The 70,842-nt window shown below is 46.8% G+C and overlaps 3 protein-coding genes and 1 non-coding gene across 20 annotated transcripts in view; 2 read left to right on the top strand and 2 right to left on the bottom strand.

The window, feature by feature from the left end:
• LOC125623510 (C3a anaphylatoxin chemotactic receptor) overlaps nt 1-11,642 on the top strand; it is a 14,755-nt gene extending 3,113 nt beyond the window's left edge. For 3 of the 7 annotated variants that reach the window (XM_075120622.1, XM_048823003.2, XM_075120619.1), the window contains one exon: nt 1,243-5,448. In XM_075120622.1, the coding sequence (XP_074976723.1) occupies nt 1,255-2,442 (1,188 nt within the window). In that variant the 5' untranslated portion in view covers nt 1,243-1,254 and the 3' untranslated portion in view covers nt 2,443-5,448. Of the gene's footprint in view, nt 1-1,242; nt 5,449-7,048; nt 7,228-7,250; nt 7,824-9,630; nt 9,969-10,471 lie in introns of those variants that run through there. The other 4 variants (XR_012665293.1, XR_007353034.2, XR_012665292.1 and 1 more) reach the window with 4 other exon arrangements.
• Nucleotides 11,643-24,499: 12,857 nt separating this feature from the next.
• TRNAK-CUU (transfer RNA lysine (anticodon CUU)) lies at nt 24,500-24,572 on the bottom strand. Its single transcript has one exon. It is a non-coding gene; the product is annotated as a tRNA-Lys (tRNA).
• Nucleotides 24,573-25,550: 978 nt separating this feature from the next.
• Nucleotides 25,551-30,497, top strand: LOC125623502 (C3a anaphylatoxin chemotactic receptor-like). The gene is made up of 2 exons (XM_048822994.2): nt 25,551-25,909; nt 28,948-30,497. The coding sequence occupies exon 2, from the start codon at nt 28,960-28,962 to the stop codon at nt 30,151-30,153; it is 1,194 nt and encodes a 397-aa protein (XP_048678951.2). The 5' UTR covers nt 25,551-25,909; nt 28,948-28,959; the 3' UTR covers nt 30,154-30,497.
• A 4,379-nt stretch (nt 30,498-34,876) lies between these two features.
• Nucleotides 34,877-69,479, bottom strand: FOXJ2 (forkhead box J2). Of its 11 annotated transcripts, none has more exons than XM_075120573.1 (12): nt 51,758-51,913; nt 50,261-50,452; nt 48,788-49,143; nt 48,223-48,297; nt 46,424-46,492; nt 45,916-46,056; nt 45,254-45,452; nt 41,577-41,894; nt 39,831-39,932; nt 39,078-39,278; nt 38,060-38,158; nt 34,877-37,144 (listed from the first exon to the last, which is right to left on the bottom strand). In XM_075120573.1, exons 3-12 carry the CDS (start codon nt 49,118-49,120, stop codon nt 37,032-37,034), a joined length of 1,650 nt encoding a protein of 549 aa, XP_074976674.1. In that variant the 5' UTR covers nt 49,121-49,143; nt 50,261-50,452; nt 51,758-51,913; the 3' UTR covers nt 34,877-37,031. The 11 variants fall into 11 exon arrangements, with proteins under 11 accessions (XP_074976674.1, XP_074976680.1, XP_074976685.1 ...); XM_075120579.1 differs by having other exon boundaries at nt 48,788-49,140; XM_075120584.1 differs by having other exon boundaries at nt 50,261-50,447.
• Between the last annotated feature and the right edge of the window lie 1,363 nt (nt 69,480-70,842).

The raw sequence follows: 70,842 nt of genomic DNA, 5'->3' as shown, positions 1-70,842 counted from the left end.
CTTGTCAACTGCTGGAAATGGCCGACCTTCATTATCACTACAAAAGGTTCCCCCCCCCGCCCCCGCTCTCCTGCTGGTAATAGCTCACCATAAGTGATCACTCTCGTTACAGTGTGTATGGTAACACCCATTGTTTCATGTTCTCTGTGTATATAAATCTCCCCACTGTATTTTCTATGGAATGCATCCAATGAAGTGAGCTGTAGCTCACGAAAGCTTATGCTCAAATAAATTTGTTAGTCTCTAAGGTGCCACAAGTACTCCTTTTCTTTTTGTTTTTACATTGTGCTTTTCAGAGTAAAACTGTACGTTAATCTCTCTGTGCCTCTTTCTTCATCTAGAGAGAATCATAGGTCTGGAAGGGACCTCGAGAGGTCATCTAGTCCAGTCCCCTGCACTCATGGCAGGACTAAGTACTATCGAATGACGCTTTTTGACCTATGTAGAGGTCTTTGAGATCCCTCTTTATTTACCTCTCTTTTTCTATCCATCAATTTCTTACTCTTCATCCTGTGTCTCTCCTTCCTTGGAATAGTGGGGGTTGGGGGATGCTCAGGATTAAACTGCATTGGCTAGGAAAGCAGGGGAGAAGGAAGGTTTACACAAGACTTTTGCTGGAAATTTCCCCTTCTGTATGGGATCGCTGACTCCACTGTTCTAGTTGTAACATCATGGAAACAGTTGCAAACCAGAGGCTCATGGGAATACAAAAATTGCTTTCAAGGCATAAACCTCACCACCCGAGAGAGGGAACCACTTCTATTTTAAAGGAAAGAGGAGCTAAGACTAAGTTTTTGCAGTAAAGGAGAGAATTATTTATATTTTATAGAGTTAAAAGGAGATGAGGAGGGACAGCTGGAATTAGGGTGACCAGGAGTGTAAATAAAGGATAATCTCTGCTAAGGATAGTGCTGGCATTAAAGGCTATTTTGGACATAGGAGAATCTGAGTACACCAACATTTACACTGTGGCACTATGACCCCTTCTCGTGGCTAGACCACATAGAGATGTATGATTTGGCTACAGCCTTTGCACTAGTACAGCAAGGTCTTCCTGCTCCGGCAGTAGGGGGGACTTGTGCTGTCATATTTATAGCTTCTAGGTTCAACCTCTACTCCTGACAACCCACACAAAGATGTTTTGATACATACAGAAAGCATAATCTTGGGGTTGGGCACATACAGCTGACAATGGGGTGTGTTAATGGTATAGCAAATGATCTTCTATTTTTTTGCCACCAGTATCTAAAGACTATGTCTCTGCTCCTGAGGAGTAACAGCACCTACAAGCCAGATGATGGTGCCACACTACAGTACGCGCCAGAAATCATTTGTTCCTTAATTATCTTCATTGTCACCTTTATCCTGGGTCTCCTGGGCAATGGCTTGGTGATCTGGGTGGCTGGCCTGAAAATGAAGCGGACCGTGAACACTGTGTGGTTCCTGCACCTTGCCATGGCTGACTTCCTGTGCTGCATGTCTCTGCCATTCTCCATCATTCACCTGATCCTCCATGAGTACTGGCCATATGGCCACTTCCTCTGCAAGGTTATCCCATCAGCCATCATCCTCAACATGTTTGCCAGTGTCTTTCTCCTCACTGTCATCAGCATTGACCGGTGCTTGATAGTAATGAAACCAGTTTGGTGTCAGAACCACCGTACTGTGAGGCTTGCATCAGTGGTGTGCGGTTGTATCTGGCTCCTGGCCTTTGTTATGTGCTGTCCTGCCTTCCTCTACCGTGAGACCTTCACAGATGAATTCAGCAAAACTGTGTGTCATTATCAATTTGGAGATGATAGGGATTATGGAGATTATATGGATTACGGGAACGGGAATGATTCAGCGTTGAGCTCTGGCATATCCCTAGATGAGAATCCTGTTGGTTTCTCCAGTGCTGACATTTCTAGCAGCCTTTACACTGACTTACTGGGGAACTTGAATGATTACTTCTCCTACAGCAGTCGGCCAGCCACCCTACTGACCATCAGTATTACCAGGATTGTTTTTGGCTTCCTCCTTCCCTTTAGCATAATTGGAGCTTGCTACATCCTTATTGCCGTCAAGATGCATGGAGCCCGATTTACCAAACCCCGTGGTAAGACCCTGCGAGTGATCCTGGTTGTGGTAGTAGCATTCTTTGTCTGCTGGGCTCCATTTCACACAGTTGAGGCACTGTCTCTCCTAGCTATGCCAGGCACCAGATTTAGGGAGACAGTGGCACTGTGGGACCACCTCTCTACAGCACTAGCCTATGCCAACAGCTGCATCAACCCTTTGCTCTACGTATTTGTGGGGCGGGACTTCAGGCGGAAGGCACACCGATCAGTGCAGGGCATCTTGGAGGTTGCCTTCAACGAGGAAGTTACACGCTCCACTTCCTACTCACGGGACAGGACCAAGACTTCAGCAGACAGGGATATCAGCAGCAACACCCTCTAAAATGGGGATTCCAGACAGCACTGCCAGGGCAGGAGGAAGACATTTGCCCCTTCCATGGCTGTGACTTTTTGCTTGAGGACAGCAGAGCCAGAACAATGAGTTTGACAATAATCTGTACGGGATGCCCATGGGGACTGGGGCAGTTCAGAACAGGCCAACCTCCCCTTTAATAGCCTCCTAAAGAGAGGGGAGATTGGCCTATTCTGAACTGAATCTTCTGATGGGACACACAAGGGAGGCAGAGAGTCCCCTATCTGAGAGAGAGAAGTGCACTTGTGAGAAGATGTGTGGTGGCATTATGTAGTTACTCCTTGACATTACTAAATTAGAATGTGGTTGCAGAATATCTATGTACCACATTTATTAAGCATGTATCACATCATCTGTGCCTGCTAAATTACAGGGAGAAGATACTTTGACATTTCTCCTTGGAATTTGTCATCATACCTTTCCCCACCCTTAACTCTTCTTCAGCTGGGACCCTGAACTTTTTCACAGCAGTGCCCAGGAGGAGTGCACTCTGGGAGTGCTAGTTTTCCTCACAACAGTGCATTGTAGCAGACATCCCCTACCTGCCTTTCATGCCAATATTCTTAGAGTCTTTCAGTTTCAGTTAGTCATTGCCTTTCTCCTGTCCTCCTGCTATTCCTCCTACTATTCCTATCTCCAAAGGGCCACTTCTCTTATTTTCCATGCCAGCTCAAGGAGAGTTTCTACATCTCAGCTAATACATCACTGCACAAAATCAGTAACTGGGGCATAAGGGGCAATTTTCAGAAAAACGAACCTCATGCTGTGGACATGGGTTCATTAGAAATAGGATCCTCCTTTATGGCTTTAGAAGGTCCCCTTGATATTACAGCCTGAGATACAGTGATAAGGTAGGTCCCACTAGTCATGGAGATGTCCCTACTACATCTAAAGCTGCTGGATACCCAAGCAATCAGAGCAGAGGTTTCCATCCAGCATGTAACCCTGAGCAGGCTGGAGCTGGGTCACCCCTTCTGTAAAATTTCAGAAGGGAGATGGCTGTGAAAGTGCTGTGCCTGAATTCAAACTGTATGCTTCCATTAGACACAAGAAAGGACTGAGAGATATGGAAGGAAGTGGCCACACAAATACACACAGTGCTAGAAATAGTCATGCACACAAAGAGCCAGTTGTTTCCTTCAGTGCAAAATCTTAGAGATAGACCAAAGCCACAGTTCTGATCAGATATAAACTTCTCCAATGCTCAGACGTGCAAAGTAAAAGATGCATATGGAAAAGTTTTAAAGCAAGGGAGCACTGTCTATAGACATGGACACTACCATGACTCCCAAGTCTCTGAGTGAAGATAAATGCTGCACCAAACAGTGGTGACATCATGATAGGGGTCTACTATACACCACAAAGCAGGAAGTGGGATGGATGAGGCATTTTTAGAACCATTAACAGAAATATCCAAAACATGAGACTTTGTAGCAATGGGTGATTTTAACTACCCAGATATTTGTTGGGAAAGTGACCCAGCAAACCACAAAATTCCCGTAAGTCTTGGAATGTATTGGGACATCCTTTTGTTTCAGAAGGTGGAACAAGTAACAAGTGGGGCAGCTATTTTAGCCTTGATTCTGACTAACAGGGAGGAAATTGTTGCAATCTGAAGGTAGAAGGCAAACTAGGTGAAAGTGATCATGATATTCGAGATTTCCTGATTCGAAGGAAAGGAAGGAGTGAAGCAATGGACTTCCAAGAAGCAGCCTTTAACTAACTCAGAGAACTGGTAGGTAGGGTCCCCTGGGAAGAAAATCTAAGGGAAAAAGGAATGCAGCAGAGTTGGCAATTTCTTAGAGAGACAATATTAAAGGTACAACTGCAAATTATCCTGATGGAAGGAAATATGATGTAAGCAGTGTCAGGATGAGCTCCACCCTGACATCTGGTGGTGAGGTGTGGCAAGTTGTGGAAAAGAACTTCAGGGGCCGATCTCATTTGCATAGGCACACCCACCCCGCCTAGAATGAGACCATAGCTGCCCAAATGGTCACTTTGGCTGCTGTGGGATCCCCAGTGTCTCTGTTATTGGGACAGGAAGAATAAATTGTTATTACCCTGATTATGGGAACTGTGCTTGGAACTGTACTTGGCCTTTTGTTATGATGGAGGGACTCACCATCAACTAAGTAGCACTCGCTAGGCAAGGGTCATGGGTTTTAAAACTCTGTGACTGGAGAGAGGCTGGGGACAAGTATTAATACTTGGTGGCATGGGGCCCTTGGTGAGGGTCTTAATTGCTAATTGCACTTCCTCCTCTCTCCACTGTGGAAGGTCAGAGCTAATTTTGATTCCATTAGGAGTCTAGTTACAGGCTGCTGAGCTCACTTTGGGCTAATAGTGCGCCAGCACTGAGGCTCCCCTACTGCAAGCTGAATTCACCAAAGAGCTGAAATCACTGAGTGTTGTGTTAAGTAGTGGTGGAGCCTGAAGATATATTGTGGAGCAGTTTGCGGGACGGCTGGAGTGCCTTGTGGACAGGCTGGTGGAGCAGTTCGTAGGACGGCGGGAGTTGCTGGTGGGACGCGGAGCAGTTTGTGGACCGGTTGGTGGAGCAGTTCGTGGGACGGTGGGAGCTGCTTGTGGGCCGCGGAGCGGAGCTGAGCGAAGGAGTTCGTGGAGCGGCTGGTGGAGCGAAGGCCTATGGAGCTGTGGGGCGGTCAGCTTCAGATCATGTAAGATCTTACCCCCGTCCCATCTCCAACCAGGTTGGGAGGTAAAGCTCTGCAGATAAACTTTCGAACTCTGGGGCTGCCCTGACCAGGGACAGAGACTTTTGGGTCATTGGACTTTTGGGACTTTGGGTGATTTGGGGTTGCTGGACTCAAGAATCAAAGGGAAAGGGGCATGCCCCAATTTGCTTGGGGTGGGTTTTTTTGCTCTTGGGTTGTGTTATGAATCCTGTTGGTGGTGTTTCCCCAACATAATGCCACATTGTTTCTCTCTGTTATTAAAAGGCTTTTTGCTACACTCAGACTATGTGCTTGCGAGAGGGGAAGTATTGCCTCTTGGAGGTGCCCAGCGGGGGTGGTATATATTTGTCCCAGGTCACTGGGTGGGGGCTCAAGCCGGTTTGCATTGTGTTATTGGAATGGATCCCCTAGATATTGAACCCGGCCCTTGTTGCTGCCAACTCTGATGGGCAGAAGGGTTACAATAGGAAGAATAGTAAGAGGCCAATATAGCTCCATCAGGAGCTTTTTAATGACCTGAGAACCAAAAGAGTGGAAACATGGATAAATTGCTACGGATGAATGCAAAAGAATAGCACAAGCATGTAGGAGCCAAATCAAAAAAGCTAAGGCACAAAATTAATTACACCCAACAAGGGACATAAAAGGCAATAAGAACAGGTACTACAAATGTATTAGGAGCAAGGGAAAGGTGAAGGAAAGTGTAAGTCCACTTACTTAGTGGAGAAGGAGAGTTAATAACTGAGACATCAAAAAGGCAGAGGTGTTCGCCTATTTTACTTCAGTCTTCACTAATGAGGTTAATTGTAAGCCAATATTTAAGAAGGGGCAAGGAACACAAGCTAGAATAGGGAAAGAACACATTAAAGATTATTTAGGTAAGTTGGCTGTCTTCAAGTCAGAAGGGCCTCACAAAATTCAAGTTAGGATATTTAAGGAACTAATTGAAGCAATCTTTGAACTGCTAGCAATTGTCTTTGAGAACTCATGGAGGGCAGGTGAGGTCCCAGAGAGCTGGAGAAGGGCAAACATAGTACTTATATTTAAAAAGGGGAACAAAAAGGACTCAGGAGATTATACACCAGTTAACCTAACTTAAATATCTGGAAAGACACTGGAACAGATTATTAAACAATAAATTTGTGAGCACCTAATGGATAATAGGGTGGTAAGTAACAGCCAACATGGACTTGCCAAGAACAAATGATGCCAAACTAACCTAATTTCCTTCGTTGACATTGTTACTAGCCTAACGAGTGGGGGACAAGGGAGGGATAGCAGTAGACGTGATATATCTTGATTTTAGTAAGGTTTTGACACAGCCCCACATGACATTCTCATAAGCAAACTAGGGAAATATGATCTAGATTAAGTTACAGTACGATGGATGCACAAGTGGTTGAAAGACTGTACTCACTCAAGGAGTTATCAATGGTTTGATGGTCCAAATGGGGGGAGGGAATATGTAGTGGATACCCACTGGGGTCAGTCCTGGGACCAGGGCTGTTCAATATTTTCATTAATGACTTGGATAATAGAGCGGAGAGTGTGCTTATGAATTTTGAAGATGGCATTGTACGGGGAGATGTCAGCAAACCAGTAAAGTGCCTGAAACCACTATGGCTTATTGCTAAAAGCAGCCAAGTCAGAAGGCTTAGCTTAACCAAGGAAGGAGGGGAGGGGGTTTTGGGTGCCACAGAAAGGGGAGCTTGACCTGCGTCCTTCCTGATAAGAATTGTGTTGAAGTTGCTGATCCATGCATTTTAGAAGAGCAGGATATGCCCCAGAAATGTCTATTGGGGCCTCAAGGCTGCAAGCTCTGGAAAACCCGATACCTGGTTAATCAATAATCAGAAGGAACCTCTTGCTTGACCATTGTAACTGCTTACTTAACAAATTTTCTTTAAGGGACATGTCATTCTATTACTAATGTATAAATAAGGGGAAAAATTTTGAGGTAGATGGACTCTTCTGGACTCTCCCTCTGGATGCATCTTGCTGTCTCCAGCGGCAGATGGGCTGCCGCTGTGCCACTTGAGAGCCACACTCAGCTTCGGTAATTATTGAGGGTTGGGAGTGTTTTACTAACCTGTTGCCGACGTGTGTAAGTGCTTGAGACTAAGTAAAGTGTAGGTTTAAGTGAAAGCACCCTTGTGTTGTCCTGTTTGTGCCAGCCATCTATCGGTTGGACGGCCGTGTCTCCCCTGATTTATTTCCTGACACCACTCACATAGTGTAAAAGTTACCAAGAGCTTTGGGTTGAAAGAACCCCGGGTAACAGAATTTGGAGGCCCCAGCGAGGATTGGTAGAGAGGAAGAGACGGATAGTACGAACAGTTTGTAGTTTGTCCATTGCAATAGGAGGTAAAAGATGGCGGGGTGGGGTCGCTCCCTACAAAGTTCCCATGTCGCAGTTCGTGAGTTAATTTATGGATACATTCCATTACTGGGACTCAGAACTCAGGCTGATTGCCTGCTCGAGTGGAGAAATTATGTCCAGAGACAGGGAACCAACTCCAGGACATAGCCCCACAGATCGGAGCTGCCAGACCTTAACACTCTGCCAATGATACCGTGCAGAAACTGGAGTCCCCCAGATGGACCTGATTCTGACTGGACATCAGGAAAAGTCCATCTGTCTTATTGGGAGTGGTGAGCACTGTATGTGTAGCGTGTGCAGTCTGTTTTTGGTGATTGTAAAGAGAGGTTATGTAGTATATTACTGTGTAAGGCTCTTTCACTGGTAAAAGACACTGTAAACCCGCAAAAGATTAAGCCCTGAGTCCACAGGGAATGGGTATTAGTCTGGAGCCCATGGAGGAGTAGAGCCTGGAGCCCACGGAGTGGTAAAGTTAGGTGCTTTTTGCCTGGAGCCCTAGGAACTGGGGAAAAGGTGGGTGCCCTTGAATGTGTGAGTAACAGAGAATTTTGTGCAGGTAATGAATTTGGTGGCGAGAATGCGGGCAGCCTAAGGTCTTTTGGACTGAACTGATAGAGTCTAAGATAGTAAATAATAGCTAAGTACCTGTGCCTTCTGTCAGAAAGGGTCGCTACCTGTCTGGCAGAATGACCACCCCTCCTGGGTGGGGGGTAGTTGAGGAGCCCACCCTCCTTGCCAAATGGTTAGTGGGACAAAGCCTGTGCCCATGGGAAGGGGTGGTTCAGCGAGGAAAGCAGGATCGGGCCCAGACAAGCAGGCAGGCAACAGATAAAGAGATTGGAAAACAGGATGGGAGCCCTGAGGGGCATAGTGGCAGGAGTAAGAAAAGGAGTGAGTAAGTAAGTACAGGCACAGGGAATTCAGATCCCTGGGACAATACTTAGAATGGTGAAATCTGAGTTGATGAAGGTGTTATTTTGGGAGATAGGCAAGTGAGTAAGGAAAGAGAGTGAGAAGGTAACTCTGCAGAGGCCGGAGGGAATTAAGCAGCTGAACCTTGTAAAAAAGTTAACAAAATAAAAGTATTATAGAAAAAGAATTCTTGGTTTCTTTGTAGCCATTCTGAAGGAAAAATGGGCCCTTTTCCAAAGGAATGTTTGTAAATAAGCCAGGCAAAAAGACAATCTGCTTTGAATCATTTGACTGAACAATTTAGTCAAATTCGCTAAAAGAACATAAGGGGTTTCTATTGGAACTTACCTGACCCCAAATGCATACAAATGTAATCTACATACAGCTGTGTAAAAATTAAAGTGGTGTAAAGGATGTTAAGCAGAAGAGTATGCTTGTGTCTGTGTGTGTGTATAAACATATTGTGTAAATGTGTGGAATGTTTGGGACCGAGGCTGGGGCTCCTGGCTTGTAAAACTCTGTTTTGTAGGTTTCATATAAATTGGTTTTTGGTTTGGTTTTTAAATAATACCACAAAGAATGCATTTGAATCTTTCATTCAAAGTTGCAAAACGGAGAGACACTTTTTTGCCAGGCAAAGGTGACTAGTGTTCTTTGACTTTGGTATTTAGCATTTAACCCTTAAGGTACCCCAATGCTTTATAAAGTTCAATATCTTTTTAAAGACCAAAGTCCTGATTGCAGCAGGGCAGTCAAACCCAGAAGAATGGGGAGAAATTCTGGATCCTTGTTTTGTTTTGTGGTAACAAAATGGCAGATAAGAGCTGTAGTAAAAGAAATTTAAAAAGACAGTGCACCGCTGAAGCAACAGCAGGGGTGAGGTGCACAAAAAAGAAGCAACATTAGAAACACAGAGCCTCAGACTGTCAGACTGTCACTTTGATAACTCTGTGAGCACAAAAGAAACTGTTACACCTTATGTAAAAATAGATATGGCTAATATAATGTTATAGAAGTTAAACTATGAAAGGAATGTGCATTTTTCCCAGGACATGTGCAGTGTATATTGTAGAAGGGGTAAAAGAAATGCAAACAAACCATGCTACTTAACTAAAATCCTATTAGGGTTCTAAAGGGATCCACAGTAGGTTGTGTTTCCTTTTTCAGATCACTTTGTGTTTTGGAAGCAGAAGTTGAAAGTGAAAATAATAGTAAAGTGGAAGTTGGGTGGAAAGTTGATTGTGTCCCTCTTAAGAGAGGGTCTCTGAGCTGCTGATGGCTTTGGATCCAAAAGCAAGCCAGAAAGCGTCTGTGAAAATGCAAATTACTTAACTGACAGAGGAAGGAGAGAACTGCCCATAAATGACAGCACAAAGGAGCTGCAGATAATGAACATACCTGGTCAGCAATCAAACTACCTGAAACCAAGAGGCTCAAATTATGACCCTCCAGAGAAAGGTGGAAAAAGAAGTCAAACCTAAAAATAAGAGAGGGGCAGGTTAACCGTAAGTAGGAAAAATATTCTTTTTGTTTGTGTATGCAGTGCTGAAATCTAAAGCTTTTAATAGATTTGATGTTAATATTAAACATTGGGATAAATTTAATGTTAATAAGTACCCCTGTAACAACGTATAGTGTAAAGGTTTTTTTTTAAAAATCATACAAAGTCATATAGTAATGATGCTTCTCAGGTACTACCTGTGAATAAACTTAAAGCTTAGCACAGCAGAAAAAACATTTCAAACTTGGTCTGCTGTATAAGAAGAAAAACTGAGGTATACCACCTCATGAATTTAATAACTGAACAATGGGATAATTTCCCCTAAACCCTTAAAAGGTAGGAGCCATTGAAACCTGGCCTGCCTATAGAACAAAAACACAGGAAAGTATGGGGGTAATTCCTCTGTTTTGCCTACACTCAGCAAGGATATTTGTGAAAGGAAGTGATATTTTAAGCAATAAGCTGCCACCCCAAAAGGAGTAGAAACATGTTCTTTTTGTGTTTCAGAAAATCAGGGAAAGCTGGTACCAGCTGAAGAGCAACCCAGAATACCATGGATCTACTGTCTCAACAAAGATTCTGTTTTATGTTTTGTCTTGTGTTGTTTGTCTTGTTGCTAGCATTGTTGTGTATTGTGTTACAAAAAAGAAAATACTGCATTAGGCAGAAAAGAATGAACAAGTATTTTAACTGTATTTACAGAAACGCCAGTCTGTTAACAGGGAAACATCCTTAGGTGGTAAAGGCACATTTAAAGGCAAAATATGCATGAGATACAAGATTTATCTGTTGGTGGGAATAAAAGGATGGACATAAAAAGTTTTTAAAGCACAAAGTGAAATTACCAAGGGAAAAAAGGGTATGTAAAAACATTGGTTATTAAAAGAATAAGACTTGCCAACTAGTACTTCTTAGTCAACTTCCAGCATGCAAGCCCAGCTGAATGCACCTAGGTGTTGTATGACATTGGATGTAAGGAAAGAAAGGCTCAGTGAAGGTATAGCTGCCCTAATACTATCTCAATGCGAACTACTGAAGGTTATTGGATTTTCCCTAGTAGCCAGGAGGGGTGGGTAGTCTAAAGAAAAGGCTCCCAACAAATGTATTGAACTGCTTTGGGTGGAACTGGATTAGAAGTTGGAGTGCTGGATGCTACTGACATAGAGGTATTGGCAAACAAATGAAGTTATGTTATAAATATTTCTGTCATATTATAGCAATTAGGATACGTGACTTTGAATTTCATATCCCCGATTTTAAATATAGTCAGTTAAAAGTGTCTTATACTTCGTATTCTGTTGTAACACCTGTGCCTCTTCGAATGGATTTAACTGCTTTACAGACATTGCTTGTAGACCCTGATTTACAGAACCAGCTATATATTGCAAAACAGGAAGGGCGCAGAGTCATGGTTACCGTGCTTCATAATGCCAATGAAATTAAATGGGTATTTGCGAGACTTGGCCAAGACCTGTCACACCACTGGTGGGAAGTGTTATTGAGATGGTCCTCCACTGGCACAGGCATCCTGAATTTGGCCCTGCACCCCATCATAGTTGTGACGTTGCACTCTATATGATTTTATAAAAATATGCTAATGAGTGTGAATATAATGTAACTGGAATATGCTTCATGCAAAAGTTCTCTTGTAAGGTATCAATACAAAGCTTATGATCTACTGAGTGTGGTCATCCTATTTGTATAAATGTATCACTCTTGTAAATGAAACTAGAAATATGACATATAACTCTGAGGTCCTATTGTAGTTATGCAAAGTGTGGGCCATTAATGGTGGTTTGGAATCTTAATGGCTCCGATTACCCATGACAGTTACCTGTAGATGGCTCTGTATTACTTGTAAGTCTTCCCGTAAACCTGTGGGCTGGCAAGTGGGTAATGAAGTCTTACAGTGACATGTGATCATGTCACCTGAACTGGAATCCATCTTTAACTTGGTTCTTTTCCATTGAGAGGAGGGGTGGGAACCCAGAGGGACAAAGATTCCCACCTTATGCAAAAGATATATAAGTGGGTGGAACAGAACAAACTGGGCAGCCATCATGAGAAATCCCCTCGCTACCACCTGAGCTGGAACAAGGGCTGTACCGGGGAAAGGATTGTGCCCAGACTAGGAAGGCATCCAGTCTGTGAAAGAAAAAGACGGTTACTCATCTTTGTAACCGTTGTTCTTTGAGATGTGTTGCTCATATCCCATTCCAATTAGGGTGTGCATGTGCAGCGTGCACCATCGTTGGAAGATTTTTACCCCAGCAACACTCGGTGGGTTGGCTGAGGCGCCCCCTGGAGTGGCGCCTTCATGGCGCCAGATATATGCCCCAGCTCACCCAGCGCCCCCTCAGTTCCTTCTTGCCGGCTACTCCAACAGGGGGGAAGGAGGGTGGGTTTGGAATGGATATGAGCAACACATCTCGAAGAACAACATTTACAAAGGTGAGTAACCGTCTTTTCTTCTTTGAGTGCTTGCTCATATTGATTCCAATTAGGTGACTCCCAAGCCTTACCTAGGTGGTGGGGTTGGAGTGAGATGTTGCGAAGGATGGCTGAACCAAATGCAGCATCACCCCAGGACTGCTGAATTATCGCATAGTGGGCGGCGAAGGTATGCACTGATGACCAAGTTGCTGCCCTACATATCTCCTGTATGGGAAAGTGTGCCAGGAAAGCAGAAGATGAAGCCTGAGCCCGCGTGGAGTGGGCGGTAAGGTGCGTAGTTGGGACACCAGCCAAGTCATAGCACGCACGGATGTATGATGTGATCCAGGACAAGATGCGCTGGGAGGAGACCGGAAGGCCCTTCATCCGGTCTGCAACAGCAACAAACAGCTGCAACGTTTTCCTGAAAGGTTTAGTTTCACTCGATGTAGAAGGTGAGGGCCCTGAGAACGTCCAGGGAGTGTAGCTGTTGTTCCCGTTGAGAGGCGTGCGGCTTCGGGTAGAAGACGGGGAGGAAGATGGCCTGGTTGAGATGGAAGGCAGACACCACCTTAGGGAGGAAGGCCGGGTGGGGTCACACCTGTACCTTGTCCTTATGGAACACCGTATATGGTGGTTCCGATGTGAGTGCCCTGAGGTCAGACACACGCCTCGGCAAAGTGATAGCTACAAGGAAGGCTGTCTTCCAGGAAAGGTACAGGAGCGAGCAGGTGGCCATCGGCTCGAACGGGGCAGCCATGAGTTAGGAGAGGACCAGGTTAAGATCCCACATAGGGACCAGTTGTCAAATTTGTGGGAACAGGCGCTCCAACCCCTTGAGAAATCTCCATGGGATTGGAGAAGACCGAATGCCCGCTTTCGCCTGGGTGAAAAGCCGAAATAGCTGCCAGGTACACTCTGATGGATGATATTGCCAAGCCCTGCTGTTTTAAGGACAGGAGGTAGTCCAAGATGATAAATACTGACGCCTGTAGCGGGGCCATATGACTCTGAGCGCACCAGCAGAAAAAACGCTTCCACTTGGCTAAGTACGTGGACCTGGTAGAGGGCTTCCTGCTACCCAAAAGGACTTGCTGAACCAAGTGAGAGCAGCACAGCTCAGATTGAGTTAGCCATGCAGCATCCACGCTGTGAGGTGGAGAGATTGCAGGTCAGGATGACAGAGTTGTCCGTGGTCCTGAGTGATCAGGTCTGGCCACAGCGGGAGTGGAATTGGAGTGTCCATCGACAGCTCTAGGAGAGTGCTGTCTGGGCCACGCTGGGGCGACCAAAATCAGATGGGCTCTGTCCCTGCGCAGCTTGAGCAGGACCCTGTGGACTAGCGGGAATGGAGGAAAGGCATAGCACAGATGATCCTTCCACTGTATTAGGAAGGCATCTGACAGGGAACCCAGAGAGCATCCTTGGAGGGAGCAGAACACCTGGCATTTCCGATTCTCACGAGAGGCAAATAGGTCTATCAGGGGAAAGCCCCACTTCAGGAAGACAGAGTGGATGACATCCGGGCGAACCAACCACTCGTGAGTCTGGAATGATCTGCTGAGGTGGTCCGCTAAAGTGTTCTGGACTCCTGGGAGAAACAACGCCACCAAATAGATCAAGTGGGCTATACAGAATTCCCACAGATGAGTGGCCTCCTGACAGAGGGTGGACGACTGGGCTCCCCCTTGCTTGTTGATGTACAGCATGGCTGTTGTGTTGTCTGTGAGGACTGCAACACAACGACCTTGAATGCACTCTCGGAATGCTTGACAAGCCAGGTGCACAGCTCTGAGTTCCCTATGTTGATGTGCAGGGATAACTCTCCTGCCGACCATAGCCCCTGTGTACGGAGGACTCCAAGGTGGGCTCCCCATCCCAGGGATGACGCATCCGTGACTAGGGACATGGAGGGCTGCGGGGCGTGAAATGGCACCCCTTCGCACACTGATTTGGGGTCCAGCCACCAGCCTAGAGAGGCTAATAACCCTGGCAGGATGGTAACCACCGTGCTCAAGCTGTCCCAACCTGGGCGGTATACTGTTGATAGCCAGGCTTGGAGTGGATGTAGTCGCAACCTGGTGTGCATGGTCACATACGTGCAAAAGGCCATGTGTCCCAGGAGGCATAGGCATGTTTTCACGGTCGAGGTCGGGAAGCTTTGCAGGCTGTGGATGATGTTTGCCAGGGACTGGAAGTGTGCTTCCAGCAGAAGTGCTCGGGCTAGGCCTGAGTCTAAGACTTCTCCTATGAATTCTATCCTCTGGATTGGTACCAGAGTAGATTTTGCGACACTGAGCAGGAGGCCCAGTCGATTGAACATGTTCATGGTGAGCTGGACATGAGAATGCACCTGATCCCTGGAGCGACCCCGAATAAGCCAGTCGTCGAGGAATGGGAACACTGGTATCCGTTGTCGACGAAGGGAGGCAGCCACAACAGCCATTCACTTGATAAACACTGTGGGGGCCGTGGGTAGGCCAAAACGAAGGACGGTGAATTGAAAGTGCTGTTGATTGACCACAAAGCGAAGGAAGCGTCTGTGCACTGGGTAGATTGCAATGTGGAAGTACGCGTCCTTCATGTCGAGGGCGGCGTACCAGTCTCCAGGATCTAAGGAAGGAATAATGGTCCCTAGAGAAACCATGCCGAACTTCAACTTTACCATGAATTTTTTGAGTCTGCGTAGGTCCAGGATGGGCCAAAGCCCGCCCTTGGCCTTGCGGATTAGGAAGTAGCGGGAGTAAAACCCCCTGCCCCTTGACTCTCTTGGAACCTCCTCTATCGCTCCCACAGCTAGGAGTGATTGGACCTCCTGTAGAAGAAGGTGCTTGTGAGAAGGGTCCCTGAAGAGGGGGGGGGGGGAAGCAAATTGAAGGGAGTAACCCCTTTCCAGCATGCGTAGGACCCAACTGTCTGATGTTATGTGAGACCATGCATGGAGGAAATGGGAGAGACGATCTTGGAAAGGCGGGGAAGGATCCTGAATGGAGACTGGTGCTCCATCCTCGGGCGCATCTTCAAAAGTTCTGCTTAGGCCCAGCTGATGGCTTGGGAGGGCCCTGGCCTTGGCTGGCTTCGTGGCCAGTTTGTTTTCTTCTACCACCTCGGCCGCATCCTCTAAAGGAGTCCTGTCTTGGCCGAGGGGGAGGGTAGGACCTCTGAAGCTGCAGTCTGAAGGGCCTTCTCTGCGTTACTGAGGTAGGCATTCCCAGAGAGCGCATGATAGTTCTCGAGTCCTTCAGACTCTGCAGCCTTGAGTCTGTTTTCTCTGAGAATAGGCCCTGTCCATCAAAGGGCAGGTCCTGGAGGGTCTGCTGCAACTCTGGTGGTAAGCCAGAGACCTGCAGCCACGCGATGCAGTGCATGGCTATGCCTGAGGCCAGGGTCCTAGCCGCCAAGTCCTCCGTGTCCAGAGAGGCTTGCAGGGAGGTTCTGGCCACCTTCTTGCCCTCTTCCACTAGAGCCCCAAATTCCTCTCTGGACTTCTGTGGAACCAACTCTTTGAATTTCTCCATAGAGTGCCATGAATTATAATCGTATTGGCTCAGGAGTGCCTGCCTGTTGAGAGGGCTGCAAGCCTCCAGCCGAGTACAGCTTGTGCCCAAACAAGTCTAGGCATCTAGCATCCTTTGATTTAGGCGCCGGGGCCTGCTGACCGTGCAGTTCCTTCTCGTTGACCGAAACCACGACAAGGGAGCACGGTTTGGGGTGCGTGTAGAGGTACTCGTACTCCTCTGAGGGGACAGAGTACTTCCTTTCCACCTCCTTGGCTGTAGGTGGAATAGAGGCTGGCAATTGCCAGATTGTCTTGGCATTGGCCTATATAGTCCGTATGACTGGGAAGACCACCCTGGAATGTGCCTCTGCCGACAGAATGTTGACCACCGGGTCCTCTACCTCCACCACCTCCTCTACCTGGGGTTCATATTGCGCACCACCCTGCGGAGCAGTTCCTGGTGGGCGTGAAGGTCCATAGGAGGAGGGCCCAAAACCCGTAGTCCCTGCCACTGCCTCATCAGCTGAGGACAACGAAGATACCCCTGGGACTAAGGGATCCTGCATGGGGTTCTCATGTGGAGGAACTTGTTGCCCAAGGTCCACCACACTAGGGGCATGGGCCTGTATTAGCACTGGAGCAGTCCCCTCAAAACCCCCTGAGGGTGGAGGGGGGTGAGACACAGTGGCCTCCGGTACCTGGGGCTCCGAAGGGGCGGAACGGGAAGCCCCTGAAGGAACCCCTTGGGCCTGATGATATGCCCAGGGGGTCCAAAAAGATCATTGTGGAGGTCCTTGGCCCGGGTCCTGGCCTTTGTCCAGCCACAGGCCTGCACCGTCCGCGCCCTGGTCCTGGGCGTGATGGCTGCCTTGTGAGCGTGACGACGTGGAGGCGGACCGAGACAGCCAAGGAGGTGCTGAATGTGTCAGTGCAGAGTCCCCCAGTGCTGTATGGTGCCATGGTGCTGGGGACCGGTGGTGTGATGTAGAATGGTACTGAGACATTAATCGGTGCCTGCAGTCATATCAGTGCCGGGAGCCTGATCTGCATCTTGATGGTGACCTCCAACGAGATTGGTGCCGGGATCGGCTCCGGGTCGAGTGCTACTCTGACCGGTACCAGGAGTGGTGCCAGGAGTCTGATCAGTACCGGCCGTACCGCGATTCGGATCTCCACGAGCTGGAGCGGCGTCGCGAGTACTACCGGTGCCGAGAACGGGATCAGTGCCAGGACTGTGAGTGATGCCATGAAAGGTGCCAGGACCAAGATCGGGACCGGTGCTGCCTTGCTTCACTCGGTGACGGCGATCATATCAGGGACGGTTTTCCCTTCGACAGCTCCTCCTGCACCGGAGGTGCTGCTGGCTGCAGGGGAGTCAGCTCTGTGAGCGCAATCAAGTCCTGCGCTGTTGAAAAGGTCTCCAGCATGGAGGGCAGCCTCCGCTCGACCATGGTGTGCACCAGGAAGCTTACATGCACTGGACTCAAAGGCCCTTGCGGCACCAGAGTTGACGGTGCAGGAGCCGATACTTGTCCTGTGCGCTCCGGCAATGGATGCGGCTCCAACTGCGGTGTGGGAAGTGTTGGTGGCTGTCGAACCGACAAACAAGAAGCAGTCGGCACCCTCTTGGGCTCCTTCTTCTTCTGGCCCGGAGATAGGGACCGGCACCGTGGTGGTGGAGGTGCCAGGGAGGCCTGACGCCGTGAGTCTTTAGCAGAGTCCAAATGCGGTGCCGGACCAGTTGGTGCTGCAGGGGCACTCTGCACCAAAGACGCCGCCGAGTCCCGGTACGTGGAGGAAGGGACTGGGCTAAGTGCCACCTCCATAAGGAGCTGCTTCAGTCTAAAGTACCCCTCCTTTTTGGTCCTCGGCTTGAAAGCTTTGCAAATGCGGCACTTGTCCGCTTGGTGGGATTCCCCCAGACACCTTACGCAAGAGTTGTGTGGGTCTCCCATTGGCATCGGCTTCAGGCAAGCCGAGCAGGGTTTGAAGCCCGGAGACCCAGGCATGGGCCCAGGTACCTGGACGGGGGAGAGAGGAGAAGACCCCATTCCACCCTAATAAGTACACTAATCTAACTACACAAATTAACTATTAACAACTATTAACAGGTACTAAAGAGAATGCTAGGGAAAGTGGAGATCAGCTACGCTGTGCTCCACAGTTCCAACGACTGTCAGAGGCGGTAAGAAGGAACTGAGTGGGTTCTGGGTCGGCTGGGGCATATATCCAGTGCCATGAAGGCACCACTCCAGGAGGTGCCTCAGTTGACCCACCGAGTGTTGCTGGGGTAAAAATCTTCTGACGATCGTGCACGCGACACGCACACACCCTAATTGAAATCGATATGAGCAAGCACTTGAAGAAGAACTTATTGAAACATCTCTGAGGGAGAGATTTTATCTGTATTCAGTTTTATTACCGTACTAGACTTAGACTTGTGTGTTTTATTTTATTTTGCTTGGTAATTCACTTTGTTCTGTCTGCTATTACTTGGAACCACTTAAATCCTACTTTTTGTATTTAATAAAATCACTTTTTACTTATTAATTAACTCAGAGTATATATTAATACCTGGGGTGGGGGGCAAACAGCTGTGCATATCTCTCTATCAGTGTTATAGAGGGCGAAGAACTTATGAGTTTACCCTGTATAAGCTTTATACAGGGTAAAACAGATTTATTTGGGGTTTAGACCCCATTGGGAGTTGGGCATCTGAGTGTCAAAGACAGGAACGCTTCTTAAGATGCTTTCAGTTAAGTCTGCAGCTTTGGGGCACGTGGTTCAGACCCTGGGTCTAGGTTTGCATTAGGCTAGCGGGTCTGGCTCAAACCAGGCAGGGCACTGAAGTCCTAAGCTGCCAGGACAGGAAAGCAGGAGTAGAAGTAGCCTTGGCACACCAGGTGGCAGCCCCCAGAGGGTTTCTCTGACCCAACCCATCACAATAATAATCTTGGGGTGCCAAATAGTAGTGGTTTTTGTTACCAGCCTGATGACATGCTGGACCTGGTGCAAAATCCGGCAATTGCAAGTCCTCTGACAGATGAGTCAGTGGTTACTGCCACCAGCACTTGTACCCCCGGGAAAGGAACATATTGAACTTGTTGCCCCTCCCTCAAATGGGAAAGGAGGCTAAAATGATTGCTTGTCAAATTGCTATGCTGGTGTACTAAGTATGGGATGACAACAAGAAGATAATTTGCTCAGTCTCGGCTGAGAGCCTTGAGCTTTCGCAGGTGCATCCAGAAAAGGTGAGACAGAGATCATGTAAAGGCCCCCTTGTGTGAAAGGTGACCTTTAAAGAGGGGAACTGTACGGGGAGATGTCAGCAATCCAATAAAGTGCCTGAAACCACTATGGCTTATTGCTAAAAGCACCAAGTCAGCAGGCGTAGCTTAACCAAGGAAGGAGGGGAGGGGGTTTTCGGTGCCACAGAAAGGGCAGCTTGACCCCGTGTCCTTCCTGATAAGAATTGTGTTGAAGTTGCTGATCCATGCATTTTAGAAGAGCAGCATGTGTCTCAGGAATGTTTATTGGGGCCTCAAGGCTGCAACCTCTGGAAAACCCCACACCTGGTTAATCAATAATCAGAAGGAACCTCTTGCTTGACCATTGTAACTGCTTACTTAACAAATTTTCTTTAAGGGACATGTCATTCTATTACTAATGTATAAATAAGGGGGGAAAGTGTGAGGTATTTTGAGGAAGTTGGACTCTTCTGGACTCTCTCTCTGGATACATCTTGCAATCGAGAGCCACTCGAGAGCCACACTCAGCTTCGATAATTATCGAGGGTTGGGGGTGTTTTACAAACCTGTTGCAGACGTGTGTGCTTGAGACTAAGTAAAGTGTAGGTTTAAGTGAAAGCACTCTTGTGTTGTCCTGTTTGTGCCAGCCATCTATCAGTTGGACAGCCGTGTCTCCCATGATTTATTTCCTGACACCACCTCACATAGTGTAAAAGTTACCAAGAGCTTTAGGTTGAAAGAACCCTGGGTAACAACATCAAGCGGGGAGTGGATGCAAAGATGTTACAGGACAGGATTAGAATCCAAAATGACCTTAACAAATTGTAGAATTGGTCTGAATTTAACAAAATGAAATTCAATCAGCCAAATGCAAAGTAATTCATTTAAGATAGAAAAATCAAATGCACGCCTATAAAAATGGGAATAACTGGTCACACGGTAGTACTGTTGAAAAGGATCTGGGGTTATAGTGGATCACAAATTGAATATGAGCCAACAATGTGAAGGCTGATATTCTAGCATATATGAACATGAGTGTCGTATTTAAGACACAGGAGGTAACTGTCCAATACTACTCAGCCCCAGTAAGGTCTCAGGTGGAGCATTGTGTTCAGTTTTGGGCACCACAGTTTAACTACTAACTGTGGTATGCAACCTATTGCTTAAATCAGCATCTGTGCCAGTTGACTGGAGGAAACCTAATGTGATGCCAATTTTTAAAAAGGATTTAAGAGGTGATCCTGGACATTACAGGCCAGTAAGCCTAACTTCAGTACCAGGCAAACTGGTTGAAACTATAGTAAAGAACAGAATTATCAAAAACACAGATGAACATATGTTGGGGAAGACCCAACATGGTGTTTGGAAAGAGAAATCATGCCTCACCAATCTACTAGAATTCTTGGAGGTGTCAACAAGCACATGGACATGAGTGATCCAGTAGCTACAGTTTACTTGGACTTTCAGAAAGCCTTTGATAAAGTCCCACACCAAAGTCTCTTAAGCAAAGTAAGTAGTCATGGGATATAAGGGAAGGTCCTCTCATGGATCAGTAACTGGTTAAAAGACAGGAAACAGTGTAGGGAATAAATGATTAGTTTTCACAGTGGAGACAGGTAAATAGTGAGGTCCCCCCCAGCATCTCTGGTGGGACCAGTGCTGTTCAACATATACATAAATGATCTGGAAAAAGGAGTAAACAGTGAGATGGCAAGGTTTGCAGGAGATACAGAAATAACTCAAGATAGTTCATTCCAAAGCTGAATGCAAAGGGTTACAAACTGGGTGACTGGGCAACAAAATGGCAGATGAAATTCAATGTTAATAAATGCAAAGTTATGCAGTGCAGTGACAGGCAGATAATTAAAAATACAAACATTTCCCATTACATTTTGGGTAGTTCCATGCTGCCTTTCTGCTGTGCATCATGCAATGGACAGAAATTATAAAGCGATGCAAAATTATTTCCCCCACCCTTGGCATGTTGAGTCCCCATGATGGTTTGCTTCCAACTTGGTTCCCCTCACCGATAAACAGGGGCTAGGAAGTTACAAAATAGAAAGAGGAAACAAGAGGTTTGACAGAACAGAGCCACGCTAGAAACAGGGGGACAGCCAGGGGACACAACTGGGGGGACGGCAGCTAAACACTCATTCCTGCTTCAACACGGCTTCCCCATCCTGCTTTGCAAGTGCTCACACAGAGACTGGATTTTGGGATGTGCTAACTCTTCACCCGCTCTCTCTCCAGCTGACCTATGAGTGGCCTGACCCATCCTCCCCATTCCTCCCTTTGGCTGTGCAGTTTAAATATCTGCCCCACACCTCCTGTCCTGTCATTTGTGCTTCTGAAACATAACAACTGTGAAGCCTCACACCTCTTCAACCTGGGGGGGGGGGGCACACTCCAATCTCTAACCCACAAGTCCCCAAATCTTCCTCAACACAGAGCAGTGGCTTCTTCTTTTTATCCTTGGTTCACTCCCGAAATGGGAACCAACCACTGGGTATTTATACCTATGCAGACAAGACTCCCTTTGCTTGCATCCTTACACCACAGGCAAGGACAGCCTCCAAAGAAATTAAGGGGGGGAATAACTAACAGAACAAGAACTGAGGGGTAGGGGGAGTGATTCCTAATTTGTATGTGTCTTCTTTGGATATGCAAATAAAAGCCTCACTGTATTTTTATGGAAGGTGATGGAGGTGGGGGAGGGGAAAGGTGACGTTAAAAGCCTTTGGGGAATTCTATTTGATGTGCTGTTCCCGATCCCCCCAGTGTTGGTGCAAAATACACCTGCTAAGCTTCCCCTACTTGACAGGTGGGCTTCACATTCCCAGGGACTGCAAAAGTCAGCATAGAAAACAGGTCAGGGTTCCCGCTGATCTCCTTATAAATGGCAGTGGTCTCTGAATCCCAAATGCATCTGTCATAAATATAAAGGGAAGGGTAAACCCCTTTAAAATCCCTCCTGGCCAGAGGAAAAATCCTCTCACCTGTAAAGGGTTAAGAAGCTAAAGGTAACCTCGCTGGCACCTGACCAAAATGACCAATGAGGAGACAAGATATTTTCAAAAACTGGGAGGAGGGAGAGAAACAAAGGGTCTGTGTCTGTCTATATGCTGCTTTTGCTGGGGATAGACCAGGAATGGAGTCTTAGAACTTTTAGTAAGTTATCTAGCTAGGTATGTGTTAGATTATGATTTCTTTAAATGGCTGAGAAAAGAATTGTGCTGAATAGAATAACTATTTCTGTCTGTGTATCTTTTTTGTAACTTAAGGTTTTGCCTAGAGGGATTCTCTATGTTTTGAATCTAATTATCCTGTAAGGTATTCACCATCTTGATTTTACAGAGGTGATTCTTTTTTTACTTCTATTAAAAGTCTTCTTGTAAGGAAACTGAATGCTTTTTCATTGTTCTCAGATCCAAGGGTTTGGGTCTGTGGTCACCTATGCAAATTGGTGAGGATTTTTACCAAACCTTTCCCAGGAAGTGGGGTGCAAGGGTTGGGAGGATTTTGGGGGGAAAGACATGTCCAAACTACGTTTCCCAGTAAACCCAGTTAGAGTTTAGTGGTGGCAGTGGATATTCCAAGGACAAAGGATAAAATTAATTTGTACCTTGGGGAAGTTTTAACCTAAGCTGGTAAAAGTAAGCTTAGGAGGTTTTCATGTAGGTCCCCACATCTTTACCCTAGAGTTCAGAGTGGGGGAGGAACCTTGACAGCATCTGTGCAAGAAATTCTCCTTTTTCTGCACTCAGGGCCTTCCTCTCCCAGCTCGGCCCAAATCCCAGCTGTATCTCACCCCCATAGAGATTTTGCTTTCTTTATATTCAGGGTCTTCCTTCCTTCTCTTGCCGTCCCTTGCTGGTGTGAGAATGATCACGGAGCTAAAATCACCCCTCCAGTGTCCCTTTGAGCCCCTGACCTTTACAACATTTACCAAACAACATAATTACAGGCTCCCAGGGTCCACTAGGCTCTCTCACTCCGGTAGCCAGTACAACAGATTCACCGGCAAAAAGGGATTGTTAAACACAAAATGAGGGAGGCAGAGAAAGATGCTCTTGAGGTTTCGGCCTTCTGAGGTCTTGTCATGGCATCAGGGAGCCATCTCTCCACCCTCCGCCCCACGCAGGGCACCACGCAATGTGGGGGAGCCGATCTGATGTGTCCGAGGCCAGTGGGGGAGAGCCGTGCTTGATTACTGATAATAATAATAATTAATAATAATGAAGAAAAGAAAAAAAGAAGGTAAAACAGGACGCAAGGAAGGATTATCTTCGGCAGCATCTTGCGGTGGCTTCTCTGGCGCAGAGAGAGAATATATATCTATATACAGGCAAGGCAGGGAGGCCAGGGCAGCTGGACCTGCGACCTTTCACCCCATGCCCCCCTTCCCTCCCAGGTCCCTCACAAGGGACAGGCTCTTGAGTCTGTAACGCGCTAGGTGATCAAGTCCCAGTCAAAATCGTCGGGGATTTCCTCATTGGCGCCTGGAGGAGGGATTGGAGGTCGGGGGACCAGATGGTGAGCTGAGTGGAGGGGGAAGAGGGAGAAAAAGGGAAAGAGATGGTTAGCGGAGAAGTCAAGCTCTGTCCTAGTGGGTTCTTGGGAACAATAAAAGGGGAAGGACTCAGCTGGCGTGAACTTCCCCAGAGAAGTGACCTGCCAGGACACACGCAGCACACGTTTCCACCCCAAGGCAGTGTCCTATCAGTGTCCAGATTGGGAGCAGGGGTTCAAGTGATCTAAGGGTAACTGCAGCAATGGGAGATTCCCCATGAGCTGCCCTCAACAGTGTTCAGTCAGCATCTAACTAAGGCCTAAGGAGTCTGGCAGCATGAGCTCCCTCACAGCAGTGCCCAGTGAGCACCCAGCTGTGGGAAAGTGGTGTGACGGGGCAACGAGATGGGGCGGGGGCGGTGAGAGGAGTCGGGCAACTGAGCTTGCTCTCACCAGTGCCGTGGCAGTGTCCTGCTGCGGGACCTCCTGCAGGCTAGGCTCCCTCAGCCCTACTCCAGCTCTCTACCAGCAGTCCTGGACTCCCTCCACCCAGCTCTGCCAATGCCCCTCAATCCTGCCCTGCAGACCCTCTGGTTCTTTACCACTGGCCCCCTCACATATAAGGAAATAAAATGTTCATATCAGAAAATACCAAGGTTGGAAGGGACCTCAGGAGGTCATCTAGTCCAACCCCTGCTCAAAGTAGGTCCAATCCCCAATTTTTGCCCCAGATTCCTAAATGGCCCCCTCAAGGATTGAACTCACAACCCTGGGTTTAGGAGGCTAATGCTCAAACCACTGAGCTATCCCTCCCCCTGAAATTATGCTTAAGGCATCAAGATCAAGTGCCCAATGTGGGGCTCGAACCCACAACCCTGAAATTAAGAGTCTCATGCTCTACCAGCTGAACTAGTCAGGCTGTCTGCCTCATTCGATTTTCTCTGCTTGTTTCAGAACAGAAAACAACATCACTAAAAAGAGATGCAAATTCATTTCCTTCCACTTCTGCTGGGGAAAGGGTACAGAGCTTTGCAAAGCTCATCATATTTTTCTTTACTCTTTTATGTAATTTATTTATGGTGATGGGGAGGAAGGTGTTAGGAAACAACATGTTTATATCCACAAAGGGGAAAATGAGGGTGCAGTGTGTTGATATGGGGAGACCTCCTCATTTTTCCCAAGATATGCGCTAAGACATGCACTTCACTTCCCCTTGGCTGCAAATCAAGGATGTGGTCTGGCTTGAGTGAAAGTCACTGGAAGGTAGTAAAGGTATTTTTCATGTGCTGGTCATTCTCATTAGAACCTCATATGCCATCAAGTTACAGACAGGCAGACAAACAAACAGAAATGGCACTGAAGTGAGTGTAAGGTTTTGCACAGACAAACAGAAATACTGTCAAATTGAATGTAAGGCCCCACTGTGCTTGGCCAAGTAGTCTGTAACTTCTCACTGCATGATATTACTGAGGTAAAAAGCAGATTAATAGTAACAAGATTTGACACCTACATGAATCAGAAAGCTGTACTATCTTCAGTGATGCTACTTACAGTAAAAATGGCTAAGGCTATCAGTCCTATGATTCTATGATTCCTCATGCTTCAGAGTGAAATCTTATCATCAGTTGGTGGTTGGGAAGAAATTTCCTTGCATTGAGGTGCATTATGGGGTTTTGTGTCTCCTTTTTGAGTTTTGTGTCTTCTGTGACACATGGTATTCCAAATTAGATGGTCCAGGTTAATGGGAGTTGGGATATAAGATTAGATGGATCTAATACGCAGGAGACAGTATACACAACCAGGTGGATCAATGTTCTGATCTGCTACACCAGACAAAATAGACCAGTAATGTGATGTGGTCGAGCAGGCTATGGGATACTGAACTAGATGGAGCAATGATCTGTGTTATCATGGCAAGAGGCAAGAGACAAAATCTACTGCTTTGATCTCACGCGGTGAGTCCAATTTCCTTATGAAAACTTCTTGTAAGCACCATATTTGTCCACATGCCACTATTGCTTTATCTCAGCAGCATTAGGCCAGATGTTTTGCAGCTCAAGTCATCTGATTACAGAAGTGACTCATTCTTGTCCTTCCGCTTGGGTGCGAAAAATCTTCAAATAATGGACTTAAAGTCAGTTCCTAAACTGACCATATAAGTTTTTCTCTGATGACTCCAGAGCCAGTGCTTAAGACAAGACCTATGATCAAGGTGGTTCTTGCTCCCCAGTCCACTGAGGAATCTGCTGTACCAGGGTATGTACAGAAGGCAGACAGCATTCTATCTCTGTGTTCTGCAATTTCTCTCGGTTGCTCTTTCCCTCCATCTGTTGCTCTTAAAGTGTCTCTCTCTCTCTCCCTATCTTTGTAGTCATTTGTTACTGCCTCCATGCCTTCTTAAAGCATCTCTCTCTCCCTGTGCCTCTCTCTTTTAGGGATCTAGAAAACCTTGGGTGGGAGAGTGTGACAGGACCCTCTAGACGGATTCATCCAGCTCCCTGTCTTGGAGCAGGATTGATTTCAGTGTATATAAAGCATCTTCTTTTGACTATCCACTGTGTAGATTCTGAGAGGCAGCTTGGTCCAGTGGCCAGGGCAGCGTTCTCTCTTGGCTCTGTGTGTGTATCAGCGAAGGAGGTTACTCCATAGCAGCATTCCCCTCCCCCCCAGGAAGGATAAGGGACCTGCTAGTACAATAAGCAGGACAGGGTTGATCTTTAGCTGGAATAATAATGGCCTGTGATTTGGAGTTGAAGGAGCAGGCTTTTAGCCTCAGCCCTCCAAGGGGTGTGTGGTTTATACAGTAACTTTGCCTTCTGCCTGCACAACTGGGATTTATTACAACTTGACAAGGAATAGTGAGACCTGGGTTCTATTCCCTCTGTGTCACTGACTCCATGAGGGACCCTGGGGATGTCATTTAAAGTGCATTTCTGCTCTGAAAAGCGGCATTGTGAGTCCCACATTGACCGTCTCTCTCAAGGATTTATGTATGTATCAAATGCACTGTGGTGACAAGGAAAACAATGTCCTTTTTTTCTAACTCCCAGGCCAACAAACCTGGGGCTTGTCTTCACGTACAGCGCTACAGGGACACAGCAGCACCGGTGCAGCTGCCCCACTGGAGTGCTCCTTGAGGAGGCTCCTATGCCAATGGGAGAGCTTCTCCCACCTGCATAGTTAATCCATCTCCCCGTGAGACAGCAGGTGTGTTGGTGGGAGAAGCTCTCCTATCAATGTAGTGCAGTCTCCACTCGGGGGACTAGGTCGATGTAACTCTGTCGCTCAGGCCTGTGGATTTTTCACAGCCCATTGCGATGCAGTTATACAGATATAGGTCTGTAGTGTAGACCTTGCCTTCTTCTGGGATCTTGCAATGCACACCTCAAATCTATTCAAAATGCTACTCTTCCTGAGTAGTCTCTCTGACCACGTCACCCCCACACCCACCAGCCCTTTGTTTCTCTCCACTGGCTCTCTCTTCTTCACTGTATCAAATACAAACTACTAGTCTTTACTTTGAAGGCAGCTTAGCCCTCCCTTACCAAGCCTTTATTGGCCATTTTCCTCAAGCACCTTCATGCTTTCAGCTATGCTGCCCCTTATCTTGGGAGCAGCTCCCCCATCACAATTCATAGTGTCCCTTCTTAAAACTCACCTCTGCTGTGATGCCTACAGATCTCTTGACAATGGGTAGGCAGTTGATGTGGTAAGACTTCTGCTTATTATGTTAACCATTATTGTTTCTCTTGTCCTCCCCTCCTTTGTGTTTCATCCATCTTTTGTTTCAGCGTATGTTACAGACTGTAAACCTTTGGGGCAGGGCCCGTTTGATTTTTATTGTGTGTGTTCAGTACCTGATTGGAGCCTAGTTGCTAGTGTAACAGAAATGTATATGATGATAATAATAACAACAGAATCACACTGGGTTCTCTCCTTCTCTTGCTTCACCAGCAATAATAAAGACGTTGCATGCTGAATTAGACCTTTGGTAACCCCTGTGCAACTTCACTCTCTTCCGATCATGCCCTCAGTGACACTTCTGCAACCTGATGCTTTGGGTTTGGCATCGGTCTAACTGCCTGGAACTTATAAACAATTCTGTTAATGCACAGGAAGAAATAGAATCAAGCTCCCTTTCACTGAGCTATCTTGGCTCTGCTCGGGGAACATGAGTAAAAAGCTGTCAAAACTGTTTTAGTCATTCAAGTGAGTAAATCTCGCTCTGAACACATCCAAGGGTTGAGGGAGAGGTGTTGTTTTTACATTGCCGCTTTTCAGAGTAAAACTGTACTTTAATCTCTCTGTGCCTCTTTCTTCATCTAGAGAGAATCATAGAATCACAGGACTGGAAGGGACCTCGAGAGGTCATCTAGTCCAGTCCCCTGCACTCATGGCAGGACTAAGTACTATCGAATGACACTTTTTCACTTATGTAGAGGTCTTTGAGATCTATGGACAAGAAGTACCAAGTACTGTTATTACTCCATATTCCAATTTCTCTCCTTCTCTCAATATCCCTCTTTATTTACCTGTCTTTTTCTATCCATCAATTTCTTACTCTTCATCCTGTGTCTCTCCTTCCTTGGAATAGTGGGGGTTGGGAGATGCTCAGGATTAAGCTGCTAGGAAAGCAGGGGAGAAGGAAGGTTTACACAAGACTTTTGCTGGAAATGTCCCCTTCTGTATGGAATCGCTGACTCCACTGTTCTAGTTGTAACATCATGGAAACAGTTGCAAACCAGAGGCTCATGGGAATACAAAAATTGCTTTCAAGGCATAAACCTCACCACCCAAGAGAGAGGGAACCACTTCTATTTTAAAGGAAAGAGGAACTAAGACTAAGTTTTTGCAGTAAAGGAGAGAATTATTTATATTTTATAGAGTTAAAAGGAGATGAGGGACAGCTGGAATTAGGGTGACCAGGAGTGTAAATAAAGGATAATCTCTGCTAAGGATAGTGCTGGCATTAAAGGCTATTTTGGACATAGGAGAATCTGAGTACACCAACATTTACACTGTGGCACTATGACCCCTTTTTGTGGCTAGACCACATAGAGATGTATGATTTGGCTACAGCCTTTGCACTAGTACAGCAAGGTCTTCCTGCTCCGGCAGTAGGGGGGACTTGTGCTGTCATATTTATAGCTTCTAGGTTCAACCTCTACTCCTGACAACCCACACAAAGATGTTTTGATGCATACAGAAAGCATAATCTTGGGGTTGGGCACATATAGCTGACAATGGGGTGTGTTAATGGTATAGCAAATGATCTTCTATTTTTTTGCCACCAGTATCTAAAGACTATGTCTCTGCTCCTGAGGAGTAACAGCACCTACAAGCCAGATGATGGTGCCACACTACAGTACGCGCCAGAAATCATTTGTTCCTTAATTATCTTCATTGTCACCTTTATCCTGGGTCTCCTGGGCAATGGCTTGGTGATCTGGGTGGCTGGCCTGAAAATGAAGCGGACCGTGAACACTGTGTGGTTCCTGCACCTTGCCATGGCTGACTTCCTGTGCTGCATGTCTCTGCCATTCTCCATCATTCACCTGATCCTCCATGAGTACTGGCCATATGGCCACTTCCTCTGCAAGGTTATCCCATCAGCCATCATCCTCAACATGTTTGCCAGTGTCTTTCTCCTCACTGTCATCAGCATTGACCGGTGCTTGATGGTAATGAAACCAGTTTGGTGTCAGAACCACCGTACTGTGAGGCTTGCATCAGTGGTGTGCGGTTGTATCTGGCTCCTGGCCTTTTTTATGTGTTGTCCTGCCTTCCTCTACCGTGAGACCTTCACAGATGAATTCGGCAAAACTGTGTGTCATTATCAATTTGGAGATGATAGGGATTATGGAGATTATATGGATTACGGGAACGAGAATGATTCAGCGTTGAGCTCTGGCATATCCCTAGATGAAAATCCTGTTGGTTTCTCCAGTGCTGATATTTCTAGCAGCCTTTACAATGATACTGACTTACTGGGGAACTTGAATGATTACTTCTCCTACAGCAGTCGGCCAGCCACCCTACTGACCATCAGTATTACCAGGATTGTTTTTGGCTTCCTCCTTCCCTTTAGCATAATTGCAGCTTGCTACATCCTTATTGCCGTCAAGATGCATGGAGCCCGATTTACCAAACCCCGTGGTAAGACCCTGCGAGTGATCCTGGTTGTGGTAGTAGGATTCTTTGTCTGCTGGGCTCCATTTCACACAGTTGAGGCACTGTCTCTCCTAGCTATGCCAGGCACCAGATTTAGGGAGACAGTGGCACTGTGGGACCACCTCTCTACAGCACTAGCCTATGCCAACAGCTGCATCAACCCTTTGCTCTACGTATTTGTGGGGCGGGACTTCAGGCGGAAGGCACGCCAATCAGTGCAGGGCATCTTGGAGGTCGCCTTCAACGAGGAAGTTACACGCTCCACTTCCTACTCACGGGACAGGACCAAGACTTCAGCAGACAGGGATATCAGCAGCAACACCCTCTAAAATGGGGATTCCAGACAGCACTGCCAGGGCAGGAGGAAGACATTTGCCCCTTCCATGGCTGTGACTTTTTGCTTAAGGACAGCAGAGCCAGAACAATGAGTTTGACAATAATCTGTACGGGATGCCCATGGGGACTGGGGCAGTTCAGAACAGGCCAACCTCCCCTTTAATAGCCTCCTAAAGAGAGGGGAGATTGGCCTATTCTGAACTGAATCTTCTGATGGGACACACAAGGGAGGCAGAGAGTCCCCTATCTGAGAGAGAGAAGTGCACTTGTGAGAAGATGTGTGGTGGCATTATGTAGTTACTCCTTGACATTACTAAATTAGAATGTGGTTGCAGAATATCTATGTACCACATTTATTAAGCATGTATCACATCATCTGTGCCTGCTAAATTACAGGGAGAAGATACTTTGACATTTCTCCTTGGAATTTGTCATCATACCTTTCCCTACCCTTAACTCTTCTTCAGCTGGGACCCTGAACTTTTTCACAGCAGTGCCCAGGAGGAGTGCACTCTGGGAGTGCTAGTTTTCCTCACAACAGTGCATTGTAGCAGACATCCCCTACCTGCTCATCAGCAATGGAAGCTGCCTCTCATGGCAATATTCTTATGGTCTTTCAGTTTCAGTTAGTCATGGCCTTTCTCCTGTCTTCCTACTATTCCTCCTACTATTCCTGTCTCCAAAGGGCCACTTCTCTTATTTTCCATGCCAGCTCAAGGAGAGTTTCTACATCTCAGCTAATACATCACTGCACAAAATCAGTAACTGGGGCATAAGGGGCAATTTTCAGAAAAACGAACCTCATGCTGTGGACATGGGTTCATTAGAAATAGGACCCTCCTTTATGGCTTTAGAAGGTCCCCTTGATATTACAGCCTGAGATACAGTGATAAGGTAGGTCCCACTAGTCATGGAGATGTCCCTACTACATCTAAAGCTGCTGGATACCCAAGCAATCAGAGCAGAGGTTTCCATCCAGCATGTAACCCTGAGCAGGCTGGAGCTGGGTCACCCCTTCTGTAAAATTTCAGAAGGGAGATGGCTGTGAAAGTGCTGTGCCTGAATTCAAACTGTATGCTTCCATTAGACACAAGAAAGGACTGAGAGATATGGAAGGAAGTGGCCACACAAATACACACAGTGCTAGAAATAGTCATGCACACAAAGAGCCATAGATTCACAGATTCATAGATATTTAGGTCAGAAGGGACCATTATGATCATCTAGTCTGACCTCCTGCACAACGCAGGCCACAGAATTTCACCCACCACTCCTACAAAAAAAACCTCACACCTATATCTGTGCTATTGAAGTCCTCAAATCATAGTTTAAAGACTTCAAGGAGCAGAGAATCCTCCAGCAAGTGACCCGTGCCCCATGCTACAGAGGAAGGCGAAAAACCTCCAGGGCCTCTTCCAATCTGCCCTGGAGGAAAATTCCTTCCCGACCCCAAATATGGCGATCAGCTAAACCCAAGAGCCAGTTGTTTCCTTCAGTGCAAAATCTTAGAGAGAGACCAGAGCCACAGTTCTGATCAGATATAAACTTCTCCAGTGCTCAGACGTACAAAGTAAAAGATGCATATGGAAAAGATTTAAAGCAAGGGAGCACTGTCTATACACGTGGACACTACCATGACTCCCAAGTCTCTGAGTGAAGATAAATGCTGCACCAAACAGTGGTGACATCATGATAGGGGTCTACTATACACCACAAAGCAGGAAGTGGGATGGATGAGGCATTTTTAGAACCATTAACAGAAATATCCAAAACATGAGACTTGGTAACAATGGGTGATTTTAACTACCCAGATATTTGTTGGGAAAGTGACCTAGCAAACCACAAAATTCCCGTAAGTCTTGGAATGTATTGGGACATCTTTTTGTTTCAGAAGGTGGAACAAGTAACAAGTGGGGCAGCTATTTTAGCCTTGATTCTGACTAACAGGGAGGAAATTGTTGCAATCTTAAGGTAGAAGGCAAACTGGGTGAAAGTGATCATGATATTCGAGATTTCCTGATTCGAAGGAAAGGAAGGAGTGAAGCAATGGACTTCCAAAAAGCAGCCTTTAACTAACTCAGAGAACTGGTAGGCAGGGTCCCCTGGGAAGAAAATCTAAGGGAAAAGGAATGCAGCAGAGTTGGCAATTTCTTAGAGAGACAATATTAAAGGTACAACTGCAAATGATCCTGATGGAAGGAAATATAGGAAGAATAGTAAGAGGCCAATATAGCTCCATCAGGAGCTCTTTAATGACCTGAGAACCAAAAAAGTGGAAACATGGATAAATTGCTACGGATGAATGCAAAAGAATAGCACAAGCATGTAGGAGCCAAATCAAAAAAGCTAAGGCACAAAATTAATTACACCCAGCAAGAGACATAAAAGGCAATAAGAACAGGTACTACAAATGTATTAGGAGCAAGGGAAAGGTGAAGGAAAGTGTAAATCCACTACTTAGTGGAGAAGGAGAGCTAATAACTGAGACATCAAAAAGGCAGAGGTGTTCACCGCCTATTTTACTTCAGTCTTCACTAATGAGGTTAATTGTAAGCCAATATTTAGGAAGGGGCAAGGAACACAAGCTAGAATAGGGAAAGAACACATTAAAGATTATTTAGGTAAGTTGGCTGTCTTCAAGTCAGAAGGGCCTCACAAAATTCAAGTTAGGATATTTAAGAAACTAGTTGAAGCAATCTTTGAACTGCTAGCAATTATCTTTGAGAACTCATGGAGGGCAGGTGAGGTCCCAGAGAGCTGGAGAAGGGCAAACATAGTACTTATATTTAAAAAGGGGAACAACAAGGACTCAGGAGATTATACACCAGTTAACCTAACTTAAATATCTGGAAAGACACTGGAACAGATTATTAAACAATAAATTTGTGAGCACCTAATGGATAGTAGGGTGGTAAGTAACAGCCAACATGGATTTGCCAAGAACAAATGATGCCAAACTAACCTAATTTCCTTCGTTGACATTGTTACTAGCCTAACGAATGGGGGGCAAGGGAGGGATAGCAGTAGACGTGATATATCTTGATTTTAGTAAGGTTTTGACACAGCCCCACATGACATTCTCATAAGCAAACTAGGGAAATATGGTCTAGATTAAGTTACAATACAATGGATGCACAAGTGGTTGAAAGACTGTACTCACTCAAGGAGTTATCAATGGTTTGCTGTCAAAATGGGGTAGGGAATGGAAAATATCTCATGGGTAAACACTGGGGTCAGTCCTGGGTCCGGTGCTATTCAATATTTTCATTAATGGCTGGGATAAGTGTGCTTATGAATTTTGCAGATGATATCAAGCTGGGAGGGTTGCAAAGACTTTGGAGAACAGGATTAGAATCCAAAATGACCTTAACAAATTGTAGAATTGGTCTGAATTCAACAAAATGAAATTCAATCAGGCAAATGATTCATTTAAGTAAGAAAAAAAAAAAAGTACTTCATTTAAGAAAGAAAACCCAAATGCACGCCTATAAAAATGGGAATAACTGCCTACATGGTAGTACTGTTGAAAAGGATCTGGGGTTATAGTGGATCACAAATTGAATACGAGCCAACAATGTGAAGGCTAATATTCTAGCATGTATGAACATGAGTGTCGTATTTAAGACACAGGAGGTAACTGTCCCATTCTACTCCGCCCTAGTAAGGTCTCAAGTGGAGTACTGTGTTCAGTTTTGGCCACCACAGTTTAACTACTTACTGTGGTACGTAACCTATTGCTTAAATCAGCCTCTGTACCAGTTGACTGGAGGAAACCTAATGTGATGCCAATTTTTAAAAAGGGTTTAAGAGGTGATCCTGGACATTACAGGCCAGTAAGCCTAACTTCAGTACCAGGCAATTAAAGAACAGAATTAGCAAACACACAGATGAACATATGTTGGGGAAGAACCAACATGGCATTTGGAAAGAGAAATCATGCCTCACCAATCTACTGGAATTCTTGAAGGCATCAACAAGCACATGGACCTGGGTGATCCAGTGGCTACAGTTTACTTGGACTTTCAGAAAGCGTTTGATAAAGTCCCACACCAAAGTCTCTTAAGCAAAGTAAGTTGTCATGGGATAAGAGGGAAGGCCCTCTCATGGATCAGTAACTGGTTAAAAGACAGGAAACAGTGTAGGGAATAAATGATCAGCTTTCACACAGCATCTCTGGTGGGACCAGTGCTGTTCAACATATTCATAAATGATCTGGAAAAAAGGAATAAACAGTGAGATGGCAAGGTTTTCAGGCAATACAAAAATCACTCAAGATAGTTCATTCCAAAGCTGAATGCAAAGGGTTACAAACTGGGTGACTGGGCAACAAAATGGCAGATGAAATTCAATGTTAATAAATGCAAAGTTATGCAGTGCAGTGACAGGCAGATAATTAAAAATACAAACATTTCCCATTACATTTTGGGTAGTTCCATGCTGCCTTTCTGCTGTGCATCATGCAATGGACAGAATGAATAGGCTGAGACTGACTGATCTACATGAAGTGTAAAGATTCAACAGTGCAGCTCTTTCACTGTCTTCCCTACAGAGGGTCTTGATTTCATATCTGACTTTGGTGCAGGCAGCTACAATAGCTCCTCCTCTCTCTCCAGGCTATGCAGGTAGGAGCCAAACCCTAACAATAAAGTTGATAAATCTTGTGTTTCGCCCGACCAGCCGCCACTGAAAAATAATTCAACACCAGCACCAAAAGGGTTAAACCATAAACATTCACTTTTTCTTTTTATTAAGAAAGCATGCACAAAAATAAACTCGTGAGGCCACACCCCTTCTCCTCTCTCCTTGACACAAAGCATCATGGGCCACACCAAAGTGCAAGGGGGTGCAAGGGACTCCTCTCACTTGCAGGCTGATCTCCATTGACTGCATCCCTTCACTCCTGACAGGCTATGTCACCAGCTTGCAGTGCAGTTCCAGTGCGAAGCCCTTTGACTCCACGAGTCCAATCCGATGCCATCTTGCCCACAAATGATGCACGATATTTCAGGGGTGGGGGCAAGGCTAATTTGCACACTGACCGGCATATATTTACATATGCAAATGATGCGCAACTGAATATGCAAACAAGGCAAATGAATATGCAAGTGAGGAGCACTTGACTATGCAAAGGAGCCATCTTGGTTTGTTTTCAGGGTTCTCTGAAAGGCCAAACGGCCTTCTGAATGACTTCCATGGGCCCGGCTCTTGGGAACATCCCCTGCAAAGCACTGAGTGGCACCCGGAGGGAGGTCATCTCTGCTGCTCTGTGCCACAGAAACCCAACCGAACACGGCTTCCTGGTCATATCATTCCCATCCTGGGCAGCAGAGAGAACCGCTGGCTAACTCCATGCTGAAGCCAACTCTGGGATTCCCCACTCCTCTTGGGAATGCTCAATGATGACCACGCCCACTTAAAAAAAAACAACAACAAAAAACAGTACCCCCCCACCCACCCCTCAAATCCAACGAGACTGTCCATCTTCCCGACAAAGATCCAATTGGTTTATCTCAACAGCAAATTATAAAGCGATGCAAAATTATTTCCCCCACCCTTGGCATGTTGAGTCCCCATGATGGTTTGCTTCCAACTTGGTTCCCCTCACCAATAAACAGGGGCTAGGGAGTTACAAAATAGAAAGAGGAAACAAGAGGTTTGACAGAACAGAGCCACGCTAGAAACAGGGGGACAGCCAGGGGACACAACTGGGGGGACGGCAGCTAAACACTCATTCCTGCTTCAACACGGCTTCCCCATCCTGCTTTGCAAGTGCTCACACAGAGACTGGATTTTGGGATGTGCTAACTCTTCACCCGCTCTCTCTCCAGCTGACCTATGAGTGGCCTGACCCATCCTCCCCATTCCTCCCTTTGGCTGTGCAGTTTAAATATCTGCCCCACACCTCCTGTCCTGTCATTTGTGCTTCTGAAACATAACAACTGTGAAGCCTCACACCTCTTCAACCTGGGGGGGGGGGGGCACACTCCAATCTCTAACCCACAAGTCCCCAAATCTTCCTCAACACAGAGCAGTGGCTTCTTCTTTTTATCCTTGGTTCACTCCTGAAATGGAAATCACCCACTGTGTATTTATAACTATGCAGACAAGACTCCCTTTGCTTGCATCCTTACACCACAGGCAAGGACAGCCTCCAAAGAAATTAAGGGGGGGAATAACTAACAGAACAAGAACTGAGGGGTAGGGGGAGTGATTCCTAATTTGTATGTGTCTTCTTTGGATATGCAAATAAAAGCTTCACTATATTTTTATGGAAGGTGATGGGGCTGGGGGAGGGGAAAGGTGACGTTAAAAGCCTTTGGGGAATTCTATTTGATGTGCTGTTTCCGATCCCCCCAGTGCTGGTGCAAAATACACCTGCTAAGCTTCCCCTACTTGACAGGTGGGCTTCACATTCCCAGGGACTGCAAAAGTCAGCATAGAAAACAGGTCAGGGTTCCCGCTGATCTCCTTACAAATGGCAATGGTCTCTGAATCCCAAATGCATCTGTGCAAGAAATTCTCCTTTTTCTGCACTCAGGGCCTTCCTCTCCCAGCTCGGCCCAAATCCCAGCTGTATCTCACCCCCATAGAGATTTTGCTTTCTTTATATTCAGGGTCTTCCTTCCTTCTCTTGCCGTCCCTTGCTGGTGTGAGAATGATCACGGAGCTAAAATCACCCCTCCAGTGTCCCTTTGAGCCCCTGACCTTTACAACATTTACCAAACAACATAATTACAGGCTCCCAGGGTCCACTAGGCTCTCTCACTCCGGTAGCCAGTACAACAGATTCACCGGCAAAAAGGGATTGTTAAACACAAAATGAGGGAGGCAGAGAAAGATGCTCTTGAGGTTTCGGCCTTCTGAGGTCTTGTCATGGCATCAGGGAGCCATCTCTCCACCCTCCGCCCCACGCAGGGCACCACGCAATGTGGGGGAGCCGATCTGATGTGTCCGAGGCCAGTGGGGGAGAGCCGTGCTCGATTACTGATAATAATAATAATAATAATGAAGAAAAGAAAAAAAAGAAGGTAAAACAGGACGCAAGGAAGGATTATCTTCGGCAGCATCTTGCGGTGGCTTCTCTGGCGCAGAGAGAGAATATATATCTATATACAGGCAAGGCAGGGAGGCCAGGACAGCTGGACCTGCGACCTTTCACCCCATGCCCCCCTTCCCTCCCAGGTCCCTCACAAGGGACAGGCTCTCGAGTCTGTAACGCGCTAGGTGATCAAGTCCCAGTCAAAATCGTCGGGGATTTCCTCATTGGCGCCTGGAGGAGGGACTGGAGGTCGGGGGACCAGATGGTGAGCTGAGTGGAGGGGGAAGAGGGAGAAAAAGGGAAAGAGATGGTTAGCGGAGAAGTCAAGCTCTGTCCTAGTGGGTTCTTGGGAACAATAAAAGGGGAAGGACTCAGCTGGCGTGAACTTCCCCAGAGAAGTGACCTGCCAGGACACACGCAGCACACGTTTCCACCCCAAGGCAGTGTCCTATCAGTGTCCAGATTGGGAGCAGGGGCTCAGGTGATCTAAGGGTAACTGCAGCAATGGGAGATTCCCCATGAGCTGCCCTCAACAGTGTTCAGTCAGCATCTAACTAAGGCCTAAGGAGTCTGGCAGCATGAGCTCCCTCACAGCAGTGCCCAGTGAGCACCCAGCTGTGGGAAAGTGGTGTGACGGGGCAACGAGATGGGGCGGGGGCGGTGAGAGGAGTTGGGCAATTGAGCTTGCTCTCACCAGTGCCGTGGCAGTATCCTGCTGCGGGACCTCCTGCAGTCTAGGCTCCCTCAGCCCTACTCCAGCTCTCTGACAGAGAGGGGAAAGGCCCTGCTAGAATGTGCTGCTGGACGGCTGAGACAGCTGGGGTGAGAGTTGTATTACATGTCATCATTTCACCACTTACCTGGGCGATTATACCCTGGATTGTCCTGGGTGGAAATCTGGTACATAGGAGATGGCCCGGAGAAGAGATGGGGAGGCTGTGGCTGACCATAAGAGTTCACTGCCAAAGGAAAGGGAAAAGAACCATCAGTGATCCCCTCAGCCAGCTCGCCTGGCACTGACTGGGCGTCGCAGCTCAGCCACAGAACAGACTGACTGACACGCTCCAGGGAGAATCAGGAAGTGTTCAGTGGACAGGCCCTGACAACCTGTTACAGCTCAGCCACGGTACCAAAACCATATTGTTATTCTACTGGGTTAAAGTGGGGAATTTTGGCCCATCACCCCCTTCCTAGACATGTCCCAAGTCGGGTCAAAATCAAGCTGCTGCAAGGCCATGATCTCTCCTCACTGCCCTTGTCCGCTCCTCATAGAGCATCATCCTACTCTCTCTCCTACCACAGGATCTTCAGTGCAGGGGAGACCATCTTCTTCTCTCTAGCTCCTACCATCTGGAACAGCCACTCTGGCACCTCTCCACAGACCATCGACAAAACACCTCTCACCTCCTCTTTTTGCCTGTGTGCTTTCTAATTGCTTTCTGTCTGGGTTATTGGCTGCTCAACCACACATACCAGATAATGCCTTCACACCACTATGCACTGTGTTATGAGCACATACATCCCCATCTCTCCTGTACTAAACTCTCTAGAGCCAGGTAGGACCAGTGCTTCATTTGTGCCAAGGCTGGTCAGGCCTCAGCCCCGGCATGTCTGGGCTTGCCACGTTAGTTATAAAAGTAAAAAAATTGCTTGAGTTCCGGCACCTCTTTCATTACAAATTAAGCACTGGGTGGGACACAGTCCGTATGAAAGACACTGACGAAGTCTAAGTGTTTTAGAGCAACATAGCACGAGGCTGTTCAGTGCCATGGTGCTTGGCATGGTGACAAGGTGTCCAGCACCTCTACACAACTGGGAATCCGTCTCACCCATTTGCATGGCATCTTGGGTCCCCCTCCTACCCACCCTGCTGTGTACCTTGGTTCATGGACTGTTCCTGCTTGCCACTATTCAGGGCGCAAGAATCAGAGATTCGGGGGGGCTGCTGAGGGCCCCCCAGGTGAGGGAGCTGACCAGTCTGGGTGAGAAAGTGATTGAGGGAGTCGCAGAGGTTGGCAATGTGGTGCTGATCCAGGGTCCAGTTCTTCCGCTCAGCCTGGCGCAGGCTCTCCATCAGCTCTGCAAGGGCAATGGGGGGGATGAAATCCAGTTACTGCATGCATCGTGCGCCCTCCTCTTGCTTAATCCCTAACCCTCTGGGTACTCCCCTGGGAATCCTCCTTTCCTCATACTCAAGGGGGCTCACCATTTCCTTTCTCACCGCTGTATCCCCTCAGAGAGTCCCTTTCTTCACACTTAGGGCTTCCCCACCCCATGCGCACCTCTAATCTCTGCTGTGCACTCTCTGGAGAGCTGCTTTTTTCTATTCGCAGCATGATGTCTCTGACACATGAGTGGGACAAGCAGCAGCAGGGACTGGGAAGCCATTCATCTATCTTCTAGCTGCCCCCATCACTGCTGTATCTGAGGGCCACAAAAATCTTGAGTGGATTTCTCCTCCCCACAATCCATGAGGCAGGGCAATGCTATTATCTCCATTGTACAGATGGGAACTGAGGCCCAGAGAGGCTGAGTGACTTCCCCCAGGTCACACAGGAAGTGTGTGGCAGAGCAGGGAATTGAACCTGGGTCTCCCACTGGGCCAAGCAAGAGGTGGGATCTCCTACTGACCTGAGAATTGGGAGTGTTCAATGCTAGACCAGTTCAGCCGGTTCACCATCTTGAAGCTTTCCTTCAGGGAGTCAATGTTGGAGCACCACTCAGGGGGGAATGCTGGAAAGCCAGGCAGACAAGTCAGTTACAAGGAAGTAACACCCCTCTTCTCCCACTGGTCCTGGGTTTACAATGGTGCCAGGGGCGCCAGGCCCACCCACAAAAAGGGGCCTTGGCCCAGCCCACTCCACTTGCGCTGCACCCTCAGCTGCTGGCTCCTCTCCACCTCTGGCCCCTCTTCCCCCCACCCTTCACCACTAGCTCCTCTCTGCCAGCCAGCCCAGGGCTTCTCTCCACCCCTTGCCCTGCCCACCGGCTCCTCTTCATCCCAGCTCCTCCCCCCACTCGCTGCTCACTCCTCTCGGCTGACCAACCGGCTGAGTGCTCCTCTCGGGCCCGGTGGCTGCCTGCCAGTGACAGGGGCAGAGAGGAGCCCTCAGCCTCCTCCACTGCAGGCACCAGTGCCAGGCAGGCAGGGCCGGGTGGGGCCCCGGGGGACAGGACCACTCTGTGCTCCTGAGCTTCAGCTGTCCTGCTCCCTAGCACTCTGTTGGGAGGGGGGAATCCCTGCTCTGCGCTGGCTCAGCAGGGCCAGTGAGTGCACCCAGGGGGCAGGGCGTGGGGGAGCGGGTCTGTGGGAGGGTGCTGGGCTATGAGGAGGTGGGGGCACTGGGCAGTGCGGGAGGCTTGTGTGTTTTGGAGTGCTAGGCAGTGGGGGGTCTGTTGGGGGGGCATTGGGCAGTGGGGGAGGTCTGTGTGTGTTGGGGTGCTGGGCAGTGTGCGGAGGCCTGTGGGGGGCACTGTGTAGTTGTGATGGTGGGGCTGTGGGGAAGGACACTGGGCAGTGGTGGGTGGCGGAGATCTGTGTGTGTTGGGGTGCTAGCAAGTGGGGGTTCTGTGTGGGGTGCTGGGCAGTTGTGGTGGGGCTGTGGGCCAGGGGGCACTGGCAGGGGTGGTGGTGTGCAGGGCGCTGTGCATTTGTGGTGGGGGGTGGCGTTGGGCATAAGGACTCTGGGGGGTGCTGGGCATAGGGAGTCAAATGGGTGTTGGGTGGGGGGGCCTTGTGGCACGGCATGGGCCCGCCCCTGAGGGGAAGGGGCAGGCTGGCAACACAGAACGGGGCAGGCCAGTGTGCATCTGGCGACTGCTGGTTTGTAAACAGTGCCTTGCACCGGGATGGGCAGAGCAAGACCGCCCCTGCCATGCCATGACCCATTTCCCCTTGCCAGCTCTTTGCTCCGGGACCAACCTCCCCTTGCCATGATCCACTGCCTCCAAAGGGGTCCACACATATGTTTGGCACCGCGCCCACAAAAGGTTAATCCGGCCCTGTTTTCCACCCATGTAATACAAAATAAACAGAACCTGGCCCTGTCCATTACTTGCCAAAAGACCCTAAATTTGCACTGGACAGAAATTCAGCTTTCCTGGTCATTCAGTGCTCAAACCCCCCCCCCCTTATTTTTGCACCCCATGCCTTGTGGGGCTGGGTCCCCCTCTGCTGGAGGTGAAAGGGGAATGCAGTTTCCAAGTTCACTCAGACCTGAGTTTCAGCCTCTCCCCACCCTTTGTATCTCATCTTCTGAAGTGCCTGGGTGCTGCTGTGAGGGAGCTCAACGCAGGAGCCCTGGGCACCCTACTGGACCCCAACACTGTCCCAGCCCCCTCTGCCCCCAGCAGCTCCCTTCCTCCCCTGCAGCTCACCAAAGCCAGCGTTGTTGATTGAAGCCTGTGAGGGCTGCTGCTGGTGCTGGTGCTGCTGTTGCTGTGGGTGGGTGTGCGCGTGATGCTGCTGGTGCTGGTGGTACCCTCCATGCTGCATCGGGGGTGGGTGCATGGACATCACAGGTGGGGGGCCATAGCCATCGCCACCCTGCTGCTTGCCCCCCTGGGGTGGACAGCCCTCTGGGCTCGGGGTGTGGAGGGGGGGAGCAGCCCCCACTGACGAGGGGCCCTGCGGCTGCTGGTACATGTAGTAGTTGTGATTGGAGGGCTGCATGTCGCCAAGGAGAGAAGAGAAACCTGCAAGGGGGGAGTAACAAAAGTTAAGAGACGTGGGTAAGGCGGCTGTCAAGCTCCAACACCTGCCTGTGTGCGACTTCGTCCCACTGACCCTAATGACGCACTCAGTCCTTCGCGTGCCCTCTAGAGGCTCAAACAGATAGCACATGACCCGAGCCTTTCCAAGTCTAAGTAATGGCCACGTTTCTATTTAGAATCATAGAATATCAGGGCTGGAAGGGACCTCAGGAGGTCATCTAGTCCCACCCCCTGCTCAAAGCAGGACCCATCCCCAATTTTTGCCCCAAATGGCCCCCTCAAGGATTGAACTCACAACCCAGGGTTTAGCAGGCCAGTGCTCAAACCACTGAGCTATCCCTCCCCAAGTTTTTCCAAAATTGAACTCATTCTCCTGAAATGTCACATACGTGGGGTTCTGCTGGAGGAGACGGTGTGGCACAAAGCTGAAGTTAGACAAGACATTTAGATGTTTTGTTAGATGTTAGTTTCCTTTTGCGGGTGTGGTATGGTTTTTGTTGTTGTTCTTGCATTTGTAGCTCAAAAGCACTCGGTCTAGAAACTTTGCCGCTTCTCTAATGTAAATAACTAGAGGGTTGCACATTCTGTTGTTTTGGTTGGCTCAGTGCATTGCACACGTCAGAGGCTCCTTGCCTTCCTCCATGCCCTCCATAAACTCCCTGCGTGCCACCATCCCATCCCCTCTTTTTTTAGGACTCTGCAACCCTTCCACACCATTCCCCAAGCCAGGGGGCTCTGATATTTTGGAGAGGAGACATGGGGGTACACACTTTCCACATCCCCTCCCCCCATGCTAGCAGCTCTGTATTTCTCCCGTGGCCCTCGGTTCTCCCACACACTAGAGTACCCCATTCCCCCCCCCCCCACACACACACACACCATGACAAGAATTCTGTGTGAACCCTCATTCCTCCCCACCCCCTTCTCATTTCTTTTATTTCTGTCTGGGACATGTCATTCAAGGTGTCAACATTTTAAAACTGTATTGGGAAGAAGGGCAAAGCTGAGACGGGGATATTGTTTTGCAGGAAGGTATTAATAACTGCCATCAACTTGTCCTTTGATCTCTAGACAATTACAGAGGTGGCTGAAACTGCTGGATTTGCTAATCAGATACCAGGGGCTCTATGTGCCAGCCATTTTCTCCTTTTGGTTTTCCAGTCATCACCAAAATCTACAGGGTTCTGCCCATTAATGCCTAGAACATTCCCTGAAATCTTGCAATTGATCAGATGCAGCATTCAAATATATTGTGCTACTGACAAACATCCTAACACAGAAATGCCTGCCATCAAGCTGAATGTGAGATCTTGATTTAGCTGGCCAACAAGCCAAACAACCCCAACCCCATCTCAATTTCTCAGGCTTCTTCAGGACACTGTAAAAGTAGCAATTAAAGGGCACATGCACACTTGGTTTTGCCTTCAGAAGTCACCTTTAAGTCACTGTTACGAATGAATAACCTCAATTTTTTTGGTCTGGGTTTTCTAATACTACTCTGGCAGCTTTCATCCTCAAGTGCTCTACAGAGTCTATATAAGGGTCACTCTCACACTGCTGAAATGCAGCTGCCTCTGGGGGGAAGGCAACAACTGTTTAACAGCCACACAACACAGAAGAAGAGACAAAAACTGCCTTCAGCTGAAGCTGTGAAAGGAATTTAGGACAGCACAAATATTTACCAAGCAGTACTTTGGCATGGAGAATGGAGAGAACACTCCTAGTCAAGATTTTCAGAACTGGCTGCCAAAAGTTAGGCTATGCCCATAGCTTGCCACCTAAATAAGGGGCCTAATTTTCAGAAGAGCTGAGCACTCCGAAACTTCCACTGATTTCAAAAACCCTAACTTGACTGAAAGGGGAGCTTAGTCTCCCTGGCTGGTTCAATCCTTTGGCTCTCAGCTAAGATTGCCAAGGAGGGATTAGCTAGTTTTGGCGATGATGGGAACAGAACGGAGACCAGCCAGACAAGCCACCTGTACCACAATTGTTTTCAGGCAGTAGCAATATGAGCTGAACTTGAGCAATCTAAATGAAAGGCCAAGTATACCCCTGCCAAACCCCCGGAACTATCCATTCCCTGCAATGGGGCTCCTGACTCAATCATCAGAAGTAGGCTTTGGTTGTACATCTTAACCAAGAGCTGCACCTCTGTGGGCACAGCACCCCTGTCGCTGAGGTCAGTACAGACTCAGAGGGGAAAGCACGCCAGCTGAGTCACCAGCACAACTTCTTGCAGCACCATGAGTTTCCCTTTGGTGTCCAACTCTGGACAAAACCTGACGCTGCTTAGCTTATGAGAGCTGCTGGTCTCCCAACAGTTATGGGGTTGGACTTTTTGTACAGCACCGAGCACAATGGGGCCCTCCTCTATGACTAGGGCTTGTCGGCATTATGGTAATACAAACAATAAATCATTATTACTGTTGTCACAGAAGAGCTGTGACTGCACGGAGTCCTTCTGCTTGTAGGTTTGTTTGATTCTGCTAGAGTAGCAGGGTTTGTCTGCAGTGTGGAAAGACTGACTGACTGACTGAAAGTTGAGTGATTATTGATATATGGTAGGTCCTGGTTTCATAATATTGCCCTACCCATACCAGACTGATCTTTTCAAGGATGTCTCTCTTTAAATATAGGGACAGCAAGCTGAAATTGTTCAAGGTTTTCTGCATCCCCTATTCTTGTCGCAAGTGTGACACTGCCCTCTGGTGGCTGTTCCCTGAATCACAGAATCCAGAGGAATTCAAGATGAAAATGGATTAGTAGGTTATATCTTGTCCACTCCACCCTATCCCTTCCTCTACAGTTATTCTCTAGTGCTTTGTCCAGTCCTACTTTTAAGCGACGCAAGTGATGGGAACTTGCACCCCCTCCTTTGAAGAGACCCTTCCACAGCCTAATATCATCCCACTACCTTTAGTTTATGCCAACTAACTGTCGGTCTCCTGCGATTTACAACTTGACAATACCTGCACCTTTAGATGGCAATTCATGACCTCAGACCGCCACATATTTATCTTTTCAAGCCTTTCTTCACAAGCTGATCCTTCCAGCCCTTTAGGAATTTTTCTTGCTCCTTCTGACTCAACATCAGCTATTTTTAAAAATCATTGTTAGTTCTACAGAAAGAGAGAGAAGGGCTGACTCACTGAGAGAGCAGAATTTCTGGACTGCACATTGTGTGTGTGCTGGGAGGAGCTAGAGCATTTGAAAGCAGGGGAACCCTCTTTTCACATGCTGCTAGAAAGAGGATGTGACTGAGAGATGCCGGTAGGGGCATTACTAGGGGATATCACAGGGGCACACATACAATGCGCCATACGTCTAAGCCAGGTACTCACCGTGCTGGGAAGAGGACGATTTCTCCAGCATGGATTTATAGAGGTTTCGGAAAGACCAGCTCAGGTCCTGGAAGTTGATCTCAGAGTAGGAGAACTTGAAGTCGTGGTTAGTACTGTAGAGCGGGGGTGGCACATCTGCCCCTTCACGTCCCTGCCCTCCTGCCACAGTGGCTGCCACATCCACGGGCCCTGTGCCCTGCTAAAGACCAGACAATGATATGGAAAAAAATATCTAAATAGATCATTGGCTTTGTAACTTCAGGAATTTGAGGGGGAAGGTAGGGGCTTGCTCCCAGAAAAAGAACACCCAGCAAATCCCATATCACCTGTCTGTCTCCCCCTCAAAATCCTTGCAACTCTCCTACCAGAATGGGGGACTCCATCCTCCTCTCCCTCCCAGGGACATACTAGCTCCAGCTCATCCTCCAGCCACTTCACACCCTAATGGCTTTATCCCTGCCCAGTCTGCTCCTTTCCCCTGTTCCACTTCCTCCCTACTTCCCTCCTGGTCACTGATCTCCCCTCTTCAGCCCACTGTTTCCATTCTTCCCTATGGCCCTCCCCATCACTGATTTACTCTTCCATCTATGTCACCCTATCCCCCTTTCTCCCTTACCCTGTCTCTCACTTTGCCCATCTCCACCCCCTCCTCTGCCGCTCACCTGACTGTAGCTGGCAATGGGTGTGGTGCTCTGCAGCGATAGCTGAGGGGTAGCCTCAGGGGGCAGAGAGGCTTCTGTGCTGACTGGGAGAGCCCCCCGTGGGCTCTTATTCGCCTCTTGTTCTGGGGAGTCCTGTGATAACTGTGAGCAGGGGGACAAAAGAAGAGGCAAGGAAATCAGAAACAGACAGAGAAGGGAAGCAGCAGATGAGAAGCCAGCTCCCCATTGTACAAGCTTCTGCCCTAGGAAAGCAAGGTACTGGCTGTAGTGGAAGAACATTCAAGAGGACAAAGCCGCTCTTCAGACAGGACTAGATGGCGCTCTTGGGTGACAGCAACAGAAGCCACATGGTGGGGACAAGAGGAGAATTCAGACTCCATGTTCACCTCCCCACAGACACGTCCTGTTTCCCCAATGGGACCCCAAGCAGGAAAGACTCCCTGCTGGAGTTAAGAGGGGAGTTCAGCCCTCCCCAGCCCCATCTGCTCCCGGAAAGAACCACACTCACATCATCGTCTGGAGGGTGCCGCCTCTTGCGGGAGATATCTGGGCAGGAATCTATTGTCCAATAAGAACCCTGGAAAGAAAATCCAGTGGTGAGAGGAACTCCCTGCTGCAGGATGTTACTGAGACCCACAGAGCAGAACATCAACTAATATATCAATGTCCATGCTACAGTGCATGAGCTAATGCCAGCTGGGCATCAGGAAGATGTTTTCCTCCTGTAGTATAGGACTGCACAGTGAAGTACATTGCTATTGTGGGAATTTCACGCCTTCCTCTGAAGCTCCAGGTGCCAGCTACCCTGAGAGACAGGTCAAGAGAAAACATAAACAAAGGGTCTGATCCAGCATGGCAGGAGATGGCCTAGCCTAGTGCATCCTTTATGCCTGCACACCCCATCAATGTCCTCTGCCTTTCATGGGATTTCTTTGTTAGTAATAAGAGTATAGACCAATTAAGCTATAATGATCAGAGTGGGCAAGATGACCTAAAAGCATGTTTGCTAGGAAATTTCTGAAGACCCAGTTCCAAACGGTGGTTTGGTGCTTGGCCGGCTGACTCTTGCTCGTGGTCTAACTAATAACTTATGTGGGGTTGGGACTTCCCCCAGGTCAGACTGGGAGTCATCTTGGGGATTTTTCACCTTCGTCTGCAGCATGTGGGTACAGGTCACTTGCCAGGATTATCTGGGTATATCTCACTTACTCGTTTCAATGCCACTGCAGGGCCATGGGGCTCTTGTGCACCTCAGTCCCTTCTATTCTCTGCCTGTGGTGCAAACTGGTTTGGTCTCATTTTGATTGTTGGATTTAGCATGCAGGTGTTAGCGGCCTGTGACACACAAGTGGTCAGACTAGTTGGTCTGGAGGCCCCTTCTGGCCTTAAACTCTAGGACTGTTATTAACCTCCGATTGTGATTTAAATTGATCTTTACAACGGCAGGACACGATGGCCTTAGAAGTGAAGGCCAACCTCCATACTAGCATGCAGCCAGTTAGGGTTTACAGAAACAGGGCATTATCACTAACTGAGCCTTATGAGTTGTGATCCCCAAAATAATGATTACCTAGATACCCAGTCCCTTAACAGTGATCTGCAAAGAAAAAAAGAATCCGGGCTTGGGCCCTTTTCTGAAGCATTATGATATAGAAAAAAAGACTTATGAGGTTCCTGTCAATATATTTACATTAGTAATATCAGAATTTCTTTTTTGCTTGGTAGTCTCCCTTGGGAACTCAGAGATGCAGCTTGGGCGTTTCGTCTTCAGCCCTTACTGAAGGTGCAGAGATGCTGAATTTTTAGCAAAGCGAGCTTTTCTTACAACTGTTTTGGGGTATTTGAGTTCAGTGGATGATAACAATATTTTTAAAACCCAAAGTTATAAAACAGCTTTAAACAAATATCAGTTCTGCTCTCAGGTGCTTGGATTTCATTTCCCTGGTATCCTTGATGTAATAATCCTTCCAGTTCTCTAGTCACCCATGATGTCTTTCAAGCAGAACAGGTAATACAAGATCTGCATTTCAAAGATTGGGGAAGAAAAAAAAAAAGGCAGAGAAAAAAATATTTCAATCTAAGTAAAGATCACAAGGCAGGGGGGAAAAGGTGGGCTGACAGCCATTTTCATTTCTTTGCAGGTCCTTTTAGTGTATGTTTCTGGAGTCTTCAAACACAGCAGTACATCTCATTGCTTTAACATATATACTACATATTTAAAAGTTTTAACCACCTGGGCAGAAAGGGCAACACTGGCTTATTCCCTGTGGTGTAAGTGACTCACCCGGGAACATGTCAATTTCTTACCTTCCCAGGATCATCTCTCGGTCGAGGCACCTTTCGAAAACATTTATTCAGAGACAGGTTGTGGCGAATGGAGTTCTGCAGAGGGACGGAGAGAAGTAAATAAATGTTATGTAGGAAGGATAAGGACTGCAGAGGAAACTGAAGACTTCTGTGTATGCCCAGGATGGGGTGAGAGATCACTCAAGGCCAAAGCTGTCTATGTACACGCAGGATGTGCCAGGACAGAGACTAAGAAAAGGAGAGGGATGGATAGTTCTGGAGACCAAGGCCTTCTGTGTATGCCCACAGAAGGTACAGTGAGGATGGTATTTGGGCCAGGAAGGGATTGGCAGAGAGTACTTTTGTGGGCCCTTCTTAATAGGGAGGGGGACCTCCACATGTATAAATCAATCAATTCTAGGGAAATTAAGGGTTATTTGGCTCTGCACTTCCTCCAGCTGGTAACTAGAGCTTTGCCTTTACACCTGGCTCTTTTCTTTGCTTAGTGGGAACGTTTTGTACTGAGAAAAGAAAATGCGCTCTCTTAAGGTGGTGCAGACTTTGCACTAGCCACAGTGTTCCTCACCTTCCATCCGATGCCAGCATTCTTGTAGTAGGGGAAGTTGTCGCAGATCCAACGGTAGATCTCGCTAAGTGTCATCTTCTTGGCAGGCGATGAGTTGATGGCATAGGTAATCAGAGTGGCATAGCTGTAGCGCGGTTTCCCATCCTGGTGCACTGCAGCCTCATCCTTACTCAGGGTGGCATTGGGGTCAGTGGGAGAGCCTGGGGGGCACTTCCGGGCAGCCCCTGGGGGCCCCGCCTGCGAGGAACCCCCTAGTTTCTCAATAGTAGCTCGCAGGGTGAGCTGGGGGAGCCAGTCTATGGAAGTGAGGCTGCTTTCCAGGTCAGAGGCCATGATGCCAGAAGCCGGAGTGTCTGCTGGGGAGAGAGGAACAAACGGGACTGATGAAATACAAGCAAATTGTGCCTTGATAGTGGAGGGAAAGATGCACTCCCCCACATCAGCGTACCTTTCTGAAGAGCTTCTTGCTCACTGGTCACAGCCAGGGAAGGTTGTGTCACTACAGACCTGGGACTGTATCCCTGGGAGGACAACCCTGCTTGCTGATAAGCTTACACAGTTTGTCCTGGAGTAGTAACCTAGTCCTGCTCTGTGTATCCTAGTCAGACTCAGGTAAGGGAACGAGGAGAGGAGAGGGATCTATCCTGGGGAGTGGGGCCATTCCACCTGCTGTAGCACACCATGACACCATCCCCTTCATCATCTGCCAGCTGTAGCCTAATAAAGTCACCTCCTCATCTCAGGAGTGGGATCATAGCTAGGGAGGAATGTCCCTCATGTTGTATCCAAGTCACACCTAAATAAGATCACCTGTATGGGTCAGGACTGGCAATATATTCATTGGGGGTGGGGGGAGGAATTTCTTCTCCATGGCCTGAGGTAATCTCTCTCTACATCATATCACATTGTATCCAACCCAGTTTGTAAGCTTCTTGGGGCAGGGATCATAAAAAATCGCCGCCCCCCCACCTATAGTGGTATATACACATAATTATATCAACCACATCAAGGACAGACTGAGACTGGACTGAAAACAGAATCATTATAATTAAGACTTTGCTTTTCTTTAGCCCTTTTTTCCTAAGGATCTCAAAGAATTTTACGGAATTAAGTCTCATGAAATGCAGGTAAGTATTATATCCCCAAGTTGAGAAATCTGAGGCACATACAGGAGAAGTGACATGACCAATGTTACACAGTGTCAGGGATGATCTAGATAAATTTAGTTCTGCCATGAGTTCAGGGGACTGGACTAGATGACCTCTCGAGGTCCCTTCCAGTCCTACGTACAGTGAGTCTGTAGTATGGTAGAGAACTGAACTAGGGTCTCTTGACTCTGATCTTTGCCTTAGTCATAAGACCATATTTCTCCTCATAAAAATAAAGCACCTCTGCCCAGTGTGAGCAGTAATTATACCCAAACGTTCAATTCAAGTGGACACATTTTAAAAATAAAACAATATATTTGGTAACCTGTGTGAAATGGGCAGGTACATCACCATCCAGGTTCTAGGGGTCAGGTCATCATTAAAAACCAACATCAAAACTGGCACTAATTGGCTGCACCAAGGACTGAATTCCCCTCTCATCCCTGCCAGTGATGGTCCCTTTGAATCTGGGCTGAGATAGTTAGTTTGCATGACTGCAGCCTGCACTGTACCTGTTCTGGAGATAAAGAGGGGAATTAAGTCTTTAGGGGCTGCAAGTTCTGCACCTTTCACCAGTATGAAACTCACTTTTAAAAAGATCGCTGTACATAGATGCATGTCAGCACACATAAAGGTAACAGTCGAACACAAACACCACATTCCGGTAACAAATTAATCTCACACACACACACACAGAGATAACAGACTAACATGAACACGCCCTACTCAGGAAAAAAACATCAGGTGGCGCCTCCTACTAAGTGCATCACCCACACTGACTGGATCAGCTGAGGCAGGGAGACACCCATCTGAGTGAGTGTCACCAGTAGATATCCTTTCTAAATATAGATCCAGACGTGCATGCATCCAGCACCTTTGTACACAGACACAATTCCCAGCTTCTTTCACACAACACCCTGCACTCACACACCACAGTGTTCTCACAACACAAAAGCACACCCAGCCTTCACTCCCAACACACACACAACCCAGGGCTTTCAAATACACACACATACTCACACACAGGGTGAGAAAACCTGGATTTGTGCTGGAAATGGCCCAACCTGATGATCACTTTAGATAAGCTATTACCAGCAGGACAGTGGGATGGGAGGAGGTATTGTTTCATATTCTCTGTGTGTATATAAAGTCTGCCGCAGTTTCCACGGTATGCATCCGATGAAGTGAGCTGTAGCTCACGAAAGCTCATGCTCAAATAAATTGGTTAGTCTCTAAGGTGCCACAAGTACTCCTTTTCCATTTTCACACACACACACTCACTCACTACATAGAATATTCAGGGCTCAAACACCCATGCACCCAAACAGTCAGACACTATCCAGTGCTCAAACACAACAACCAACACTGTCTCAAACACCCAGCACTCAGACAACATCTCTCTAATCACACAGCCAACATACACACACAAAAGTGAAACTATGCCATCACCACATCTGTAGCTAGTGGAAACATTATTCTGCTTCTGGAGCGGAGAGAATGAGGAAAGAAAAGACCCAACTGCAACTTACTTATCTCCCCACCACCAGCCATTCCACCAGATACAATAGTGATGAGCTAGAGCAGGGGTGGGCAAACTTTTTGGCCTGATGGCCACATCTGGGTGGGGAAATTGCATGCAGGGCCATGAATGTAGGGCTGGGGCAGGGGTGCGGGAGGGAGTGTGGAGTGTGGGAGGGGGTGCGGTGTGCAGGAAGGGGCTCAGGGCAAGGGGTTGGGGTGCAGGAGGGGACTCAGGGCAGGGAGCTGGGGTGCGGGGTGCAGGAGGAGTTCGGGGTACAAGCTCCGGCCCAGCACCACTTACCTTGAGCGGCTGCAGGGTGGCAGCAGCGCGCAGCAGGACTAAGGCAGGCTCCCTGCCTGCCCTGGCCCTGCGCCACTCCCGGAAGTGGCCAGCATGTCTGGTAGTGGCTCTTGGAGGTGGCGTGGAGCAGGCAGCTCTGCCATGCACTGCCCTCGCCTGCAGATACCACCCCTGAAACTCCCACTGGCCACGGTTCCCCGTTCCTGGCCAATGGGAGCTGCAGGGGGCGGTGCCTGCAGACGAGGGCAGCGCTTGGAGCCCTCTGCCCCCCCAGGGGCCGCAGGGACGTGGCGCTGGCTGATTCCGGGAGCGGTGCGGGGCTAAGGCAGGCAGGGAGCCTGCCTTAGCCCCGCTATGCCACGGGGCTGGCAATCCCCTGGGCCGGACTGAAAGCCCTGAAGGGCCGGATCCGGCCCGCGGGCTGTAGTTTGCCCTCCCCTGAGCTAGAGTAATACAGCAATCTTGACAGGTACGGTTGCATCAGGCCTTCCATTGCAAGCCCATTTTCAGCTGCACATAACTTATTGAAAATATCTCCTTTCAGGCTGAAGGCTGAAACTGGTCTCATCCCAAAGAATTTTTTTTTTTTTTTTAAAGCTTGAGCAGAATCCATCCACCCTTTTTTGGAATTATACAAGGGTGAAATAACTATAAATTTTCCCAGTGTAAAAAACCATGCAAACAAACAAAAAATGTTCTTAGTGTCTATATAACTTAAAAACAGCAGAATTTCAATACTATGCAACTTTCCACAGTGTGGCCTCATTAAGGACTCATCTCAAGGCCAACTTGGGAGAAAAGAAATACAAAATAAATAGCAACTAAATATTCCATTTTGTAAGTGTGCATTACAAAACTTCTATCATTTAATATGTACAGGACTATAGAATAACAAAACTAATATGGAGCTGTGATTTCATGCTGCTATTTCATTATGGAAATGAATATTTGTGTAAGATTTTAACTATACAACCCTGGAATTATGAAGTAAAATAAAACAGAGCTAAAAAATTCTCTCTCTTTTTCAATGTTATGCTACTTTAAGATTCAAATTTGAAACATCCGAAATTCAGCAAATGCAAAAGTTACAGTTTTCACAGGACTTTTATCAAGCTTAATTTAGGAGTCACTAATGCATCTCCATAATTAATGCAAGTTTTGAATTTATACATACACATGGATCACCCACTGCTTAAACATAGCTGTTTCTGGGGTGAAACACAGCAACTGTTTTAAGAGTACCCAGCCACACTAAATAACAGGTTAGGATGGGAAGTGAAGAAGAATCCTGTATCCAATAGAAATTGGACGGAAAGTTTTGGGGAAAGAGTACAATTTCCAAAGGCGAAGTTTGGCCACAATTTTGGATTTATTGTTCTGTCTCTTATTAGAGGTGCTATGGGGTATTTAATGACCATGAGCAGAAAGGCTGGTCAGGCTCTCAGTTATACAATTTCTCTTAATAGATTCATAGATATTTAGGTCAGAAGGGACCATTACGATCATCTAGTCTGACCTCCTGCACAATGCAGGCCACAGAATTTCACCCACCACTCCTACAAAAAAGCCTCACACCTATATCTGTGCTACTGAAGTCGTCAAATCGTAGTTTAAAGACTTCAAGGAGCAGAGAATCCTCCAGCAAGTGACCGGTGCCCCATGCTACAGAGGAAGGTGAAAAACCTCCAGGGCCTCTTCCAATCTGCCCTGGAGGAAATTTCCTTCCCGACCCCAAATATGGCGTAACTCCAGCAGCATGGTAACTCTAGAACAGGGGTGGGCAAACTTTTTGACCTGAGGGCCACAACGGGGTATGGAAATTGTATGGCAGGTCATGAATGCTCACGAAATTGGGGGTAGGGGTGCGGAAGGGGGTGAGGACTCCGGCTGGGGTATGGGGGAGGGGTGTGAGGGCTCGGGCTGGGGGTGCAGGCTCTGAGGTGGGGCCGGGGATGAGCGGTTTGGGGTACAAGAGGGGGCTCTGCACTAGGATCTAGGGGTTGGGAGGGCGAGAGGGAGATCAGGGCTGTGGCGGGGATTGGGTCGCGGGGGGAGGCTCAGGGATGCAGGCTCCAGGCGGTGCTTACCGCAAGCAGTTCCCAGAAGCATGTCCTCCCTCCGGCTCTGAGGCATAGCCAGGTGGCTCTGTGCACCGCCCCGTCCACAGGCGCCGCCCCCGCAGCTCCCATTGGCGGCTGTTCCCAGCCAATGGGAGCTGCAGGAGCAACGCCTGCGGACGGGGCAGAGTGCAGAGCCACCTGGCCGCGCCTCTGTGTACTATGTAGGAGCCGGAGGGGAGTCATGCCGGCTGCTTCCTGGGAGCCGTGTGGAGCGGGGCAAGCCCCCAACCCTGCTCCCTGGCTGGAGCGCTGGAGCAGGGCAAACCCCGACCCCACTCCCCAGCAGGAGATGAGGGACAGATTAAATGGTCTGATGGGCCGGATGTGGCCCGTGGGCCAGAGTTTTCCTGCCCCTGCTCTAGAATCAATCTGTACTATTAAGTCACTGCTGACTTGTAGGGAAGAGTGCACTCACTCTACTTTGGCAGCACACTGGGCTTTCCTTAGATGTCTCCTATCCAAAGAGTGAACCAGCTGGACACTGCAGACCATGTAACATCTAACACCACAGGGTAAACCAGAACACCACCACCACTCATGGTTCTTTCAACTTTCACTACCCAGTCAGGCCTTTGTTCTGTCTGGCAAATGTTCCCTCTACTACCTCTCTTATTCTCTCTCTCTCTCTCGACTACAGACAAACCTGCTACCACAGAATGAACAGGATGAACCCAAATCAATGTAGGCCTTACTAAAGCACTTGTAGGCCTTACTAAATTATCTAGCCAGCTAGAATTCACTGTACACATCCATTTTATGGTCAGCCAAATACCTATACTCACACTATTTACATTTATGCCTATAGGTGATGTGAAGATGTACAATCATAATATCAGACAGGACTGAAAACGGGATAGAGTCTTTCACCGCTCAGGCACTAGTTCCAACATAACCCCAGCTCAGGAAGAGTCAGAGAGATGGGGACTAGAGCCTTTCACTTCGAGAGCACTCATCCAAATCTGTACTTAAGCAAACAGTGGTTTGCGTGGTTCAGACAGAGAGAAAATGACTAAGAAAAATCCTATAATCAGTTGGCATTGAAGAACCACAAATTCACCCAAGACAAATCAGCAGCTTGTTCAGTGAGCAGTAATAAACATCCTGGGTGCGGTGACTGACCAGCATGTTCAACCTGAGGCTGAAAATGGAAGCTGGCCTCCCCCATCTCAGGTTCCCTGTACTGTACATGCCACTGACTAGCTGGCAGAAGACATTATTATTTTGCCTGTCCCGCTAATTTGCAAAGTTCTTCCACTCAGTCAGTCATGCCCCTCCCTGCACCACTGCTAACTTCACACGGCAGGGCTGAAAACTTATTAGAGGTGGTGTATGTAGCTTTAAGAACTGTGCAAATGTGCGGTTACTGCCCCTTTACAGTCTGGAATACTCTTTGAGGCAGGGCTCAAAAGACTTGTCAGTTTAGAATCAGGCGCAGCTGGAGTGAAGTCCTCCTTTTCTTTTTGCGAATACAGACTAACACGGCTGCTACTAACACTCTGAAACCTATGAATGAAATGAGGCTGGCTGTAGCTTTTAAAGGACCCCAAAACTGTACTAATTACAGACTTTAGTTTTCATTTTGATCCCCCGAAAATCAGTGGCCAAAATACTCAAGCCTAGGAGCCTAAAGTTAGGCTGCTAAATCTATATTTTAGGCACCTAAATGGAAGTGACCTGATTTTTACAGGTACTGAGCACTGCAGCTCATACTGAAATCAATGGGAGCTAAGGTTGCACAGCACCTCTGAAAATCAGGCCACTTCTACTTAGGTGCCTCAAATATAGATATAGAAGCATAACTTTAGGCTCCTTGGTTTGAAAAGTTTTGGCTCAGGCAGTAAAAAGTTATAGTCGGCTTTTGGGAGAAAATCACTGTTGACAATGCCAGGGTCACCTTATCTTTGAAAAAGCAAGATGATCAGAGTGACAGCGGTGAAGGAGGAAGTCTAGACAAAGAAAGGAAGAAAAAGAAAAGATAAAACTGGCCATGTATGGAAATATGGATAGTTTCTACTCCAATGAAAGAAACGAGGATTTTGAAGTTTATGTGCAAAGGTTGTGCAATACTTTTTATACCAACAACACTGAAGGGAATAACGTGGGGGGGGGGGGGGGCGGGGGAGTCAATTTTTTAAAGTTTGTCTGTGAGAGAGAAACATTTGCCGTTTCGAGAGATTTTTGTTTTCCCTCAAGAACCAGGAGGAGATACGAATGAGGGAGACTAGAATGAAGTGCTTAAAAATGTTATCTATCCCAAACAAACTTCCTCACTAAGAGAGACACATTTCACTTAAGAAACCAGAAAGGAAAAAGCATATCTGATTTCCTGGCTAGTCTCAAATCACCATCTATAACCTGCCATATTGGTAACTATCTGTGAAACTTGGGAAATTGCTTTGTTTCTGGAACCAGAAATCCAAAATGAAGAGACAGGCTGCTGGGTATTGTTCACAAATGAAACTTAACTTGGAAGGAGTGGTGGTCACGCTACTGGTATCTGAGTCAGCCAAAAGAAAGCACTGCAGTTTGAGAGTGCACTTCTGCCTACATGCCACATGGAAAAAGGAAAGCCCAGCCCACAGGGCAAGGAGTTGTCAGGAATCACTGTACCCAGGAGTCGGTGGTTCCATTGTTTAGGACTAACCCAGCAAGCAGAGTAATATTTTTTCCAACAAGCTGAAATGCTGGAGATGTGGTTACAGAGGACATGTAGCTTGTGCTGGCCATAAACTATAGCGGAGAAAGGAATTCAACAAAAGGAAGTTATTGTCACCTACAAGCATGAAGTACACCAACTAGCAAATACAGAGGAGCCTGTTACAAACTCTGAGCCTGTCCATAACAAGATGGCTACTTGGAGCTGTTTGTAGTGCAAGATTGAAGGGATTCAAATGTTTTATTCTGTGTTCATGTAGATGGATAAAAGTAATGCAGTAGTTTTGATTTTTTGAATGGGAAATTTGCTAATGTTACACTAAGAGAAACTAACACAGCACTTTAAAGCTATAATCAAGGGACAATCAAAGTTTTAGGATGTCTGCAAATAAATGTAAACTACTGGGGTACTTGTTTGCTATTGTTGTTATATTAGGGTTCAGACCTTCTCTAATTGGCACAAACTGGCTCAAGAACATAAAGTATACCACAAGTTAGGTCTGGTGGCGAAAGAAAAAGAAAAATCTATTTTTGGTACAGTCACGGGTTTAGTGAAAGGCATAACAGAATGTATTTTTAAAAGGCCAAACCAACATTTCTTAAGGCTCATCTGGTGCCTTATATTTTGTGAGAACCCGCAGAAAGGCAATTAGAAGAATTGCAGGAGCAGGGAATAATTTCATCTGCTGAATTTAGTGAATGGGCTGCACTGCCTGTGTGTGTTCCTGAAACTGATGAAGTGTGAGGATTTGTGGGGACTATAAAGTCATCATAAGCCCCAGGTTGCAAGCAGATCAGAATCCAATTCCAAAACCACAGGATTTATGTGCTAAACTGTCAAGAAGGGTAAAGTTTACAAAGCTTGACTTGCCTCAAACATATCAAGAGGTCATGTTAGAGCCAGATTCTAAAATATCCTTACTATGGAGACATATAAAAGGCTGTATAGACACAAAAGGCTACCATTCAGTGTACACAGTGACCTGCCAGATTTAAAAAAAAAAAAAAAAGAATAGATCAAGTTTACCAAGGTTTTTAATTTTCTTGTCAGCTATTTAGACATATGGTAGAAATGTAGAGGAACACTTGAGAAACGCTGAAGGGATTCTGAAAACTTTGCAAAAAATGTGCTCTTAAAGTTAAGAAAAATAACCAAGTTGCTTATTTACGGCCCAGCACAGGTGCAGGGGAAGACAACACAACCCTTACAAGAAACAACAAATGCTACTGAGAACATGGCTCTACCTAAAAATGCTTAACAGCTGAGGTCATTTTTAACTTTGTTAAAACTACTATAAAAGATTTATCCCAAATATATATACAATAAGCCTAATGTTTTCACTGTTACAGAAAAAAATGTAAAATGGTTTGGAGCAAAAGACAAAATAAGGCTTTTGGAGATGCACATTGAGGAGTTCTACCGTGCTGGTACATTTTAATCCAGAGCTTTCCTCACTATTACTAAGTGATTCTTCACCAGTAGAGGTAGAAGCTGTAATTTCACACAATTACAAAGATGAGCAAGAGAAATCTACCACATTTGCTTCAAGAACATTAACAGAACAATTACTTTTATACTGAGGAAGAGGCATTTAGTATTATTTTTGGAGTAACTCAATTTTATGAGTACTTATTTGGAATGAAATTTACTTTGGAAACCAATTACAAACCTCTGATAGGAAAAGTAATTCCAAAAGAAGGTATTCCGGGCTTAGAAGCATCCAGGATGCAGAGATGTGTTTTAATCTTAGTTGCATATCAGTATAATATCAAGTGCAAATCTTCAATACAGCACATGCTAACACTGATACACTATCCATATTGCCTCTGAAATTAGAGACAGAATCAGAAGTGGATCACTGTTCAGAATCACCCACACAGAAGATCTCCCCATTAGTGCAAAAAAAAGATAGCCACAGAAATGAAAAGACCTATTGGGTTAAAATAACGTAATATACTCTTTCTGCAGGACAGGTCATACAGGAGAAATTTAGTTCTAATTCTTGTAACAAACATAGATTTGTCAGTGAAAAATGACTGATCACTAAGGGGTACAACAACAGTAATACAAGGCTTACACAGTAGGAGCCTGGCTGAGTTACGTGAACTTCACCCCGGCACAGTGAAAATGAAAATCTGACTAGAAGTTGATTTTGGTGGCCAGGCTTTGAACAAAACACTGAAAGCGATTAGTCAATGTGAACTCTGAAGTAGTCACCAACACAAGTCACAAACCGTTCCACACCGTCCACAGAAGTTGGTTACTCCGGCTATATGAGAGCGTTTATAGTGGTGCCGCTGTGTCGCTGTAGCTGCTCCACTGTAAGTGCTCTAGGGCAGCCGCTCAAAGCTGACAGGAGAGAGCTCTCCCGGCAACTTAATTCCTCCCACATGAATGGCAGTACCTATGTCAGGGGCAAAAACTCTCCCCATGACAGCACTATCCACACTGGTGCTTACGTTGGTGTAACTTATGTCACTCAGGGGGATGGCCTGAGCGTCAAATTAGACCGACCTAAGTGGTAGCGTAGACATAGCCTAAGACTTGGCAAAGATTCCATGTTCATTTTGCACATAATAAGCAAATGGACTTCTAGGTGGACAGAAGGACATATGACAAACACTTCTACTGCTAAGATTACTTAGACATTGTGGAATGTGTTCACTGCATGTGGCTGCCCAAAGAGTTTGGAAGCAGATGCGCTGGAGCTGAAGTTGGAGACTGAATGTAGGAATGAAGGGATGCTAGATGTAGCTTGTAAATAAGGACTCTCTGTCTTTTTATTTTTGTTTTTATTATGATCCAGGTAAAGTCACTCTAATTAATTAAAAGAAGCATATTTGACAAATTGGATTTTGGGAGGCATAACACCCAACACCCATTAGCCAGACTTCCTAGCCAAAAGTGTATATAAAACCTACGAGGAGGATGGCCAACAGCAAGGCCAAGAAGCAATGTTCTAGTGGAAAGCCTACACCTCTTAACAACACTCTATGGCTGGGAAGCTAGAATCTCTAATGGGAATTCTGCATCCTGCAGTTTTGGACTCCTAAGGGGATACATTTTTCATACCATCTTCTGAATAGTAGCTGTCTGATAAGATCTTAAATCCCCCTTCCAGTCCCCTCTAGATGCTGGAAGGAGCCTTTTCTCTCTTCCCCACCCCACAGAGCCTCCTGAACACTGTGACAGGGTCCCTCATCTTCCTGGTTGCTTTGGGGGGTGGGGTGGCAGGGTGTCTCTACTTCTCCAGTCTCTTCTTTTTTATCCTCCTCCTCTATAAGGGAAACAGGGAGGGAGGATGAGGGTAATAAACTGATAATCTGAACTTTATGAATAATTTTTAAATATATAAATACATAAATATATGATCCTCACTGGGCCCTGCGTGGCCATTACAGGTTGGCAGTTTCCTGTAGGTATTAGTGTAGAAATGAGCTGAGGAGGGATTTGAAGGAGGATAAGGTAACGGCTTTGTGGACTGGCTAGACTAGGGAAGGCATTCCACAAGTATGGTGTGGAAGTAAGTATATGGAATGTTTCTGGAAGAAGAGAACAAACAGGTGGTGATATTGGTCACGTAGTATGTAACCTATCATTTAAATCAGCTTCTATACCAGATGACTGGAGGATAGCTAATGTGACGCCAATTTTTAAAAAAAAGCTCCATAGGTGATCCTGGCAATGACAGGCTGGTAAGCCTAATTTCAGTACCTGGCAAATTGGTTGAAACTATAGTAAAGAACAGAATTATCAGACATGTAGATGAACAGGTTTTGTTGGGGAAACATCAACATGTTTTTTGTAAAGGGAAATCATGCCTCTACTAGAATTCTTTGAGGGGGGTCAACAAGCATGTGGACAAGGGGGATCCAGTGGATATAGTGTACTTAGATTTTCAGAAAGCCTTTCACAAGGTCACTCACCAAAGGCTCTTAAGCAAAGTAAGCCATCATGGGATAAGAGGGAAGGTCCTCTCATGGATCAAGAACTGGTTAAAAGATATGAAACAAAGAGCAGGAATAAATGGTCAGTTTTCAGAATGGAGAGAGGTAAATAGTGGTGTTCCTCCAGGGGTCTGTACTGGGACCAATACTGTTCAACATATTCATAAATGATCTAGAAAAAGTGGTAAACAGTGAAGTGGCAAAATTTGCAGATGATATAAAGCTATTCAATATAGTTAAGTCCAAAGCAGACTGCGAAGAGTTACAAAGGGATTGCACAAAACTGCGTGACTGGGCAACAAAATGGCAGATGAAATTCAATGTTGATAAATGCAAAGTAATGCACATTGGAAAACATAATCCCAATTATACATATAAAATGATACGGTCTAAATTAGCTGTTACCACTCAAGAAAGAGATCTCGGTGTCATTATGGATAGTTCTCTGAAAACATCCACTCAATGTGCAGCGGCAGTCAAAAAAGGTAACAGAATGTAGGGAATCTTTAGGAAAGGGACAGATAATAAGACAGAAAATATCATATTGCTTCTATATAAATCCATGGTACACCCACAGCTTGAATACTGCATGTAGTTCTGGTTGCCCTATCTCAAAAAAGATATACTGGATTTGGAAAAGGTACAGAAAAGGGCAGCAAAAATGATTAGGGATATGGAACATCGTCCATATGAGGAGAGATTAATAAAACTGTAAAAAGAAAAGGAGTACTTGTGGCACCTTAGAGACTAACGAATTTATTTGAGCATGAGCTTTCGTGAGCTACAGCTCACTTCATGCTGTAGCTCACGAAAGCTCATGCTCAAATAAATTCGTTAGTCTCTAAGGTGCCACAAGTACTCCTTTTCTTTTTGCGAATACAGACTAACACGGCTGTTCCTCTGAAACCTAATAAAACTGTGACATTTCAGCTTGGAAAAGAGATGATTAAGGGGGGGATATGATAGAGGTCTATAAAATCATAACTGGTGTGGAGAAAGTAAATAAGGAAGTGTCATTTACTCCTTCTCATAACACAAGAACTAGGAGCCACCAAATGAAATTAATAGGTAGCAGGTTTAAAACAAACAAAAGGAAGTATTTCTTCACATAATGCACAGTCAATCTGTGGAAGTCCTTGCTAAAGAATGTTGTGAAGGCCAAGCCTATAACAGGGTTCAAAACAGAACTAGATAAGTTCGTGGAGGATAGGTCTGTCAATGGCTATTAGCTAAGATGGGCAGGGATGCAAAACCATGCTCTGAAGTGTCTCTAGCCTCTGTTTGCCAGAAGCTGGGAATGGGCAACAGGAGACGGATCACTCGATGATTGCCTGTTCTCTTCTTTCCCTCTGAAGTACCTGGCATTGGCCACTGTCAGAAAACAGGGCTAGATGAACCACTGATCTGACCCAATACGGCTGTTCTTATGTTGGCATCGACGCAATAGAAGACAAGAGCAGATAAGAAGGGAGACACAGAATTGCAAAGGGCACTAAGTGAGGACAAGCTTGAACGTGATGCGGTGGACAATGGGGAGCCAACAGATGGATATGAAGAGGAGGATGATATGGCGAGAGCAACAAGCCAGGAAGATGATTTTAACAGCTGTGTTCTGCAGGGCCTGATGTTGTTTCAAGGAGGCCAGTGAGGAAGTGGCTGCAACAGTCAAGATGGGAGATGAAGAGGGCCTGGACAGGAATTTTAGTTGTGTGGATAGAGAGAAATGGATGATCTTAGGTTAAGGAGGAAGAAACAGCAGGATATGGACACAACCTACATTTGTGGGGCAAGAATGGGAGTGGTCAGAAAGGATACATAGATTGTGAGTCTGGGTGATAGAAGTGTGGCGGTGTTGTAAAAAAGGGACGGGGGGAGGGGGGGAAGAGACAATGGGGATGGTTTCAGAAGGAAGTTCAAAGTTCCGTTTTGGCCATGTTGAGTTGGTACTGAGTCATCCAAGGGAAGATGTCCAAGAGACAAGTTAAGATGTACGACTGGATGGAGGAAGACTGGTGAGGAGTGGAGAGGTAGATTTGCAAGTCACCGACATAAAGATGGTAGTGAAGCCAACTGAATAGATGAGATCACTAAAAGAGTGTGTACAGAAGAGAGGAGGAGTGAGCCAAGGATGGAGCCCTGTGGTATCCTTATGGAAAAGGGAAGAGGTTAGCCTAGTGAAAAAGACACTGAACGAATGACCAGAGCAATTAGGAGGGGAACCAGGAGAGGACAGACACACAAAAGTCAAGAGAGGACAAGAGGAGGATGGAATACAGACCCTTAAGACTTGGCCAAGAAAAGGTGACTGGAGATGTTAAGGAGATAGGTTTCAGGAGACCCAGAATATCTTTGCTTAAATCAATTTAAAACATATTTAAACTACTTAAAACTAGTTTAGTTTTAGTTTACTTTAGTTTAAAACAACTTAAACAACTTAAAACTACACTGACAAGCTATGGGGCCTTTCAGCTTACAGATGACCTGCAAAGGAAAAAAACTGAGTCCATGCCCTCTATTTGCTCCTTCATGATGCATAAGGAAGGTCTGAAAGGCTTTTTGTTTAATTTCACAAGGTTTTTTCTCATATTCATTACCTTAGATAGATCTGGAATAATAATATCCCCCAGCTCTTAGAAAGCACGTTTCATCCTTACATTTCAAAGTGTTTCAAAGTGTTTTATAAAGGATCAATTCATTTCATTCCTCACATTTTACTGGTGGGGAAACTGAGAAACAGAAAGGGGAAGTGATTTGCCCAAGGTCCCCACAGTGGCACAGCTTAGGAGAGAATCCAGATCTCCTGAGTCCCAGTCCAGTGCTCTGTACACTAGGCTTATCTTTTCTAGGGAGTGTTTTGGAGGTCAAGAGACCTAGAAGAGATTTTTAGGCAGATTATTTCATCTCTGTTTGGTTTTTAATGCTAGATCACCAGCTATAGCCAAGCCACAGGTGGAGGGGCAGTTAAACAGGAAGGGTGGGAGACTGGATGAGTCAGAGAGATTATGGAGCCTTTCCCCTCTAAAGCACTACTATCCCACGCTGGTAGGACTGGATAATTCAGCAGAATCAGAATGATTATTCATTATACATCTGCATTAATGGACGTGGTATTTGATATAACCCAAAATAAAACAAAGTCCCTGCCCCCATAAGCATATGATCTAACAAAGGCAAAGCCAAGACAGGGTCACAACACCAGTGTGGAAGACCACTGATGAGGGGCCCAGTGCAGTGCGGCTAGGAAAGATTCCTGGAAGAAATGGGTTTTAAGGACGAGATGGAGGATGCTTGGCATATGAGGACAGGGAGAGTGTCCTAGGCATACAGAGCAGCAGGATAGAAGGCCCAAAGAAGAGTGGAAAAAAGAGATGCAGAGATCAGTAAAGAGAGAACGGGGAGGAGTGCAGGAGAGTAGGAGGAAATCAGAGCAGAGATGTAGGTGGGGTGAAAATGTGCAGGGCCTTAAAGGTGCAGAAGCAGTACTTAAATTTGATGCAATAACAGATAGGAAGCCACTGAAGGGATTTGAGGAGAGTGCTGACATGGAGTGAGAATCAGCAGAGGAAAACAGATAACTAGCAGCAGCAATAGGATACTGAGTCTTTCACCTTTAGGGCACCAATCCCAATCAGGCCCCATGTTGTGATGGGGCAATGGAAAATAAGCCTTTCACATTTCAATAAAGCCCCAAGAATTCCTTAAGAAGATGGTCCTGAACTCTGCTACAAGGTCTCTGGATTGAGCCCTTCTGGATATTCTGCACCAGCTTCATTTACATTTTAAAACCTCCATTTTAAAATGAGTTAAGTATGAAAATGAATAGTGTATTCAGTACAGTCTCCCCTGTGTTATTCATTTGTACATTAAATGCAATTTATTTTAAACTGTCTCCACATTTTCACTTTTTTAATATGCCACAGATTTTTGTACTTACAGTGCATAACTGTATCATAGACATTTTCATAGCGCAAGCTGAAGATTTTGAGAGCCGGACAGGGAACAGTTGGGGCTATTGGTACGTAGGGAGGTGTGGGAGGCAGTTTGGGAATGGGACGAGCACATTAGCTGGATGTTTCTCTTAAATAATCAGCAGTGAAATAGTTAGTGATTATTGACATTTAAATGGTTATCTTTAGATTTCTGGGTTAACATCCAATAGAGACGAATGGGCAGTTCACACTTCTTAGAGCCTGAATCAGTAGCTTTTGCAGATTCAAACACTTGATTCATGTTTTCAAGGTTATCTTCAAAACCATCAGGCCTAGAAATATAATTTATTTTAAAATGAAAGCTGAGATTCTGAAGCACTATTCTGCAGCTGTAGAACTCACAGGGCTCTGCCAGTAAGGTAATGATTACAATCTGGCCCTAGGTTAGGGGGATTTGATGATTGCTGGGGAGAATTGGGGAAATGAATTACTTGACTTAGTCCAGTTCTTCATGGACAGATGCCCACATCACAAACGGCATTAACAGATCTCCCCGCTGACATTCTCAGCGGAGGCCAAAGGCCTGAACAGGTCACGGAGACTGAACTCCCCAATACAGGTACACAAGGCCAGGGCTGAGGTCCGTTGGTGGGGGTGGTGTACCGAAGATGCCTGCATTGCTGTGGCCCCTGGGGTTAAAAAGAGAACCAAGCTGTTGCCTCTAGCATTCAAGGTCAGTAACATTTCTTAAAGCAAAAAAATTGAGTTTACAAGTGTCCAACCTCCCTCAATTCAATAATTTCCACAAGAATTAGGGGTCGCAACCAGATTCCAAATTGGGTATTAACATTCAGCTTCCTTAAATTGCCCCTGCTATTTCAGTTCAATATGGTATTGCCTGACCCCTTATCCTGATCCCAGGTACTGTCCATAAAACCATGGATTTTAACACAAAATCCAAGGAACTAACAAGACATGTGATGAGACGAATGTTATATGCTATCATTCATTTAGGTAACCTTTGTCCTGCCATACCCCTTTAATCTCCCTCATTTAATGTGAAATCTTATTTAGGGCCTGACCTCGAAAAGTACTGTGTACCCTCAACTCTCATTGACTTCCTTGGAAATTGAGGACACTCAGCACCTCAAAGGATTATACTGCTTATACTGTAAAGACGAGACTTTCAAGCCCGAGTGCCTGAAGTTAGGCTTCTAAGTCTATATTCAGGCAATTAAATAAGTAAGCCTCATTTTCAAACTGCTGAGCACCTAGCAGCTCTCACTGATGTCAACTATGGGCTGATGGACACTTACGACAATCAGGTCACTTATTTAGATGGATTTAGAAGCCTGACTGGCACCCAGGTTTGAAAGTCTTGGTTAAATTCCGAAGGACATAGACCTGTTACTTGTCTGTAGAACACCTTGCATATTTATGGAGATATATAATATTCTTCCCTTTCCCTCCCACCTTACACCTTTATGTAACATCCTTGGGGCTGCATCATTCCACCCCAGAGGCAGCAGCATTTCAGCTTTGGGTTAACAATCATAGAACTGTAGAATCATAGGACTGGGAGGGACCTCGAGAGGTTATGTAGTCCAGTGTCCTTCACTCATAGGCCGGACTAAGTATTAAGACCATCCCTGGCCCAATTCACGTAAATAAGTAGCAACAACAACAAAACCCAGCAAGCCATACACCCCTCAAATTACTCCCTCCCCCTGGATTTACCAGCATGTCCTGGCTTCTGCATATCTGTCTTTCAGGCTGCAAGCTTTTCAGGGCAGAGATTGTCTTAATTTGTGTGTCTAGAACAGCACTGAGTACTCTGTCAGCAATTAATGAATAAATCACAAACAATTACGCACAGGCCCCACACAGAATTCCGCCTTGCAAAATTGTCATATTTACCAGTTCAGCCACAAAATCTAAAAACTCATCCTTTATCACGATGACAGACAAGAATTAAAATACAAATCTTTTATACGCCCTTCAAAATATTACTTGCTGTGAACAAGAAGAATTTTCCAAGGCTGGCATACACGTTCAGTAAAGTACTGTGGCATCCGACTGAACCAAAGGCACTAGAAAAATGTCAAGTCATTATTGTAAGCGCTGGGGCAGAAGAAGGTAAATTAACCCCAAGAGCAGGAAGAGTCAGTAAATCTCTTTGAGTGTACGAAGGCCAAAATGCCTCACTTATTGCCTTCCTTGCACGAGACAACGTATTCTACTCAAAGCAGATGGACTGCAAAACTAGAGAGCAAAAAGTGGGAGGGCATCTTATAGTGCCCCCAGAATACAAACATTATGGTTTCAGTCCCCCTTTGTAAAATCCACTGCGCCACGCTAAGAATCACAGAGAGGTCAAAATGCAATGGCAAAGGTGGGGAGTCATCGGGGGGTGACCTCACACTCCTTTCTGTGAGCTTACTGTCCAGTTACACCAAGGAATCCCTCTCGATCCTCATTCTTGGATTTCCCTGTTAGTATGTATTTTCCTCCTGGAGTCTGAGTTGGTATCTGTCAGAGCAAGGGATCCTTTGGCCTTGGATTTCCTTGCAACTGTCTCAGGAGAATAAACTTGTGCCAGTATCTTGAACAGGGAAAGGGATACCTCAGGCTGGAATTTATATGGGATTGTCTTTGGGGTGCTGGATCTGCTAAAGGAATCTGCATTAGTCTCTTTTGAGGTGATGTCTCTTTTGGACTTGATTTCCCAGTGAATGACCCAGGGCAACTGTGTTTTCTTGGGAAGGAGAGGGAGCACTGTGCTAGTGTCAGAGGGCTCCCTTGGGGTGGGATTTAACGATCCCATTTTCACAAGACAGCAGGGCCTGTACCCCACGACACAAGCATCTGGATTCACATTCCCAGATCCTAAATAGAGCAGGAGTCACATGTGAAGGATAGTAGCAAAGGAATGGATCCTCTTAGTTTTGAAAGTGGGTTCCACCAATACTACCCCTGAAATTTTCATCCCCAGGCCCCGGGGTACAATGGGATTCACACCAAAGGGCACCAATGCCAAGACTCATCCCACAGCACCCCTGCGTACAGTGGGATCTACATCCGAGAGTGCCAATACTGATATTCAAACAACTCCCAGTCCCAAGCACAGTGGGTTTCTGCAACCCCTAGGATACTAGCAGCAAGATTCACACACATAGCCTCATGAGCATTGCATGATACACACCCCTAGGGAACCAATGCTAGGATTCATCCTCCCTCTCCCCAGTCTTTTAAATCAACACGATCCTCCGTATTGCCCACTGGATGACAGAAATGTATTCCATATCAGTGATGATGAAGGCTGAGTCCACAATAAAGTCAATACACTAATGACTGACGGGGAATGCCAGAGGGACTTGGATACAATTCCCTGAGGCAAGGGTCTCCAAAAAGCAATGCACTGGAAAGAAAATCAGGCCGGTTCTTTATAATGAATAAAAGGAGACAATTAATTCCAGAAATAAAGATGGAGAAAGGCACACTGAGAAAGAAGGGTGGGGAGAATTCAGAAATGGGAAGACAGAGAGAAGATGGAGAGAGCTATAGACAGAAGAGAAAAGACATGGGAAGCGAGAAGGATAGAGAGGAATAGACAGGAGAACTGAGGGGAAAAGAGAGGTGATGTAATGTGGTCACTCACTCTGTCTGGAAGATTTTCTGTAGGGAGGGGGGAGTTATCTCCGGCACTGGTTTTTGGGGTGCTGCCCTTCACACTCCTCCCCTGGACTCCATCCTCAGTGCATTGCTGCCAGCTATTCCAAGATCTTCTTCAGATTTTGAGAGGGAGGGGGTTGTGGATGAAATCAGGACCCTGAGAGGTAGAATGATCTGCTTGGGGTTGTCTGCCCCCTAAATTGCTGGTGGTATCCTAGGATACGGATCTTCTCCTTTCTCTCTTCTTTAATAGCTACCTATTTAAGGGGTGTCACTCCTGGAAGATACTGTTTTCTTCTCCCCACTGGCTCTCTGGTTATATGGGAGATCAATTCCCCCTTCCCTCCCTAACTGGGGGTCCCTTTTCTCTTCCCTGTAGGTTCACGTCCCCTTTTGGGGCAGGCAAATCTCCCCCTTCTCTGAGGGAGTTCCTCTTGCTAACTCTGTGGATATTTCAGGGAAGTCTCTTTTCTCTTTCCTGGTGGCTGGCTGGTAGGTGTTTCTCCCCCCCTTTACGTGGGATATTTAGGACAGTCTCTTTATGGAAGTCCGGGGATATTTCCTCTTCCAGGGGGGAGTGCCCCTTGCCAGCTTGGTATCTAGAACTCTGTTACCTACAGTGGGCACTGCCAGTCGGTGAGGGGTGTCTCTCCCTGGGGCCTTGCTTTCTTGTTGGGTACTGAGTGGGTGTTAATTAATTACTGGGTAACTATTTGGGGTTTTGCTTCTTTCTGGCTAAGTATTTGAGGGCCGGCTCTGTCCCCAATGGACCTAAGGGGTCTCTCTACTGGAGGTTCCCCACTGACCGTCTGGCTGGGCTTGGGAGAAATGGGGGAGGGGGCGTCTCCTTGTCTATTTTAGATCTGGAGGGATGGGGGAGGGTGTCTCTGCGCCCTCTGACGAGGTCCTGGGGAGCCGAGGGTGGCTCCACCCCGGATGGGTAGGGGGCTGCAGGGGGTCTCGGCCCGGTCAGTGGGCTGTGTCCGCCGCTTGACAGATATTTGGGGCTGGGGATCGGGGTCTCTGCCCCGTGGCTGGGGATCAGGGAGCTGCCTATGAGGCCCTCTCCCCAGGCTGGGTTGTGGGGTCTCTCCCGCGGCGGCGGACGGGGCTGTCACCGCGGGCTGGCTGGGGGCGGTCCCTGGCTTCCTCCTCCCCAGGCCCCGGCTCCTCTCGCCCGGGCCCGGCTGCCACTGGAGGCCGCGGCGGCTCCTGGGCCTGAGCGGGGCCGGGCGGCCGCCTCCGCCACCTCCCGCCGGGCCTCGGGCCCGTCCCTGGGGGTCTCCCCGGGCTCCTTGCGGGGGGCTCCGTCCGGGCGGCGCTGAGTCTTCCCGGGCCCCGCCGCTCCCACGGCTGCTGCGGCTGCTGCTCCGGCTGCTCCGGGCTGCGGCTCCACTGCAGGCCCCGGCTCCTCCCCGGCCTCCGCTCCGCCTCCCCCGGCTCCCCCCCCGGCCGCGGCCGCCCCCGCCTCCCTGGGTTAAGGAGGCTCCCAGAGAGAGGGTTACCCAGCCTAGCCCGGGAATAACCACCCCCCAACACGCCGAGAGAATAACCCCCTTCACCCCCCCCCCAAGGAATAGCCCCCTCACCCGCATGGGGAATAACCCCCTTAACCCTCCCCCCAAGGAATAATTTCCTAAACCCACCTGGAAAATAACTCCCGCAATCCGTTTGGGGTATAACGCCCCGATCCGTAATCCCAACCCACGTAATATTCTCCCTACACGATCATCTTCTCAATCACACTAACACACACAATCAGGAAATAACCAGCCTTGGAAAGATTAGATTTTTATCAGTAAATGTTAGTAAATGTCAATTTCACGGTACACACACACATACAAACCAATGAAAAAATATTTCCATCCATAATAATAAAAATGTTCAGCTAGGCAAAGTAAAATAAATGCTACTTGTCAATTTATTTAGAGTTTGATTTAATGAAATGTGTATATGTTGACATGTGATGTTGACAATTAGTTGTAAATGGTTATAAAGCTTTAACTCCTTGAATCTCAGCATCTACTTTCATTAAATACTATTATGCCCCCCCCCATTTCCCACAGCTGTACATTTTTGAATAAAAATCTAAAAAATGCTTTAAAGTAAATACTGATATTATCCATCAAAATTATTTTAAAAAATTCTGCTAAGCCTAGTAATAACTTCCCCAAGATCGTTTACACACCCCAATCCATTACACACCCCAATTCCATATATAACAACTTTCCTCCAATCCCACATGTAATAATGTCCCTCCAACCCAGATGATAGTTTTATCTCAGTGAGATAATTCAGATATGCGTGATAACCTCACCCAACCCATGTAATGTCCCAGTTCATAATGATCTCTTACCATTCCTGAGCCTTTGTGCCTGTTGATCCTCTGGTAATATCCCCTCAATGTGAGATAATCTTTTAACACTACCATGTGATTATCTCCCCAAAACCATTCATCAAACCTGGTAAGAATCCCCACAAACTATTTGATAACCTGCTCCCAACCTTCCACCTAGTGGCCCAGTTTGACAATCTCCCATGGCTTTATGGGGGCCACAACTCATATGATAATCAACCCTCAATCCAGGTGATAAATTTCCTAACCCTCTAAATCTTGTGGTAATCCCCTCCATCAAATCCCAGCCAGTGTAATAATCTTCCTTCCTTCCTTCCCAGACCTTATTGTGCAAGGTACTGAACAAACACAGAACAAAGAGATGGTCTCTGCCCCCAAAGAGTTTACAATCTAAGTGTAAAACAA

The sequence above is a fragment of the Caretta caretta genome, chromosome 1, assembly GCF_965140235.1.
Source record: "Caretta caretta isolate rCarCar2 chromosome 1, rCarCar1.hap1, whole genome shotgun sequence".
In the NCBI taxonomy this organism is placed as follows: Eukaryota; Metazoa; Chordata; order Testudines; family Cheloniidae; genus Caretta; species Caretta caretta.
This window is presented reverse-complemented; position numbering and strand designations above follow the sequence as displayed.

Bases quoted from the DNA above. Each gene is read 5' to 3' on its own strand.
- FOXJ2 (XM_075120571.1), bottom strand. From the start codon at position 49,120: ATGGCCTCTGACCTGGAAAGCAGCCTCACTTCCATAGACTGGCTCCCC. The intron at 46,493-48,222 runs GTAAGAAATTGA...TTTTCTTTCCAG, and splicing joins CGAGAGATGATCCTGGGAAG to GGTTCTTATTGGACAATAGA. The intron at 45,453-45,915 runs GTGAGCGGCAGA...TCTGGTCTTTAG, and splicing joins CCATTGCCAGCTACAGTCAG to CAGGGCACAGGGCCCGTGGA.
- LOC125623502 (XM_048822994.2), top strand. From the start codon at position 28,960: ATGTCTCTGCTCCTGAGGAGTAACAGCACCTACAAGCCAGATGATGGT.